General features: G+C 45.8%; 2 protein-coding genes and 1 long non-coding RNA gene across 3 annotated transcripts; 2 read left to right on the top strand and 1 right to left on the bottom strand.

Moving 5' to 3' along the window:
- Positions 1-28,173: 28,173 nt before the first annotated feature.
- GLRX3 (glutaredoxin 3) lies at positions 28,174-42,348 on the bottom strand. Its single transcript, XM_005528848.3, has 11 exons — positions 42,198-42,348; positions 39,662-39,770; positions 37,397-37,471; positions 36,124-36,325; positions 34,046-34,218; positions 33,710-33,771; positions 32,000-32,057; positions 31,434-31,486; positions 30,668-30,707; positions 30,491-30,583; positions 28,174-28,426 (listed from the first exon to the last, which is right to left on the bottom strand). The coding sequence occupies exons 1-11, from the start codon at positions 42,263-42,265 to the stop codon at positions 28,376-28,378; spliced, it is 984 nt and encodes a 327-aa protein (XP_005528905.1). The 5' UTR covers positions 42,266-42,348; the 3' UTR covers positions 28,174-28,375.
- A 72-nt stretch (positions 42,349-42,420) lies between these two features.
- Positions 42,421-43,750, top strand: LOC106628474 (uncharacterized). Its single transcript, XR_001331872.2, has 2 exons — positions 42,421-42,902; positions 43,394-43,750. It is a non-coding gene; the product is annotated as an uncharacterized LOC106628474 (long non-coding RNA).
- Positions 43,751-47,031: 3,281 nt separating this feature from the next.
- Positions 47,032-56,395, top strand: C9H10orf143 (chromosome 9 C10orf143 homolog). Its single transcript, XM_088059872.1, has 4 exons — positions 47,032-47,148; positions 49,714-49,854; positions 50,789-50,854; positions 52,567-56,395. Exons 1-4 carry the CDS (start codon positions 47,080-47,082, stop codon positions 52,594-52,596), a joined length of 306 nt encoding a protein of 101 aa, XP_087915998.1. The 5' UTR covers positions 47,032-47,079; the 3' UTR covers positions 52,597-56,395.
- The last annotated feature ends 14,873 nt before the right edge of the window (positions 56,396-71,268 follow it).

The raw sequence follows: 71,268 nt of genomic DNA, 5'->3' as shown, positions 1-71,268 counted from the left end.
CCACAGAGGTTTGAAATCCCTCCAGGGGTGGGGTGGAGTCCCTGGCCTGTGCAGCTGTTCCAGGAAGGAATTTTTTCAAATTTTCAACCTAAATCACCCCTGGTGCAACTTTCAGGCTGTTCCCTCTCCTCCTGTCCCTGTTCCCTGGGAGCAGATCCCAAATCCCCCCGGCTGTCCCCTCCTGCCAGGGACTTGTGCAGAGCCAGAAATTCCCCCTGAGCCTCCTTTGCTCCAGCCTGAGCCCCTTCCCAGCTCCCTCAGGAATTCTCCAGCCCCTTCCCAGCTCCCTCAGGAATTCTCCAGCCCCTTCCCAGCTCCCTCAGGAATTCTCCAGCCCCTTCCCAGCTCCCTCAGGAATTCTCCAGCCCCTTCCCAGCTCCCTCAGGAATTCTCCAGCCCCTTCCCAGCTCCCTCAGGAATTCTCCAGCCCCTTCCCAGCCCTGTTCCTGTCTCTGCTGCACTCAAAGTGTCCGAAGTGCTGGATGGCCCCAGGTAGATCCCGTAGATCCCCTGGAAGAGCCTCGTTATCCACCTGGCACTTCAAGGGTTTGCCTTTGGGATTTGTCACCTGCAGACCTGGATGTTCCCGGTTCCCCAAGGCCCCGTGCAGGGAATGGCACCTGAGGATGCAGCAGGAGCCCTGAGCTGCTCCTGCAGGACACCTGAGGCCACCTGGGCCAGGTGAGCACTCGGAGCTGCCCCAGCTGGGGCTGTCCTGGATCCCTGGCAGTGCCCAAGGCCAGGCTGGACATTGGGGCTGGGAGTGCCAGGGCCTGCCCACCCTGCCAGGAACAATTCCTGCCCCAAATCCCATCCAGCCCTGCCCTCTGGCACTGGGAGCCATTCCCAGCATTGTCCCAAATCCCTCTCTGTGTTTCCTCTTGGCTCCTCCAGGCTCTGTGAGGCCACAGTGAGGTGACCCCAAACTTCTCCTCTCCAGGTGAACAATCCCAGCTCTCCCAGCCTTTCCTCCCAGCAGAGCTGCTCCATCCTCGGATCATTTGGTGCCTCCAGGTCCCTCCTGTGCTGGGCCCCAGCTCTGCAGGTGGGGGCTCACCTGGGCTCAGGGACACAGGGACAGAATTCCCCCTTTGCTGCCCAGGCCCAGCCCATAATAAAGTGGTTTTTATATCATGACAGTGAGAACAGAAAGCTGCAGGTGCTTCCCCTCGTGCCTGGCAAAAGCAGCTCCCTAAATTTCCTTTTCTCATCTTTGCCGCTTCTCTTTACATTTTGCAATAAATATCTCTCAGCCTGGACAGGACATTCCAAAGCTTTTAAAGGAAAACAAACTGCCCGAGCATTCCTCCAGCACAGGAACATTCCATCTCTTTCACCTTTCACTGCAGGCGTTTGGGCCAATATTTCCAGGTTAAAAATGTTGATTTTTCTCCTGGAAAGGCAGAGCTGTTGTGGCTGCAGCAGCTGCTGCTCTCACACCACACGTCACAAGTGATAACCCCAGGTTTCAGCTGCAAAGCCTCCCAGTGAGGACATCCTGAACAACACAAAATGATGATTTATTTTCATTATCCCTACAGAGGCAGGTCTGTGTGTTCAGTGACAGCTGAGGGCAGCTGTGTAGGGCAGCCAGAAACATTCCCTATATCACCCAAAAAAAAACATTTGGAGCTGGACGTGTTTGTTTTCACGTTGGAGTGATAAATGCAGAGGGAGAGAAGTCAAACTGCACCTGTGAGACACAAAAAAGCATTTCAAACAAAACTTTAAGGTCTCTTCCAACCCAAACCGCTCTGTGATCCTGTCATTTCATGGCAGGAGGGTCTCAGGGAGCCCCAGAACAGAGGAGTAAGAGGGAATTTTCTAACCTTACACCATCAAAATAATAATTATAATAAAATTATTCATGAATAATAACACAATTCATGGCTGTGAGAGGCTGAATTTTATACCAACCCCACCACAACACCCAAGCACTCTCCAGGCTTCCAGACCACCCAGGACTGGTAAAGTTCCTTTTTCATTTTGGCTACAAACAGCCTGGGAAGGTCCCTGGCTCTATTAATGGCTCTCATCTATCACTTAAGCCCAGAGCCACATTCCAGCAGCTCTGTGATCAGGGAGGAAATGATCCTGACAAAACAACTTTGTTTTTTATGGCTTTCTAATCATTTTGTTATTATGGAGTGGTGGCTGCAGTGGGAGCTGTGTGATTTACCAGTGGTTGTTGTGGGTAGGGGATGCCACATCCGGTGGCACCTTCACAATTTAATATTTATGGGCGAGTTCATGGATCACACATCATTTTAGGGGCCGGCACGTGCTTGATGGATGAATGTTGCCTGCTGAAAATGAGCTTTTCCTTAAGAATCACAGAATTATTGAGGTTGGAAAAACCCTCCAGGAGCAGAGTCCAGCCTTGGATCCGCAGCCCAGAGTACTCAGTGCCACCTCCAGGAATTCCTTGGACACCTCCAGAGGCAGGGACTCCAAACCTCCCTGGGCAGCCCCTGCCAAGGCTTTTCCAGGAAGAAATCCTTCCTGAATTAATTAATTAATGAGAAATTAATTCCTCTGGGAAGCTTTTCTCACCCATTGGAGCACCAGGATCGAGCACGCACAGTCATGTTCTCCACACAGATGTGTCCCCTCCCCATTTCAGGCCCTCTGTGAACCAAAATAAAATTATTCCTAATAATGGAAAAGTCTAAATTCCAGAGGGGAAGCTTTAGTGATTGGATGAGAGCAGAGAAAGGCAGCTGAGGACACAGTGGTGACCATGGTGCTGGCCAACGGCTGGGCTTGGTGATTAGGAAAAGAATGACTTTCCACTCTGAAGGACTCCAGAATTCCCTGATTCCAGAATCAGAATCATCCAGCAGAGCTGATTCCCGGGGAAGGGGTGCACAGACCTGGAGAGAATTTGGGATGAATTTTGTGATAAAGTCGGACACGTGCCCAGCTCCACATCAGATCCTGCTGCACCAAACATCCAGGAGGCACCAGTGGTGTCCACAGGAGCTGGGACAGCTCTGGGAACTGCCAAGAGAAATCATCTCCTCTCCAGATGATTGACTCCAGGGGCAGACATTCCAGAGGCAGACATTCCAGGGGCAGACATTCCAGGGGCAGACATTCCAGAGGCAGACATTCCAGGGGCAGACATTCCAGGGGCAGACATTCCAGAGGCAGATATTCCAGGGCAGATTTTCCAGGGGCAGACATTCCAGAGGCAGACATTCCAGAGGCAGACAGACATTCCAGAGGCAGATATTCCAGGGGCAGATATTCCAGTGGCAGATATTCCAGAGGCAGATATTCCAGAGGCAGATATTCCAGAGGCAGACATTCCAGAGGCAGACAGGCAATCCAGGGGCAGACATTCCAGAGGCAGACAGGCATTCCAGAGGCAGACATTCCAGGGGCAGACATTCCAGGGGCAGATATTCCAGGGGCAGACATTCCAGGGGCAGACATTCCAGAGGAGGGCACGGTGTGGTTTGGTTTGTGGCAGAACTGTTTTGGGGGTCACTGATCCAGTTCTCTTCCGCTGAGAACTGAAGGTTTCATGGAATAAATTCCCAAACCCATCGAACCCCGCGCTCCTGAAAATATCTTCATTAAATTATCCTGCATTTCATTAATTATCCATGCACTGTAGACAGCATAGAGCCCTTTCATCCCTTTTTTAATGGCACTGACATTCCAGGACTATCCCTGGGCAATGCTCCTGCCTGGCACCGAGGGACCCGTGGCTCTCCCCTCCTTCTCCTGGGGGTTCCTGCACTCCCTGGTGCCAGGGAAATGGGAATGAGCAGCAGCCCAGGCCTTCCAGACACTCCATGGCTTCACTGGAGCCGGGCTCCTGCCCTGCTCCCTGCTGGAAAGAAGATGGAATGTTTGTTAATGTGCTCAGATGTTGGAGATTTCAAGAGATTTTGGGCCATGAGGCACCTCTGGGTCCCTAAAAAGCATTTCACCCATTTAAACCTCAGCCTGCAGTGAGCTCTTGCCCTCTTCCTTCCTTTCCACACTGACTTCCAAGAGCTTTTTTCTGCTTCTCCATTCCCATCCCTGCCCAACAACTCATCCTGAGCCAGGGAATCTTTTCCCTAAGCTCCCACTCCTTTTCCAGACAGCAGTTTGGTTTTTCACTTGCACCCCCTGGTTTTCCTCTGTACCCCCTCAAAGTCCAGCTGTGCAACATCCCCTGGTCTCTGATTTTACATAATTCCTTCTCTAGCTCAATCTGGAGAGGAAACTCCTGGGAGGAGCCGTTTCCAGAGCAGAGAGGATTAAGACAGAGACAAAAATGCTGCTGGAACTTCCCTGGCGCCGCTACTCCAGCTCCCACTTTGTTTTTTTCCCAGTTCTAAAAAAGGAAAAACTCTGTTGTGATCCCAACACCGATTCCTTACGTGGTTCTTTTCTGAGGGAGATTGATGTGGATGCTCAGCCAGCTCTTCTGCTGTGGGAAAGTCAGAATTAATTACTCCTCTCAAGAAAAGCACGGAGAAGTCCGTCAGCACCGACGCTCCGCCGGCTGCGGCACTTGGGTGGGAAGACACTGATGGATTTCCCTGGATATTCTCTGTTTAATGGCTTAAGGAGCAGCAAACACTCAGAATTATGTAGATTTATGATGGGTTTTGTTACAGATCCGGGCTGGGTAAAGCAGCTCTGAAATCCGGGAGCATCCCGGTGCTGCCCGCGCAGCGGGGACGGCCACTCGTGTGGGACAGGGGAATAAAAATAACCCTCACACTGCAAGATGGGTTAAAAATCAATCAGTAATTATAGGAGAGGGAGAAAAATAAAATTAAACCTATCAGTTCTCTGGTTTGGATGATATTGGAACACTCACAGACCATGGTGCCTTCAACACATCCAAGGATGAGGCTGCTCCAGAGAGGGAATTCCAGCTCTGGGCATCCTTCAGCTCTCCTGGAACTTGCAGGGACACAGCTGCCCGAGGCTGTGGGAACCTCTGATCCCACAAACATTCCCTGGTGCTCCCTGAGCACCACAGCTCATCCCAGGTGTGGGTTTTACAGGGGGACACTGCCTTGAGAAGGAACAAATGGAACTGATAGTAAAAGGTTCTAAAATCTTAGAAAATTCAGAGACTTAGAAAGAAAGTTAGGTTTGGAAAGCCCTGGGAAAAGTAGGCCCTGGGAAATGTCAGACCTTGTACTTGCTAAAGATCAGGTCAAACTGCACCTGTGTAGTCAGTATATGATAAATGATACAATTGTTAGATGTGATTAGATATAATTATTGTTTAAAGAATCAGGAGAAACTATTTTAGGGGTTTGAGGGGGATCACGAGAAATCCATGCTTGGGTAAAAACAATGCTTACAATAGAACAATGTAAGTTTAATAATTAATATGTAATTATATAATGATAGAGTATAAAAACATGTTCAACTCAAAACTAGGTGGGGTCAGACTTGTGTCTGTGTACCCCTGACACCCAGAGCTCCTCAATAAAGCACCTTCATTTAATCATTTTGTGATTCTGTGTGTTCCTGAATGCTAACAGAACAATCCAGCGGGCTTCCACTGCTGCCATCGGAAATTTATTTCTGTCTGTTTCACTGAACTTAGAAAATTTAGCAAATTGGGGAGAGAAAAAAGACTCTGTCTTAGGAAACAAATCCCTGATAGAAAAAAGAAAAAGAAAAGAAAAAAACAGAAGTTATCTCTTAATGAATAGTGAACTCTTATTACTGCAGCCTGTAACAACTTCAAGGTTGCCAGCAGAAACTTCTCCAAGGGAGATAAATATCCCATTAAACCAGCCCTGCACCCCACAACTCCTGCATTTTAAAAGCACCCTGAAGGCCAGGACTTGCTCAGTTCTCTCTGCAACTTCTGCTCTCTTCTGAAGCTCTGTCTCAAGAAGAAAGAGTCTTTCTAGTCAGGGTTGTTGTGGCTTCAACACAGGCTCCAGATTTCGGCAGAAAAAGCCTTGAAAATGAAATTCTGAGGGATGAGGGTGGGGGTTTGCTGCAGAGAGGGAACGCTGGATCTGTTAATGTGAATCCTGCTGTCAGTTCATGTTTATCCTAAAATCACAGGATCCCAGACTGGTTTGGGTGGGAAGGGACCCTAAAGGCCACCCAGTGCCACCCTGCCGTGGGCTGGGACAGCTCCCTCTGTCCCAGGCTGCTCCAGCCCTGCCCAGCCTGGCCCTGGGTGCTCCAGGGTCACTTGGACACTTCCAAGATGCCCCAGGGCAGGATGTGGGGATCTGCAGCATCCTGGAGAAGAGGGCTGGGACAGCCCAGCCAAGGGTGGGCAGTGGCACCACAAAATCTCAGGAATGAGCAGCAGCCCAGGCCTTCCAGACACTCCATGGCTTCACTGCAGCCGGGCTCCTGCCCTGCTGGAAAGAAGATGGAATGTTTGTTAATGTGCTCAGATGTTGGAGATTTCAAGAGATTTTGGGCCACGAGGCACTTCTGGGGCCCTAAAAAGCGTTTCTCCCATTTAAACCTCGGTCTGCAGTGAGTTACCACTCAGAACTCCTTGGATTCCACAGGAACCCAGATTTTCATCCGCTTTTATCCACCAGGATCCCAGAAGTGCATCTTGTTTATAGGCACTGCTCCTCTTCAAAGAACTCCAGAGCTTAATTTTGCTTCTCATTCCAAGCTCCACAGGCAGGGTCCCCAGAGATTCATTAGTGGCACCAAGGAGGATTTTCCAGCACCTGGCACTGCCGAAGGAATTTATTTTCCAGTGGGGAATTTATTTTCCAATCCTTGCCAGGGTCCGAGCTCACTGGCACCACCTCAGAGATGCAGAGCTGCAGTTCTGAGGATTAAATTCTGGGGATTTGACTCTGTTTTGTTTACTCTTTATAAATTCCAAAAGTCATTTCAAACCTTTACATGGTTCAATATTAATCGCTATTAAAGTTTTTCTGCCACCAGGTGGGAAATTTCTTATCACCAGATGACACTTTTTCCTGCTTTTTAAAAATTTTTTTCTTGTGTGTTTCAAGGATTACTTTCTCATGGAGTTTACAGTGGCAGAGTCACATCAGACACTTTTGGGAGCACCACACACAGAGCAAACCCTTCCCACCTCATCCTCGTTCAGCCCCAAATCCCAGATTCCCAAACTGGTTTGGGATAGAGGGACCCCAAATCCCCCCCATCCCACCCCAGCCATGGCAGGGACACCTTCCCCTGTCCCAGCTGCTCCAGCCCCAATGTCCAGCCTGGCCTTGGGCACTGCCAGGGATCCAGGGACAGCCCCAGCTGCTCTGGGAATCTGGGATATTACCCCTGGATAATCTAGGATATAACCCCTGGATAATCTGGGATATTACCCCTGGATAATCTGGGATATTACCCCTGGATAATCTGGGATATAACCCCTGGATAATCTGGGATATAACCCCTGGATAACCTGGGATATTACCCCTGGATAATCTACCAGGGCCTCCCCCTTTTCCTTCAGTGCCTCTGGTTTTGGGGTGAGGAGCATTTACTCTCCACATCAGCAGCAGCAAACCTTAGTACCAGAACATCTCCACCATAATTAACCTTTTAATTAATATCCACAACAAATTTACTACAGACTTGAAGGCATCTGAAGCACAGCTGTGCTGGCTGGGAGCTGGACGTGATTATTTTGGAGAACAGAAAGCTCAGCTTCCACTCAACAGATTTGCAGCAATTAAATCTCCACCACTGGCACTTAGTTTACATTTCTTATCTCAGGAAATGGCTTTTTTTTGACCAGTTGAGCACCTGCTGCTTCTCAGCTGGTCCTGGAATGAAAGTGAAAAAATGTTCTTTGAATCATAAAGTTAGGAACCATAATCTGGGTTCAATATTCAGTGAGAAGATTGAGTTCCCCAGGTCCCCAGAGCTCAGGGGTGTTCCAGGGGGCTGGAGCATCTCCAAGGGTGGAGACCCCACAAGTTCTGAGACAAAGCTCCTTAAAGAGATCCCAGGTGGTTCCAAGCACTGAATGGATTCACCCTCGATGGCAAATTCTGGGATGTGGCAGCTCCCCACAGCATCCCAGCCCCACATCGGCTCCACTCCCAACAGATGCAAATCTCCAGTTTTGTATAAAATACACAAAAGTAGTGAAACCCTGACATTTCTCTGCCTTCATCCTGACTTTTTCCTGTCCCTGGAAGCAGGCTCTGCTTTCCCAACCCAAATTAAACCAAGATCTGATTATTTTCATGTTTAAGTAGATGTTTACCCCAAATTTCCTGTCCTCCTCTCACCTCCTCCCCATGACCATCCCCTCAGTGCACAGACTCTGATGTTCCTCTTTTCCTTTCCTTTTAACTCTAAATCATTCCCTCTGGACTTCCACAACTCAGAAATAACAGGAACCAGATGCTGCTTTCTGGTTTTCCCTTCAATTTCCAAATTACTTCTCAATTGTGACCTTGCCTACCAAGATTTTGCCTAAAGCAAGGTTTTATTGCTGTGTTACCAAATGCAGAAAATGAACCCCTCACATCAGAAAAAAGAAACAGACCTTTAATTAACTGTAATGATGGTTCTGGGGGCCATTATCACACATTCCAGCTACAATAAAAAGCTTTTAAGAGAGTTGACAGCAAGTTCAGCCCGTGTTCCTCCCTCCTTCCCAGCACCCAGACTGAAGGAAGGAGGAGACCTCTCAGCTCACCCTGAAAGGAAAATTTGGAATATCTCAGGCACTTGAGCAGTTGGTTGTACCCCAGAGACCTCCTCAAAGTTCTTCCTGCAGCTTTAATCCACTTTAAAAGGAAAGAATATCCGATTATCATTAATTTTGGGTACATCCAAGAGTTTGGTACCATCCCACCTATTCCCACCTCCGTTGCTTTTCCGGGCACGGGAGTTAAGCACAGGAAAAATCCAGATTTCCTCCTGATGGCAAAGCATTCCCTGAATTTTCTATTCCATCGTCAAGTATGCAAATCAGAATTGGTGCCAACGTTTTTCCATGGCAGGAAATGGGTTCAAATGCCACATCTGGGAATTTGGGTTTTGCGTTTCAAGAACCTGTGGTTTGGAATATTGATGTATTTCTCCAATTTCCCTCGGTTTTCCCAAGTGATAATTGTTCCTCCCGTACTTTTCTGATCAAATAACGTCCACAATCATTCCAGGTGGGAATGGTGGGATTTATCCTGAATTGCCCTGCTGGGCCCCAGACGTCCCAGCAGCACCTTCAGCACAGGGCAGGACGTGTGTGACATTATTGCTGCCATCCCAGTTACAAATTCCAGCCTCAATTTTTCTCAATTTGCATCCAAACCTTCCAAAACAGAGGGAAAGAAATGAGATTTTTAGCGCTCCGAGCCGGCTCTGACGTCGATCAGGAGCAAACCCCTGCTACTCTGGAAATTAATGTTCTCATTCTCCAGCAACCCCAGCTGGGAAAAATAACAGAGGAATTAATGTAAAATACACTGCTTGACCAGGAGGAAAGGATTGGGCAGGGAAGAGCAGCCAGGGATGAGGAGAGGAGAGGAATAAAGGAATTTTGGCTGTTTGGGTGTTTTCCACCAGCCCCACAAAGCTCCAGCAGCCAGCACAGAAAGGGCCTGGTGCTCCCAGAGCCTCGGCAGGGATGTGGGGATGGATCTGGGGAGATCCAGGAGTGCAGAAGGAGGGGGAGAAGCCAGAGCTGTGCTGGAGCTTGGATCCACCTGGCCTCGACTGCAGCTGCTCCACCTCCTTTAAAGGGAGGCACCGGGCCACAAATGCTTTGTTTGTCACCTTTTCAAACTCATTTTACTGCTTTTCACAGCTGGACATGTCAAGACATTATTTTTCAGCTCTTGAACTCAATGATCTTAGAGATCATTCCCAATCTAGACCATTCTGTGATTCCCTTATTTTTGATTATCCAGTTAATAAGATTATGAATATTTCCATTTGAAATTCAGAATAGCAACAGATTTTCTTTCTCTTGAGCATGTTTCATTGGGACCCAGAAATGATCATTCTCCTTCCATCATTTTGAGATGTTCTCCATTGGGAACCACTGATTGTCCTCAAAAAATCTGATATCCTGTTATAAAATCAGAGAATCCCAGAATGGTTTGGGGTGGAAGGGACTTTAAACCCAGCCAGTGCCATGGCAGGGACACCTTCCCCTGTCCCAGCTGCTCCAGCCCCAATGTCCAGCCTGGCCTTGGGCACTGCCAGGGATCCAGGGGCAGCCCCAGAAACAAAGAGAAAAAAAGCCAAAAATATCAATTTCCAAAGCAATAATTCCCCCAGCTCGTGCTTTTCACCAGCATCGCACACCAGAGGTTTTTGCTGCACACATTTGGATACTAAAGCTATGAATCAAACCTAATCAGCTTTATTCCAAAATGAAACAGGTGCTTCCCACTTTATCCCTACCCAGTTTATCCTTACCCAGTTTATCCTTACCCAGTTTATCCTTTACCAGTTTATCCCTACCCAGTTTATCCCTACCCAGTTTATCCCTACCCAGTTTATCCTTACCCAGTTTATCCTTTACCCAGTTTATCCTCACCCAGTTTATCCCTACCCAGTTTATCCTTTCCCAGTTTATCCCTTTCCAGTTTATCCTCACCCAGTTTATCCCTTTCCAGTTTATCCTCACCCAGTTTATCCTCACCCAGTTTATCCCTACCCAGTTTATCCTTTCCCAGTTTATCCCTTTCCAGTTTATCCTCACCCAGTTTATCCTTACCCAGTTTATCCTTTCCCAGTTTATCCCTACCCAGTTTATCCTTTCCCAGTTTATCCCTTTCCCAGTTTATCCTCACCCAGTTTACCCTCACCCAGTTTATCCCTACCCAGTTTATCCTCACCCAGTTTATCCCTACCCAGTTTATCCTCACCCAGTTTATCCTTTCCCAGTTTATCCTCACCCAGTTTACCCTCACCCAGTTTATCCTTACCCAGTTTATCCTTACCCAGTTTATCCTCTTCCAGTTTATCCTTACCCAGTTTATCCTCTTCCAGTTTATCCTTACCCAGTTTATCCTTACCCAGTTTATCCTCACCCAGTTTATCCTCACCCAGTTTATCCTCACCCAGTTTATCCCTACCCAGTTTATCCTCACCCAGTTTATCCTTTCCCAGTTTATCCTCACCCAGTTTACCCTCACCCAGTTTATCCTTACCCAGTTTATCCTTACCCAGTTTATCCTCTTCCAGTTTATCCTTACCCAGTTTATCCTCTTCCAGTTTATCCTTACCCAGTTTATCCTCACCCAGTTTATCCTCACCCAGTTTATCCTCACCCAGTTTATCCTTTCCCAGTTTATCCTTTCCCAGTTTATCCTTTCCCAGTTTATCCTCACCCAGTTTATCCTTACCCAGTTTATCCCTACCCAGTTTATCCTCACCCAGTTTATCCTTACCCAGTTTATCCTCACCCAGTTTATCCTCACCCAGTTTATCCTCACCCAGTTTATCCTCACCCAGTTTATCCCTTTCCATTTTTTTATCCCCCAGTACAGAGTGATCCTGTTGGAGCCCAAATTCCCGGAGCTGCCTGGTGCAGCAGGGCCAGAGAGGTGAATAAATGGCTGATAGGAAACAGCTCCTCCCTCACATCCTTTTCTAGTGGACAGCAAGACACAAATACAGCAAAAGCAGCTCCTCTGCTCAGGGAGCAAAACTGGGGTCTGGGAGACACAGAAAAACTTGTGAATAATGGGAAAAAAATATAATAATAAAATGGTAAAATATTATTTTTCTGCTTTTCTATTCCCTTTCTCCTTTGCTGTTCTAATCTCTGGTTTGTGTGTAGTATTAGGGAAAATGTAAAATAAGAGCCACAAGGAGGAGGATGCACAGACAGGTGACAACGACTTTTCTGTTCCTCTGCCTTTCTCCACACAGGTAAAGAAAATCCCTAAAGCCCCTGGAGAACCTCAGCAGCCTCCAGGGAGACCCCCAGAGCAGAAATAAAGGAGCAGGGGTTGAACACCAGAAGGCTCTGAACTCATCCCCACGGGATTTTCATTCCTTGCTGCCACTGAGCTCCCTCACTGACCTACCCTGAGTGCTCAGGGGGGACAGCAGCAGGAATTTCCCCATGGAAAGGGAGCTCAGGCCTTGGCAGTGCCCAGGGAGGGTTGCAGTGCCCATCCCTGGAGGTGTCCCAGGAATTGCTGGAGGTGGCACTCAGGGCTCTGGGCTGGGGACACGGTGGGGATGGGGCAGGGCTGGCACTGCCTGGATGAGAGGGATTTTCCAACCTCAGGGATTCCAGGATTCTTGTCTGGGATGTGCCTGGATCTCAGGAACTGCAGTTCCCCCAGCACAGAGGCAATGTCGTTCTCCCCTAGAAATTGGAAGCAATTAAGGCACAGCAGAGCATGAGGGGTTTTTTGTGCCCTGGAAAGGAGAGAGCTTAGTCCTTCTGAGCTGGAACAAAAAATAAATACAGCTGGAATGAAATCTCAAATGAGATTTCTCCTGCTCCAGCTTCCCCTGCCTGGCACAGCCAGCAGCATTCCCTGCACACCTGAGGAGAATCCCTCCTGCTCCAAGCAAACCATGGAGAGAGAAAAGCACAGAGAGCTCTAGACTGAAGTATTCCTGGGATTTCTCCACTCCTCCACGAGGCCTAATCACACATTTCCCCCCAAATGGGAAATTGCACCTTTATCAGCTCTCTGAATCAGATCTCCCATGGATAACTCGTTTTGTGCCCCCCATCTATCATCCTTCCATGAGAAACTGCTCCTCAGCCCGGCTCCACAATGAGATCTGCTGCTCTGGGGGCTGGGGGAAGGAGACAGATCACTCCTGATGCTGCCTCGGATCCGGTTACAAGAGCCCTGGAGATGGGAAATGGATGGAGAGAGGAGAAAGCAAAGAACACGTGGAGGAGTTCGCTGAGCTGGAGGGAATTACAGAGACTTCAGGATTGATGAGTGTCGGTGGGAGGAGGAAGTTTAAGCCACGAAACAAAGACACAAAGAGTTTAGAGAAACTGAATTTCATTTTCCTAATGATTGGGAATACCTAAAGAGCCTTTGAGATGGGTCCTTCCAGCTCAGGACAAAGGATGGGAAGGAAATGGAAAAGAGGAATCCAAACACGGTGGGGTCAAGCACTGGGGGACGAGAGATCAGCTGCCCCATAGGGAGCACCAGTCAAACCAGTGGTACCAGTTACGAGCACAGAGCAAGGCTGGCACTGACTTCTCCAGCTTTATTCACCCCCTTGCATAAATGTGAATCCAAGCAAAGAGGATCAGCTCAGGCTTGTGAAGGCCAGAGGTGAAACGACTCAGTTCAGTGACAATTCCAACATTCCTGTTAGAATTCCATCAGAACTGACGAGATCAGGGTTATTTCCTGATATTTTCCTTTTCAGACACAGCTTGTCCTTTGTTCCAGCATTTTCCCTGCAGCTGAAACCAAATTCTTGCCTTTGGCTGCTCCTGCAAGCTGAAAAGCACCTTTGGATCTCAGCTGTGGGTCCCAGGTGTGCTGGAACTGGAGCAGCAGCAGGGGCAGTGCTCGGGGAAGGGTCCCTGCCCAGAGGGACCTCGTGGCCAAAGGAAAGCTGCACTTTAAGGCAGCCAGAACTGAGGGCAGAAACAAAAGGAAGCAGAATCAAAGCTGCCCCTCAAGAATCAGGCCTGGGAAAAATAAAAAATAGGTGCTTTCAAGCCTGACTAAAAATAGCTTGCTCAAATTTTTTTGTAATGCCTTCAAAAATAGGAAATGGCAGGAGAAATGAGAAATCAGCCTGGCTGTGCTCAGCCTACAGCCTGGGAGGTCGAGGGGACCACAGAGATTGCCCCAGACAGGTCAGCAGCACAGAAATATTTCCTGCCACTCCTCAGGTGCATAGGTGTTCCTCCTTCCTTAATGCAACACCTCCCGCTCTGGACTACAACCACACACTGATTATTCCCCTCCTCAGTCCCCAGTCCAGGCACAAGCTGACTTTTTCTTCATGTTCCCCACAGGTGATAGGAGCTCTGTTTGCTGTGGCAATTTAACTTCTGCAGCTCTATTTAGAGTTTTAAAACCTGCACACTTCTTTTAAGTCTCTCCTTCCTTTTGCCCACTGTGCTTTGTTCATTTATTATTGCAGGTTCAGCCTTGTCACATGCACCTTTTATTCCTTTGTCTCATAAAGTTTGGATTGTGCCATTGTAGCCAAGAACTTCTTCCCTCGTGCTTTGGAAGAGTGCATGTCAGGGAGTTCCTTTGATATGGGGTATAAACCACCGCTGCCAAGGCCACCCCTAACCCCTGTCCCCACCTTTACACGGCCTTTAAATCCCTCCAGGGACATCCAGCACTTCCCATGAAGGAATTTGCCCTGCTATCAACCTAATCCTGCCCTGATGGAGGAACTGCTCCATGGAAAGGATTGTTAAACACTGGAAGGAGCTGCCCAGAGAGGTGGTGGAGGTGCCCAAGGAATTCCTGGCGGTGGCACTCAGTGCTCTGGGCTGGGGACGAGGTGGGAATCAGCCACAACTTGGACTTGGTGATCCTGGAGGGCTTTTCCAGCCTCCATAATTCCATGACTCTGTGATTCTGACACCTCCTGTGCCCTTCCCTTAGGAACATTCCCTCCAGCAGCCAGGAGTGCTCAGAACCACAAACCCCTGAGGCTTCCTGCAGCTCCCAGCCCACTCTCACCGGTCACTTCCCAATTTTCCAGCCCCAAACACCTCTCTGGGCTCTGATCACCCTGATCTGAGCTCCCTGCTAATCAGCCCAGCCCGCTCCTCAGGCTGCCGGGAGATGTAGGACATTAATCAGTTGATTGTTATTAACCCAGTTACATTGTAGCTGTGCATTAATGCTGCTCCAGCCCTAAATCCAGCCTCTAATCAGCCTTTACAACACACAGCTCATTATGCTGCTTGTGTACTTGGCAATAATCCTGTTTTAAGGGATCAGGGAGGTGGCATCGGGGCTCTGTGGAATTCCAGCAAATTTCAGGGGTGGGGAGAGGGGTTTTGGGTCAGGATTGGGTGTCTAATGGAAAAGGCTGCTCAGGATTTAACACCTCCCCAAAAATCCCCCAAAAAACCCAGAAAACCTCATGCAGCACATTCCCAAGGGACAGAAAATCTCCGTTCCTTCAGCACTTCCACATCCAGAACAAAACACAAAATCTCCGTTCCCTCAGCACTTCCATATCCAGAACAGGACACAAAATCACCATTCCCTCAGCACTTCCACACCCAAAACACAAAATCTCTGTTCCCTCAGCATCTCCACATCCAGAACACAAAATTTCCGTTCCCTCAGCACTTCCACACCCTGAACACAAAATCTCCGTTCCCTCAGCACTTCCATATCCAGAACAAAACACAAAATCTCCATTCCCTCAGCATCTCCACATCCAGAACACAAAATCTCCGTTCCCTCAGCACTTCCACACCCTGAACACAAAATCTCCGTTCCCTCAGCACTTCCATATCCAGAACAAAACACAAAATCACCGTTCCTTCAGCACTTCCACACCCTGAACACAAAATCTCCGTTCCCTCAGCACTTCCACACCCTGAACACAAAATCTCCGTTCCCTCAGCACTTCCATATCCAGAACAAAACACAAAATCTCCGTTCCTTCAGCACTTCCATATCCAGAACAGGACACAAAATCACCATTCCCTCAGCATCTCCACACCCAAAACACAAAATCTCTGTTCCCTCAGCATCTCCACATCCAGAACACAAAATCTCCGTTCCCTCAGCACTTCCATATCCAGAACAAAACACAAAATTTCCGTTCCCTCAGCACTTCCACACCCTGAACACAAAATCTCCGTTCCCTCAGCACCTCCACATCCAGAACACAAAATCACTGTTCCCTCAGCACCTCCACACCCAGACCAGAACCAGCAGATCCCAGACTGGATCAGCTTGGAAGAGACCCCAGTGGGTCCAGCCGGCACAGGATCGTGTCCAGATCCTCTGGAATATTCCCAGCCTCTGGTGGAAGGTGTCCCAGGGGGTGGGATGAGATGGCTGCAGGTTCCTTCCAACCCAAACCCTTCTGGGGTCCTGTGCTGCTTCTGGCCTGTGGGACCAGACAAAAGGAGTTGAAAAGGTGAGAAATCCACCTCTCCCTGTGCTCTTTCCCTATTTACAGCAGGATTTATGTCTCCATTTATCCATCATTTGAGTTACTTCCCCGGGCTCCTTTAGCCTGCAGCAGTCCAGGAATCCCGCAGGGAAATATTTCACTTTCCCTGCTCAATGCCCAGGTGTTTGTGAGGAATCCCCTCCCTTCCCAGGCACTGGAACGCTGCAAACACGAGGTTCACCAATAATTTAAAGCCGGAATGAACCACTGGACTATCAGTTAAAATTAAATCCACTTCATTCTGGCAGGAAATCAATAGCCCACAAAAATAAACAGCACCTTGGGAAGCAGAGCCCTGGACACGGCGTTTTCCAGGATTTCCTGGGAGCACAGCCCCGCTCCCGGCGTGCCCACTTGGAAAAAAACCATAATTGCAGTGATTAGCCCATTATTTGCAAAATTGTTGTAAACATGTTAATAATTAATCAGTATCTGCAGCGTGCCCTCATCGATGTGGTGGTTATTAAAATCCATTCATGATTCCGAGACATTCACGGGGATATTTTGCAAATCCTTTTTCCAAGTGTGGCAGATGTTTTTTGGTGTTTTTGTGGTTTTGCAGCAACTGTATTTTTTACCAAAAAAAACCAAAAACAAAACAAAACAAACCAACAAAGCATATTAAAGATAATTCCACTATAAAATGCATTTTAATGCATCACTGCTCATTTTCTCAAAGTCATTTTTTTTGGGACTAAAGATGTCTGGCAGCAAAATTATTTGTGATCAGACTCGGCACCGTGCAAAGCCTGATTGGAGCTGCAGGTAATAAAATGGAAACTAAAATATTTAAAGCAGACACTCCCAACCCAAGCTGCTCCCATAAACGAGCTTTGTGGGATGTCTACAGGAAGGGAAAAAAAAGGAATTAAAAATTGGGATGACAGATTAAATGTATTTTCCCCTCACCCTGTGGTATGAGGAATGAAATCCAGAAATCCATGCCTGGGTTACAGCTGGAGGTGCCAAAATCTGCCAGCAGCTGTGCAGGCTTGGAGCCAGGCTGTGCTGAGCCTCTGAGCACAGATTTACAAATTCACTGATTTACAAATTCACTGATTTACAAATACACTGATTTACAAATACACTGATTTACAATTACACTGATTTACAAATACACTGATTTACAAATTCACTGATTTACAAATTCACTGATTTACAAATACACAGACTTACAAATTTATAGATTTACAAATTCACTGATTTACAAATACACTGATTTACAAATACACTGATTTACAAATACACTGATTTACAAATACACTGATTTACAAATACACTGATTTACAAATACACTGATTTACAAATTCACTGATTTACAAATTCACTGATTTACAAATACACAGACTTACAAATTTATAGATTTACAAATTCACTGATTTACAAATACACTGATTTACAAATACACAGACTTACAAATTTATAGATTTACAAATTCACTGATTTACAAATTCACTGATTTACAAATACACTGATTTACAAATACACAGACTTACAAATTTATAGATTTACAAATTCACTGATTTACAAATTCACTGATTTACAAATACACAGATTTACAAATACACTGATTTACAAATACACTGATTTACAAATTCACTGATTTACAAATTCACTGATTTACAAATTCACTGATTTACAAATTCACTGATTTACAAATATACAGATTTACAAATTCACTGATTTACAAATTCACTGATTTACAAATACACTGATTTACAAATTCACTGATTTACAAATTCACTGATTTACAAATACACAGACTTACAAATTTATAGATTTACAAATTCACTGATTTACAAATTCACTGATTTACAAATTCACTGATTTACAAATTCACTGATTTACAAATACACTGATTTACAAATTCACTGATTTACAAATTCACTGATTTACAAATTCACTGATTTACAAATACACAGACTTACAAATTTATAGATTTACAAATTTACTGATTTACAAATTCACTGATTTACAAATTTACTGATTTACAAAATCACAGATTTACAAATTTACTGATTTACAAATACACAGATTTACAAATTTACTGATTTACAAATACACAGATTTACAAATTTATAGATTTACAAATTCACTGATTTACAAATACACTGATTTACAAATTTACTGATTTACAAATTCACAGATTTCCAAATATACAGATTTCCAAATTCACAGATTTCCAAATTCACAGATTTCCAAATTTACAGATTTCCAGATATATAGATTTACAAATTTACAGGTTTACAAGTTTACAGATTTCCAAATATACAGATTTACAAATTGAATTTGGGCTGGGCAATGAAAAACGTGGAAAGGGGCAGGGAACAAACCAGGGAAGAGAGGGATGCACAGGAAAATCCGCCTGAGAGTGAGGAAAAACTTCTTTATTTGTGAGCACTCTGTGGCAGGGCCTCCCCCAGCCCCAGGGAACAATTCCTCCCCGAAATCCCGTCCAGCCCTGCACCAATGCATTCCCAAGGGCCTGGAAAATCCTGGGCAACCCTCCCATGGAAAACTGAGATTTCCCTCTCCTCACCAAGCCCAGCCCTACAAACTCCATCAGATCCCTTTCCAGCTGGAAATCCTTTTCCAGAGATAAAAATCAGGATTTTGCAAAGCTCTCAGGAAGGAAAAAGTTGGGAGATGCTGGAGCTTAAAATGCTGCCCATAAAAGGGGGAAAATAAAATAAAATAAAATAAAATAAAATAAAATAAAATAAAATAAAATAAAATAAAATAAAATAAAATAAAAATAAAAATAAAAAATAAAATAAAATAAAAAATAAAATAAAATAAAATAAAATAAAATAAAATAAAAATGAAAATAAAAATAAAAAATAAAAAATAAAATAAAATAAAATAAAATAAAATAAAATAAAATAAAATAAAATAAAATAAAATAAAATAAAATAAGTTTGAGGCTCCCTAAAGCCAGCTTGGCTTCCTGAGGGAAGCAAGGAAATACAAAGCTGGGTGAAATGAAGAGCTGCAGGTTGGGAACTGGGAATGGTTTTGAGGAAAAGCGTGGAAAAGGCTGGAAGTTCCTCACGTTCTCCTCTGGAAACATCTGGAAACATCTGGCTGGGTGGGAAGGGTGAGGGGAGCAGGGGTGGAGCAGCCTCAGCTTCCCATGATGGCACTGGTGTGGCACTGCTGGAGCCAAGAGCTGGGGAAAAATGGGGAAAATGGGGAAAAATGGGGAAAAAATGGGGAAAAAATGGGGAAAAAATGGGGGGAAAATGGGGGGAAAATGGGGGGAAAATGGGGAAAAAATGGGGAAAAAATGGGGGGAAAGTGGGGGAAAATGGGGGAAAATGGGGGAAAATGGGGGGAAAATGGGGGGGAAATTGGGAAAAAATTGGGGAAAAATGGGGAAAAATGGGGGGAAAATGGGGGAAAATGGGGAAAAATGAGAAAATATGGGGAAAATGGGGAAATATGGGGAAAAAATGGGGAAAAAAATGGGGAAAAAATGGGGAAAAAATGGCGGGAAAATCGGGGGAAATGAGGAAATATGGGGGAAAGTGGGGAAATATGGGGAAAATGGGGGGAAAATGGGGGGAAAATTGAGAAAAAATGGAGGAAAATGGGGGGAAATGGGGGAAATGGGTGAAAGTGGGGAAATATGGGGAAAATGGGGAAAAAATGGAGGAAAATGGGGGAAAATGAGGGGAAAATGTGGGAAAATGGGGGGAAATGGGGGGAAATGGGGGGAAATGGGGAAAGTAGGGGGAAAGGAGGAGAAAAGGGAAATTAGGGGGGACTAAAGGGGGTGAATAAAGATTTAATACCTCCCCAAAAATCCCCAAAAACCTCATACAGCACATTATCAGAGGACAGAAATAATAAGAATAAGGAGGAAGAAAAGGAGGAAAGGAGAGGTAAAGAGGAGGGAAGGAAAAGGGAGAAGAGGGGAAAGAGGAGAAAGAGGAAGAGAGGAGGAAAAGAAGAGGAAAACAGGAGGGAAAGAGGAGGGAAAGAGGAGGGAAAGAGGAGGGAAAGAGGAGGGAAAGAGGAGGGAAGTATTTTCATTTTGATTCAAGTAAATAATAGAGAAACAAGTTAAGTTCTTAAGTAAGTTAAGTTTTTAAGTTCCTCAAAAATCACAAGTAAAAAAAAAATACCTCAGTGGTCACTCATTAAATTCAGAGATTAAATTAAAAAGGGAGAAGTGCTCTGGTCTGTGTCACCCAGCTCCTATCCCCAGGGCTGCCTGCTAAAAGTATGGAATATTTGGTGGAACGGGATTTCAGTGTCCCTGGGGAAATCCAGAATCCACAGGAACATTTTATAAAGTGGCTGCAGCTCAGGAGGAGTCGTCAGGAGCACGAGGTGAGGCAGGAAAAGGCTGAGATTTCAGCATGAAGAATATTCCCCCCACACAGACTGAGGGTAATGACCCCAAACCCAAGCCCTGGGAAGCAGCTTTATCCCCCAAGGAATTTTGTTATTATTTTTATTGTCATTATGAAGATGCAGCAGGGAAAAAAAAGAGTTCAATCCAAAATAGGATTTTCATTAAATTCACTGGTGCAATTCCTTTGTAATGTTTGGAGCTAAATCCAGCAAATAACCAGGGAGGGAAAGATTTCAAAGACATTACAGGTGTTTTAACGAATTCCAGAATCAAGGAGTCTTTGAAACCTCAAAGTAAACTCCAAAATCATCAAGTCCAGTGATTCCAGAGCACTGCCAAGGCCACATCCAAAGGTTTGAAATGCCCCAGGGATGGGGACACGGGGACATCCATGCCAGAACCACCTTGGGAAGCTGGGAAGCCTTTCCAGGAGGGAATTTGCCAGCTGATCCAGGGCAGGCAGCTGGGAGCTCTGCACCAGGATTCTGACAGAACCCCTGGGAATCCTGAGCAGCCAGGTTATTACAAGCCCTGTCATTTCCCAGGATATTGGATTTTCCTCTGGCTACAACCAGGCCTGCTACATCAACCAATTTGTCCCTCGGAGCGTTAATTGTTTAACATCAGATCTTAACGAGCTTTCAGCATGGAACCCAGCAGAGTTCTGCCCCTAGCAGAAATATCCTGTTTACAGGAAATGCTGGGTGCCAGCAGCCACTCTGAGCCCTGCAATTGTGTTTCCTTCAGCCAGTCATTTCCTGAGCCTTCTGAACACGGGGAACCGAGGGACTTTTGCCATTTTCTTCTGCATTTTCTGTGCTTGGCCAAAGCCCTGACATCTCCCACCCAGGCAGAGACTTGGTCCTGCTCCTGCACCACCAGCAGCTCCACACTGGAATTGCTTCCCAGCTGCTCTGCTGCACGTGCACCAAACTCTTTTCGGCATTTTAAATCGTGTAAAATGAGAATTAAACGCCCTGCTTCACCTGGGAGTTCTCCTGGCTGTGCAAGGTCAGGTCATCCCACAGGGTTCCACTGTTGGACTCTCCATTCCTCAGAGGGGAGCAGCAAACAACACAGAGGAACATTTGCTGGGAATTTGATTATTTTACAGCTCTTAAAGATTCCATGACTCCAACTCCTTTTGTCCTGAGAGAGCAACAGCAGCTTTCATAGAACCCCAGACTGGTCTGGCTGGGAAGGGACCCCAAATCCCCCCCATCCCACCCCAGCCATGGCAGGGACACCTTCCCCTGTCCCAGCTGCTCCAGCCCCAATGTCCAGCCTGGCCTTGGGCACTGCCAGGGATCCAGGGGCAGCCCCAGCTGCTCTGGGAATTCCATCCCCATCCTGACAGGGAACAATTCCTGCCCGATATCCCATCTAAACTTACTCAGTTTGAAGTCCTTCCCTTTTCCTGAAAACCTTATCTGGTTTCCCAAGATAACCAAGGAATGACCACGGCATTGGAGGTCTGGAATAAATCCTGATTTAATCCCAGCCTTGAGCAGAGCAGAGGAAACCAGGATCCTGGTGACAGCGATCCCTGTATTCCAACCTCGTGTTCCTATTCCACATTTTGCTGATCCCAAAGGCCTGTTGTGGTGTTTTTATGCTTTAAAAGTGAAGTTGGAGGTTTCACTGATAGCAAACCACATCCTTCCCTCCCATTGTGCTGTTTCTCTTTCCCTGTTCTCCCTCAGCATTCCAGCTGCTTCCACATGCAGATCCAGCTCTCCCCTGGAGCTGGGAAAAACTTTTCAGGTGCAGCTCTTTCATTTGGCAAAAACCATTTGGGGCAGGCAAAGCTGTTTAAAAATTCAAATGAGGTTTTCAAATGTTTTTTTTAGCTCAGGAATTCGGAAACATTTCCTGAAACACAGGGGTTGGTTCTCAGAGAGACTGGAAATGAATTCCGGATGAAAGTGAAGCGAGGAGAAAAAAGACCCCTTTTAACACAAAACATGTTTTGAAAATTACCATTTCAGGGCATGAAATTGTGTTGCATTTGATCTGAAGTTAATGAGGTCTGCTCAGGTACGCAGCTGCCACAGAATCCTGGAATCCCAGGATCATTCAGGTTGGAAAACAGCTCCAGGATCCAAGCTGTGCCCATCCACTGAGTGCCACCTCCAGGAATTCCTTGGGCATCTCTGGGATGGGCACTGCAACCCTTCCTGGGCAAACGGGACTGCAAACACTGCCTGGTCTGAGCAGGAAAAGATCCCAAAAGGAGGTGCCTGGAGGAGCTCCCTCCCTGCTGGAGGCTGTGGCTGGTTCAGCTGCAGCTCCAGCCCATTCCCTGCTCCCTGTGCATGGACAGCATTCCCAGGGCTGGGAGCACACCCCGTATCCCTGGCAGAACCGGGGGTGGCAGAGCTTTTAGAGCAAGGACAGAATTCCTGAGCTGGCTGTGCCCCCTGTGCTGGAGCGGCACCGGGAGCGGTTCAGGGCACAGAGGATCGGTGCCAGCCCTGGGGAATGGCTCTGCCAGCCTAGACATCCCCTAAAAGGGGGATAAAGGACTGGAATGCCCTTCCTGGGCAGTGGTGGAGCCACCATCCCTGACTGTGGTTAAAACAAGACTGGGTGTGACACTCGGTGCCATGGGCTGCTTGAGGTGGTGCTAGGGCTGGGTGAGACTCGATGATCTTGGAGGTCTCTTCCAACCTGGTGATTCTGTGGGTCTGTGATTCTGTGATTCCGTGGATCTGTGACTCCATGATTCCATGGCTCTGGGATTCCATGGCTCTGGGATTCCGTGGTTCCATAGCTCTGTGATTCCATGGTTCCATGGCTCTGGGATTCCATAGCTCTGTGATTCCATGGTTCCATGGCTCTGGGATTCCATGGTTCCATGGCTCTGGGATTCCATGGTTCCATAGCTCTGGGATTCCATGGCTCTGGGATTCCATGGCTCTGGGATTCCATGGTTCCATGGCTCTGTAAAAGCCCCTGAGAGAGGCCGGGCAGAGCCAGGGAGGGAAGGAGCCGCAGAGCTGAGGCTGATCCATCCCAAACCCGAGGGCAGGCAGAGGTGAGCTGGGGCACTCCAGGGAATCGTCATGGATCCAAACTCCAAATCCTCGGTGAGCTGAACTCCTGCTGGCTCCCTCAGGGATCAGAATTCAGCGTTACAGCGCGGACGAGCTCTCGGCTCCTTTCGGGAATCCATCAAGAGAAAGCTTCAGGGGCTACAGGCAGAGATTGGCTCTCCCTAAAAGAGACAATGGGCACATTCCAGGGACACGGGGGCGGCTTCTCCCGCTCCATCCCTTCCACAATAACACGTTTCAGCTCCTCATGAGCCAAGCACAGGCAGGAAAAAGCTTTAAGATGAAAATGTCAATTTTTTTCCTTCTTCTAAACAATGAATCTTAAACCTCTGCATTTTAAAGATCTGTCCTGCCACCTTGGAGTGTGAAGGGCTGAATTCACTTTCTGTTCTCCCACTCAAGAGACCAGAATGAAGTGATCCTATCAAATCCACCCTTTCCCAATTTCCATTATCCCAGCTTGTTCCAAGCCCATCCAACGTGGCCTTGGACAGTCCTGGGATGGGACAGATCCATTTCTGCACTTTGAAAACCTTGGCAGCCCCTTGGGGCAGAGATCTCCCCTCTGTCAGCCCCTGCATCCCTCTCTCAGGGCTTCCTACAAGAACTCCCTTCCCAGTTCTCATCCTCAGTAAAAACAGAGCTATCACGCGCCAAATTTGTTTGGTAATTGCATTTTCTCATTATCCTCCCATCATTCTGGGTGCCAGTAAAGCGTCCAAGTTGTTTACGCTCGGTGTGAGATTGTGAGAATCATCGAGACGCTTGTCCCAGAGCCGTGCTGCAATTCCATCTCCTCTGACACCACTGCTCCATAATCTGCTTTTTTGGGTGCTCTCCGGGGCTGAGGATGTGCTCAGAATGGTGACACAGCTCTGCTGCTGGAAGGAGAAGGCTGGGAAGTGTTTCCCACCACAGCAGCACCTCCAAAGCCACCACATCGAACGGTGACCACGCGTGGAACGATTTTCCCGGGAAAGGCAGCGACAGCCAGCAGGTGTTGGAGGGACGGGAAGTTCTGTACATCCCTACGTGTGGCCAAAGCCACGAGCACAACTGTCCCTCTACACATCCTCCAAAACCATGGAATGCCAGGGTCGGAAGGGACCTTCCAGCTCACCTCGTTCCACCCCCTGCTGCAGGCAGGGAGCCTTCAAATCCTCTTTAAAAATGCTGTGTACAATCCCACCTCTCTGTTCAGCCGGAGAGGGGAAACCCCAGGTGAGTTTTGCCCTCTGCAGGTGTAAGAAATCATTCCCACCGTGTTTTGCCCACCAAACACCATCCCCGTTGCCAGTGGGATTTACACGATTTCCAGGGCGCTGCTCCCAACTCCCCAAACTCCTCCCGTGCACAGAAGGCTCCATCTAGTGTCGCACAGGCATAATTCCCGGGAAAAAGCAGGAAAGAGGGGGGAAAGCCAGTTGATAATAATTGCTGTGGGTTTTCAAGATGCCCTGGACAAAAAAAAAAAGATAAAAAAAGGATTTTCCTACCGTGCTTTGCTGTCCAAAACAATTCCAAAGCAGGTGGAGACCAGATCTTCCATCCTGGCTTTGGAAAAGGGAGGGACAGGACACAGGGAATGGCTCCCAGTGCCACAGGGCAGGGCTGGATGGGATTTTGGGCAGGATTTTGTCCCCTCTTATCCTGCCCTCAGCATTCCCTGTCCTGTTATCCTGCCCTCAGCATTCCCTTCCTGCATTTCCCTCCTTATTCCACCTGATACTCCCCGTTATCCCCCTAGCCCGTTATCCCAGGGCAGAATTCCCAGCCCTGCTCTCCCATTATCCCGTTAGCCCATTATCCTGCTCTCCTGTTATCCCGTTATTCCACTATACCATTATCCCATTATCCTGCTCTCCCTCTAACCCTCTCTCCCGTTATCCCTTTATCCCATTATACCTCCATCCTGCTCTCCCTCTCTCCTGTTATCCCTCCATCCCTCTCTCCCTCCATCCCTCTCTCCCGTTATCCCTCTCTCCCGTTATCCCTCCATCCCTCTCTCCCGTTATCCCTCTCTCCCGTTATCCCTCCATCCCTCTCTCCCGTTATCCCTCTCTCCCCTTATCCCTCCCTCCCTCTCTCCCTCCATCCCTCTCTCCCTCCATCCCTCTCCCTCCATCCCTCTCTCCCTCTCCCTCCCTCTCTCCTTCTCTCCCGTTATCCCTCTCTCCCGTTATCCCTCCATCCCTCTCTCCCGTTATCCCTCTCTCCCTCCATCCCTCTCTCCCATTATCCCTCTCTCCCTCTCTCCCTCCCTCTCTCCTTCTCTCCCGTTATCCCTCTCTCCCTCCATCCCTCTCTCCCTCCATCCCTCTCTCCCGTTATTCCTCCATCCCTCTCTCCCTCCATCCCTCTCTCCCTGGTGCCCAGCACCGCCCCGTGGCCATTCCCGGCGCTGCTGCCGGCAGGAAAATCCCCGGGATGGAATTTTCTCCTCAAATCCCGAACTCAATCCCGTCCCTGCCTTCCCCCGGCCTCACCGGGAGCAGGGCGGGTTCTCCTCCGGATCCCGGCTCCCTGCTCTTTTCCCGGCTGGAATTCCCTCCGGAGCCTCCTGGCCGGCCACGAGCGGCTCTTCCCTGGAGAAGCTCCGGGAATTCCGGGATTTTTGGGAAAAGTGGGGTTTCCCATGAAGGATGTGGGAAACATCTCTCACATCCCTCTCCTCGGGTTTTCAATTCTCTTCCAGGAGTTTTCCCGGCTCGGAAAGGGACCGGGACCTGCCCCAGTGACACCGGGGACACCCCTGGGGTCAAGGGAGTCACAGATGAGCCAAAAAATGCTCCTTAAACCTGAAAAAAGGTCCCTTAACCCCCCCAAAAAAGTTCCTTTAACCCCCCAAAAAGTTCCTTTAACCCCAAACAAAGTTCCTTTAATCCCCCAAAAAGCTCCTTTAACCCCCCAAAAAGCTCCTTTGACCCAAATAAAGTTCCTTTGACCCAAATAAAGTTCCTTTGACCCAAATAAAGTTCCTTTAACCCCATGTCCCCCTGACCATCCTTCACATCTCCCAAATCTCATCTCGAACTACAACTTGAAGGAAAAACAAATCCCTTTTTCCTCCCCTTTTGCCTCAGCCCCATGAAATGAAATCCCCAAATTTCCCCACTAAATGCTCCCCTAATTAACATCATTACCTAACCCAAATTTCTCCTTGGCCCGGCAGAAGCCCTCGATGGATGTTCACACTCAGGCAGGTTAATTTAAATTAAATTTAAATTTTCATTTAAATCCCAGGTATTGCATCCCTGACCTCAGCCAGGTGACACTTCCCTCTAAAACCTGGAATATTTCATGGAGGTTTGAAGGGATTTTTCATCCCTGGCACTGAGGAGGTGACAAATGAAGTTATTTAATTTATTGAGTAGCACACAGGGTTTAAGCACTGACTGTTCCTCTCTTCATCACCCTCAGGAATAGTTTGGGGTTTTTTTTCCTAATATTCCAACATTAAAGTGCAGGGAAAAAATAATCCAGCTGAAAAGTTGGGACAAACAAGGGAAATATTGCAGAATAAGTTGGGAAATACAAATACAGCCACAGCTGCTCCAGGGCCGTGCCAGGCCCTCACCTCCCTCCCAGGAAACAATTCCTGCCCAAATCCACTCCCGGAATAAATAAAAATACAAATTGTCAGCAATCAGCTGCTATTCCCTGCTGCTCTGTTGTCTATAAATCCATTAACAGGACTCCATAAAGCCCAAATAAATTCCACTACACTGAATTCTGAAGGAAAACTAAATAGCATTTGGTATTTAGTATTTAATTAAAGCTTCTAACTCCTTATTTCACCACAGGGATGCTACGTTTTGCTGTAATAAATTATTCTTTTCCTACTGACAACTACCTGAATGCATTTGCAATTCACTTAAGAGGATTAATTAAGGCTTGTTTTCATGACAAGGATTTTTTTTTTTTTTTTGGAGCAATTAAAATTGGGTTTAAAGTTATAACATATATTTGATAGCAATTACTGAAACTAATCCTAGAAAATTCAATATCCATCCCTAGGAATTCTCTAACACGTGGCAGGTCCTGCTTCCCTGCATCCAACCTTTTCCAGGCTGGGATGAGCCTCAGCACCACTTTCACTTTGGGTTCTGAGACTTCATTTAGAACTCATAATTTAGAATTTAGGGGGAAAAAAAAGCCCAGAGTTGCTCCCAAAACTTGCAAGCTGCTGCCTGAAGCTCTGCAGCTCGCTGTCACCTCTTCCTCCAGGCACTCCTGGAAAAGTCAGCCAAGGACAAGGACAAGGACAGACTTCTCCAAGGATTCTGTGCCCTTGGACTTTACCCAGCCTCACGAGGACTGGAGCCAAATTAAATCCCCTGGATGCAGGAAGGATCCCAGGAAACCTTTCCACATCCCTGAAGGATCCCTGAGGATTCCCCAACCCTTCCAAAACCACCTAAACATTCCCAAAATGCTCCTGCCTGAGCACCCCAAATTAGCAATTAACGAGTTTGCAGAGGGCAAATGAGCTGCAGCTCATTAATAACTCCCTAAAGCCATGCTGTGTGATTTTCCTGTTCATTAGACATGGGAGTAATTAAGAGGGGCAGGGAAAGATGATGCTCCATTAATATTCCCCCAGTCAGAGCCGAGCCCAAAAAAAACCCAAGTTGCAAATTTCACCTTCAGTAATTCTGGGATGGACAGAATAATTCTGGGGTGCAAATAATGAAACCCCAACAGCCCAAATCCTGGAGCACCGGATTTTAATTGACCTTTTTGTGTCTCCAGCGAAACCCCTTGTCATACAGGTGAAACACAGAGAATATTTATATTTATTTCCTGTCTGTTTTCCCTCCTGATGCTCCTCAGGGCTGAGGTTACTTCTCCAGGACAATCTCCAACTGGAAAGCTGTTCCAGGGATTTCTCTTCCCACTGATGTCCTTCCCATTAGTTCTCCCCCTTCAGCACAGGCAGCAATTCCCCACTTTCCTTCAGCTCCTAGAAGACAGAAATGCAGCAGTTCCGGAGTTTTCTGGGATTATCCAACGGGATTCCATCAGGAAATAGTCCCTGGCAGCAGGGAATGCATTGATGCCTCTCTAGAGGTCCCTCTTGGCCACCACTCTGAGGTTTATAAAGTAATTTATATTACATTTATATTTCATATATTATATTTATTGATATTTAAATTCTGGTTTGGGTGTATTTAGTAAAAAAGACAAAATTCTGAAGTGGAAAATCCCACCTTGAAAGTTCTGGTTGGTATTCCTGGATCTCCTCCCAGGTGGAATTCCAGACCCATTCCAGGCTCCCACAAAACTTTCCAACACCCCAAAGGAGGAAATGCCACCCCTGCATGGATTTTGTGCCTCCCATCCATAAAACCCAACCAGAAAATAAAATTTCCTGGGAATTCTGAGCAACAGGTGCCTGCCCAGCACACCCTGGGGACTGAAATTCAAATTACAGGGCTGGGAACTGGCCAAGAACACCAGGAAACACCTGGAAAACAAGGTGGGATATTCTCCTTTTCCCACATCTTGGAATAAACAACTCTCCCTTCTTTTATTCCCTATTAAAAAATGAGATTTCAACCAGTGACAGCATTCCTGTACATCAGGGTGAATTCAAACAGCACAAGGATGCAAAGGGAGGAATTACACTGGAATACCAGAGAAAAAAGGAATTTACAACATCTCCCCTTCCTGAGCACCCAAAAAAGCCCCCTCACTTCTGCAATTATCTAATTTTATTTATTTAATCCCCTAAATAAATAACTAAAATAAATCTATAAATTAAGTTAATCTATAAAATGTAAGCAAAATTAATCTGTGTAATTGAAGCAATCCCCACACTTGTTAAACAGAATTAATCTATATACTTTAAGTAAAATTAATCTCTATAAATTAATATCTATAAATAAAATTTATATATATAAATAAAATTAATATCTATAAATAAAAATAATATCTATAAATAAAATTAATCTATATAAATAAAATTAATATCTATAAATAAAATTACTCTATATAAATAAAATTAATATCTATAAATAAAATTACTCTATATAAATAAAATTAATATCTATAAATAAAATTATTCTATATAAATAAAATTAATATCTATAAATAAAATTACTCTATATAAATAAAATTAATATCTATAAATAAAATTACTCTATATAAATAATATTAATATCTATAAATAAAATTAATCTCTATAAATAAAATTAATATCTATAAATAAAATTAATCTCTATAAATAAAATTAATCCATATAAGTAAAGCAATCCCTACACTTGTTAAATAAATAAAATTAACCTGCATACTTGAAGTGAAATTAATCTATAGAAATAGAATTAATCTATATTATTTAAATTAATCTATATACATAAATTTAATCTATAGAATTTAGGTTAAAATAATATATATAAATAAAATTATTATTAATTTTTATATAATAGTTTTATATAATAATTTAAAAAATAAATTGATATAATAATTGAAGCAATCCCTACACTTATTAAATAAATAAAAATCTATTTATTTTAAGTAAAATTAAATCTATATAAGTAAAATTAATCTATGTAATTGAAGTAATTTTTATAAATAAAATTATGTAACTTAAGTAACATTTATCTTTGTAAATAAAATTAATCCATATACTTTAAGTAACATTAATCTACATAAATAAAATTAGTCTATGGAATTGAAACAATCCTCACACTTCTGAAATAAATCAAGCAAATCTCTAGAATTTAAGTGGTACCAGTATTTTTTAGAATTAAATGGGATTTATTGATTGAGCCTTCAGGCAGGAATGGGCTCAGGAGGATTTGGGAACTCTGGGGCTGCTCCAACAACTCCAATAAAATTTCCTTTTTCCCAGGAATGTTTTCTGGGAAAAAATACCAACATCAGGAGCAAGATTAAAGACGAGAAAAGTGCAAAAAAAAAGGGGTAAAAATGGACTTTTTCCTGGAAAAGCACAGGAATTCAGTGGGAGACAGGCAGGAGAATTCCTATAAATTGAGTTTTTATTGCAAATAAATCCAAATCCTACCTTGACAATGTCCAGCCCCCCAACCAGCTCCCCCTTGACGTAGAGCTGCGGGTACGTGGGCCAGTTGGAAAAGGATTTCAGGCCTTGGCGCACCTGGAAAATCAAATGGGAATTGGGAATTGGGAATTTCAGCTCAGGAAAAGGCAGCAGGGAAATGAACCCCCAGGGTTCTGTTACCTCCTCGTCCTCCAGGATGTCAAAAGTCTCGTAATCCACGCTGGGGAGAGGGGAAAAAATGGAAATATTCACATTATTGACAGGGGAGATGTGAAGAAATGCTCAAAAAAACCCCAAATTTGCAAAGGAATGTCTCAAAATGCTCCAAGAAAACTCTAAAATGCTCCAAGAAAATTTCTAAAGCCTCGAGATTTTTTTAGAAAACCCCCCAAATGCTAAAAAAGTTCTCAAAGAGCCTTCAAAATACTCAAATTACCACTCCAAGTTCTAAAATATCAAGGTTTTTTTAAAAACTCTCAAAATTTTCAAAAAAACCCTAAAAATTCTCAAAAAAATCTCTCCTAATTATCAAAAAAAAAAATCCTCAAGGGTCTCAAAACCTCAAGATTTTTTAAAGACCTTAAAAATACTCAAAACCTCTCAAAATTCTCACAAAAACCCTGAAAATTCCCCCCCAAAAAACCCTCAAAATTCTCACAAACCCCAAAATCATGCAAAAACACTCAAAAATCTTGAAAAACACTCAAAATTCTCACCAAAAACACTCAAAAATTTTCAAAAATTCCTCCAAATTCTAACAGAACCCCTCAAAATTCTCAAAAAACTCCTCAATAATTTATAAAAAAACACATTAAAATTCTCAGAAAACCCTTCAATTTTATTTAAAGATAAAAACTTACATTTGGGGAATAATTCCACACACATTTTCTAATATATTTGCCATAAAATGCAGTTTTGAACCCCAAACTCAAAGCCCGTGACCTACCCAGTGTTATTCATGATTTCTAGGATTTGCTTGCTGAAGCCACATTTTGCCATCTAAAATGTAAAATACAAATGTTCAAAGGTCTCTTATTTTTTTAATCCATGGAATTCCAGCTACACTACAGCAATTCCCAATTTTTTTGCTGGATGAGCCATTCCTTAATCCCTTTTCCATCCTTTATCTCCTGATTTTTATGGATTTATGGGAATAAATCTGCTTTATTTTGAGGTATCACTGCCTTGATTCACCACAACAATAAACTAACAAACAAAACAGCAGCTTGTTCTATTTATTGTCATTATAATTAATTATAATGAATAATTAACATCCTCTGCCAACTCTTCATAGAAGGACAAAAACCATCCAGCAATTTTTAGATATTAACAGGTGTTATTATCTATATTAATAGATATTAATAGAAATATCTAATATTTAGGTACTATTCAGCAATAATAAAAACAGGGGCTGTTCTGTGATTTATAGAAGCACCAAATAAAAGCAGCAGTGATTTGAATCAAGGAAGAACAAGGTGAAAATTCAATATTTCCTGGAGCACTCCACGTTACCTGTTTGTTTCCCTTCATAAAGAGCATGACAGGAGCTTTGTTTATCAAGGATTTAAGCCTACAAAAAGACAGAAAATACCTTGGTTATCACCCCAAACGAAATGCAGAAGTGGAAATGAATAAATGGATGAATCTCCAAGAATTCCCCATTGGATGGGTCAGGAGAGAAGCCCATTCCCAGCAGGAATCCATCTCAGGTTGGTTAAAAACATCCCTAAAACTTCCCCAAGCTGCTCCTTAAAAACACATTTAATGGAGTGTTTTAACCTAAAAAAAACTTGGGAAGGTTTTTTTAAGGGACCCTTAAAACCCTTTGGGAAGCAGAGGAACATTTCCCATTCCCTTCTTTCCCTAAAAAGTTCGTGCTGAGCAAAAAAATTCCATTTAAATGGAGCTACTGCTTGGACAATTTGCAAACTTCCATCCAGAACTGGCCAGAAAACGTTGGATTTCTTAATAAAATCCTTAAAAAGCACAGGAAGGGGCTAAAAGGCTTTAAAAAAATAAGTTTTTGAAGGCCACAAAAATTAAGTTTTTAAAGATGAGCCCATCTCACCATTATCTCCAATTTAATCTCTGCTAAAAGCATTAATTGGGGTTTGTGCCCTCAGGGGAAGAATTGCAAAGTAAAGGAACCCAAGGTACAAGACAAATTTGGAAGGAATTAATAAATCCCTAAAATTTAGAATGATGGGATTATCATAAATCACCACTTTTAAATGGGATTTATTAAATTCTTTCTGCACTGAGGAGGGAGAAGAACCAGGCAGGGGCACCAGAGCTGGGAAATCTGTGGCAAATAAAGCTGGAAAAAGCTTAAAAAGATGATTTTCCCAGTTATTCTCAAAGAATAAATTCTTAAAATGAGACAAGAAGGAATCTATCTATATCAATATTTATATATATATCTATATTTATATCAATATATATTTAAGTAAATATATACAGATATATAAATAGAAATATATAGATTTAAAAATACATAGATATATAAATATAGATTTATAAATATGTGGATACATCTATATAGATATATAAATAGATATACATATATATAAACAGATATATAAATAGAAATATATAGATACAAAAATTATATATATACAATATAAATATAACAAAATATAAAATATGTATTAATGTAATAATATATATAATTTATGTTAATATATTTATATTTATATAGATACAAAAGATTTCTATCACTAGAGAGATAAGTATATAAATATATATTTATAAATATATATATAGATATAAAATATATAAATAGATATATAAGTAGCTATATTTAAATATAGATAATTTATAACTATATAACTATATAAATAGCTACACACATAAAAATAAATATAAAAATAGATATATTTATATATATAGATATATTTAGATATATAGATATATTTAGATATATAGATATATTTAGATATATATATAGACATCTATAGATATATAAATAGATACATACATATAAAAACAGATGTATAAATATATAAATAGATACATTCTTGCTATAAGCAGAAATTAAACCACAAATATAAGTAAAGACTCTCTTGGACTTAAATGCACAAACCCCAAAAGACATTGAAAAACTGCAGGAATTCTGTAAGTCAATAAATTCTTGAGGTGCTTCCAATAAAGTAGGAATTTCCAGGGGGTTTCTCCTATCTGAACACAATAAAAAAAACTCAAAAATTGTTATAATTCACCCACCTGTCCTCCAACTTCTGGGCCTTTGGGCAGATCGTGTCCAGCTCTCCTGACGCCTCGAGCTCCTGAGGAAATTACAGGGGGGGGAAAAAGCCAAAAAATGAGGTGGGAAAAGCAAAAAAAAGGCATTTATGGCAATGCAGAAAGGTGAGAGAATTGCACTGACATTGAAAAGCAACAAGGCATTTATGGCAATGCAGAAAGGTGAGAGAATTGCACTGACATTGAAAAGCAAAATGGCATTTATGGCAATGCAGAAAGGTGAGAGAATTGCACTGACATTGAAAAGCAACAAGGCATTTATGGCAATGCAGAAAGGTGAGAGAATTGCAGAGTGACCTTGATGATGTCCAGGCCCCCGATGAGCTCCCCAGACACGTAGAGCTGAGGGTAGGTTGGCCAGTTGGAGAAAGTTTTCAGCCCCTGCCGAACCTCCTCGTCTGAGAAAATATCGAAGCTGCTGAAGGCGACGCCGTGCTTGGTCAGGATTTCCACCATCTGCTTGCTGAAGCCTAAAAAAAAGGGAATTAAATGGGATCAAAACAGCTCTGGGTGTTATTCTGGTTTATTGACAGCTTCAAACAAGATAAAAGGGCAAAAAAAAGCTATTTAAGATCTGGAAAATACCATTTAATACCATTTCTGTTTAGGTATTTATTACTGTTGGTTTATTTATTATGTTTTAATGTTCCTACTAGTTTAGCTTAAAAACTTGAATTTTATTTATTTATATTTCTATTATATATATATTTGTTATATTATATATTATAGATGACATATTATATATTATATATATTATATATATTACACTCTAGTATACTATAGTATATTATAATATATTATAGAATATTATAGCATATTAATTATAGCATATTAATTATAGCATATTAATTATATATTACATTGTATTACATTTTATTACATTATATATGTATTTATTACATTTATATTTATTTATATTTTCTACTATTCTACTTTAGGAGGATTCTTCCTTACTTCACCTAAAAGGCAAATACCTTTTTATTTCTTTATATTTTTTATGTTCTCCTGAGTATTTAATGCTCTTTTACTACCCCTGTGAGACCTTCATACCATGTTTTATTTTCCTTTCTGACAGATTTTCATATCAACACCCTCAGCAGTGTATTTAGCACTGAATATTCTGATTTTACAAGATTTTATGTGTTTAGAAGTGGCCATCCTGAGGAGAAAAGTTTCTCCCTTTTTTGTACCTAAGCATCTTTTTCCCTGAGAAAATTGTCACGTTATTTGTAAAGAGTTATAGGTATGGCAAGTTTAATATTATTAAATTTTGAGCCATCTTTTTCCACCTCCCAGTCAACACAATCACATCGTTCACAGAGAGGATCCAGCAGAATCTGCCCCTCAATCAACACAATAATCAGGTTTTGTATCTTTGCCAGGTCTGCAACCCTTCCAATTCCCTCCAAGAATTCCCCCAAACGCTGTGCAAATGGAAACCTTTACACAAATGTTAAATTAAAAAAAGAGAGAAGGAGACAAGGCTTAAAGGCTTGAATAAAAGAATAAAAAATCAATGTTTATGTGGGGCAAGGATGGAAGTGCCCTCGGGTTTGGGATGGATCAGCCTCAGCTCTGCGGCTCCTTCCCTCCCTGGCTCTGCCCGGCCTCTCTCAGGGGCTTTTACAGAACCATGGAACCATGGAATCACCGAGCCATGGAACCATGGAATCCCAGAGCCATGGAATCCCAGAGCCATGGAATCACAGAGCCATGGAACCATGGAATCCCAGAGCCATGGAACCATGGAATCCCAGAGCCATGGAATCCCAGAGCCATGGAATCCCAGAGCCATGGAATCCCAGAGCCATGGAACCATGGAATCCCAGAGCCATGGAATCCCAGAGCCATGGAACCATGGAATCCCAGAGCCATGGAATCCCAGAGCCATGGAACCATGGAATCCCAGAGCCATGGAATCCCAGAGCCATGGAACCATGGAATCACTGAGCCATGGAATCCCAGAGCCATGGAATCCCAGAGCCATGGAACCCCAGAGCCATGGAATCCCAGAGCCATGGAATCCCAGAGCCATGGAACCATGGAATCCCAGAGCCATGGAACCCCAGAGCCATGGAATCCCAGAGCCATGGAACCATGGAATCCCAGAGCCATGGAACCATGGAATCCCAGAGCCATGGAACCATGGAATCCCAGAGCCATGGAACCATGGAATCCCAGAGCCATGGAACCATGGAATCACAGAGCCATGGAATCCCAGAGCCATGGAACCATGGAATCACAGAGCCATGGAACCATGGAATCACAGAGCCATGGAATCCCAGAGCCATGGAACCATGGAATCACAGAGCCATGGAACCATGGAATCCCAGAGCCATGCCTCCAAACCGCAGAGAACCCCAGCAGAATCTCACCGCAGCGAGGCTCTTTGGGAGAGCCCTTCATGAAGAGCATGCAGGGGGCAGCGTTGATGAGCTTCCTCAGGCGGGCGTGGAGCTGCTCCTGGGCGGAGGCGGCGGGGCCGGCGGCGGGGGCAGCACCGGCCGAGTGCCGCTGCACCTTCTGCGCCAGCTCCGGAGCGTGCGCGCCGTCCAGCCTGTCCACCTTCTGGGAATTCTGCAGGGAAAAACACAGCCTTCAGCACAGGAGGGACTGAAAACATGGCCAAGGAACCTGGAAAAGTCGCCCAGGGAAAGGCACTGGGAAAAGGCACCGGGAAAAGGCACTGGGAAAAGCACCGGGAAAAGGCACCGGGAAAAGGCACCGGGAAAAGGCACCGGGAAAAGGCACCGGGAAAAGGCACCGGGAAAAGCCCAGCTTTCCAGGGAGGGTCTGCGTTCCCAGGGCCTTTCTGGGCTGCATTAGTGCCCAACTCTGAGCTCCTGACAGAGTTCTTACTTGTCCTCACATTTTGGGCAGACAAAACAACCCTTCTAGGCCTGAAACTCAAGCACACCCCACAGCCTCAGGCCCCAAAAGTATAAACACAAGTGAATTTTAGGGGAGCAAACTGGGGGTAAATGACTTCATTAGCTGAAGCTGGAATTGGAGCATTAACCCCTGATATGTAAATGGACCACACTTGTAATTGTGTCAAAAACATGACCATTGTCCAGCTTGGGTGCAGCCCCTCAGAGGCTTCTGACTGCCCAAGGTGCAGCTACTGAAGGCCTTTAATAAATACCCACTTTATTCTTTTAATCTGCTCTGGCCAGTGTTCTAGGGAGCCACCCCATCAGTAACAGCAGCAAGTTTGCCTCTAGAAATACTTACTAAAGAAAATATTATCAATTTTGTCATCACAGGCAAACAGCACCCAAACAGAATTGTTATTTCTATTATTACTGTATTTACTTAGGGATTTCCCAACTGCAACACAAACAAACATTGCTGTAAATTTTTTAACCCAAGTACAACAACTAAAATAAAAACTATGTATGAATCCCAAAGCACTTAAGGAAGCCCTGAAATATTCCATACAAAGTGCAAAAACTATTTCTATCTCCATTTTTAGGTTCCACTGGATAGACTTCAATCAGTTCCAGAGGTGTTTCCTCACTGAGAAAGCTCCTACAGTTCTGCTAGAGTATTACAAAAGTATAAGTATTAAGAGTCCACATGGATTCTATTTTCTCTTAAATCCATTTTCTCTTAAATTCATTTCCTCCTAAATCCATTTCCACTTACCTTAAAGAACAAGAACGTTGGAACAGAACTAATTCCATATTTTTCAGACACTTCAGGCACAGCCTCAGCTTCCAGCTAAAAAACAAACCCAAAAAAAACCAACCCCGGATTATTTTCATAATCCTCTTTAAAGTTTCACCGTGAGTGTCAATCCTGGAATGTTCTCCCTGGCATTTTATCCATTTAAACAGGATCTGCTGCTGAAGTTTGTAGGACATTTGCATTTAAATGAGACTCTCTGGGCTGCCACGGAACCTCCACGGTGTCAAAACAGGTTCAGAGGTTTTTATTTTGTTGCACATTTCAAAAGATGCCCGGAGGCTGCGAATAAAATTTTTGGTGCACTCCTGATGCAGTAAATTTTCAATCCTGTGCTGCTCCTGCTATATTGGAATCCATAAATCACTGCCCCCAGTTATGTCACCATCACAGAGGTTCTTTTGTGCCCCTTTGGGGGGCTCTACATCACCCCTGACATCTGCAGCCTCCTGCAAACTTCGAGGAAAAACGAGGCTGAACTTGATTTTTAACTCCTGCAAGGCTGCTGAGTGCCCAGCCTGGGATTACTGCTTCCATTTTCATCATGCAGGGATTTGCTATGAACATTTATCTCCACTGGTTCAGATTCTGAGCTACACAGGCTCTTAATGAACCCACTAATTAGAGAGGCAAAGCAGGAGCAGCAGAACTGAGCCCCTGCAAATCACCACTCTAACAGAATCAGCTGGGAAACCACAGCTGGAAAATGAAAACTTGCATTCAACTGAAATTGAACTGAAAAATTATTTATAATTAAAAGAGAACAGATAATTCCAATTATTGATTCTTTCTCCAGGGGTAAATGATGACTTCCACCTCTAATACTCATTATCTTTCCCAGCAAAATTTTCTGCTTGGATATTTATGTTCCACATGACACAGAACAGATTTCACTTTGTATGTCAGGAACTTGCTCTTAGTGGCACAGCTTCCCAAAAAGTTGTGAGTGTTTTGGGATGTGAACACACTGATTTCAACCAAACATCTGAGGAGGTAACAGGTGCTGGCCAACTCAAAGGCAGGCTGGATATTCTGGAATACAAAAATCCCACCAGGCACTGCCAAAATGAAACATATAATATATTCCTCTTGAGGAGCTCCCCCCTCCAAAATGTATCAGTAAAATCCACCCAAGAATTTTCATCAGCTTATTTTCTCTAAGCAAGAACACCAGTAATACTAAAATTACTGGGAGGATGGAAGTTAAGGGGAAGGATGTGCCACTATTTTGGTTTTACAGCCCTGGATGACTTTGGAACCTCGTTATTAAAAAATAAATTACAGCTGAATAATAAAGGTCATAAATAAATAATATAGGAATAATAAAAAGGCAACTGAGAGATTTCAGACTTAGTTGGGCTGAGTAAAAGCTACTAAACTCTAGGAAAATTTAAACATCTTGAATTTGCAATATGTTGAAAATTAGTCTTTTGAAGCTGTAAGTCATAAAATACCACTAAAATAATTCTGTCCTGTTTTACAAACACCAACTGAGAGGAATCATTAAAAAAAAACAGAGACACATCCTTAAAGGCTTTAAAAATCACATTGAAACGCTCACACACAGCTGGCTGCTCCACTGCTCCCTGCCCTCATCATCCCACAAGTGTCTCATTAACCAGAGAAATCTGCTTTAAAACCAACAGCACGTGGATGAAGTGAATTCCTTTTTCCTTCCCCTGGATCTCAGTGGGATGTGCAGAGGGTCTCACAAAGCAGAGTGACAACACTGCAGGGGCTGAATTCAGCTTCCTGAAGGGTCCCTCTGGGAATGCCAAGATCCCTGAACCAGTGACATCTCCAAGGCTGAATCCCCTGGGACAGGGGAAGGTGTCTCTGCCCATGGCAGGCGTGGCACTGGACGGGCTCTCAGGTCCTTTCCCATCCAAAGAACTCCAGGATTCCCTGCCTGAGCTCATCCCTGATGGGAGCAGCACCTCTGGGAGAACACTGGATGGGCTTTGAGGTCCTTTCCTACACAAAGAACTCCAGGAGTCCATGTCTGAGCCTGTCCCTGATGGCAGCAGCACCTCTGGGATAACACTGGATGGGCTCTCAGGTCCTTTCCCACCCAAAGCATTCCAGGATTCCCTGATGGCAGCAGCACCCCTGGGATAACAGATGTGAGGGGGCATTTGAAATGGGCCATCCAGGCACTCCAGGAGGAGCCTCCCCCCTCCTCTGGAATATTTCCCTCCCCAGGGCTGTCCCTGTGCCGGGGCTCACCTGCACGAAGGCCACGTGGCTGTGCTCCCGTGCCAGCGCTGCCATCACCTCGTTCATCTGCGCACACTGCGGAGCCCAGGGCGCCCAGAAGTGCACAACCACCAGGGACCTGGGGACAAACAGCACTGCTGGGAAAACGCCAACACCAGCGGCATCCTGGAGCCACAGAGCTTGGGAATGGCCCCAGCATCACCAGCCAGCTGCTCCCTGCCCACCTGAGCCCCGAGTGCCACCTCCAGGAATTCCTTGGGCACTCCGTAAAAACTCAGCCCCGCCGCCTTCCTGAGATAAAAAACCAAAAACCTTTAAAGCACAGCCAGGCCTTTCCTTTCCCAGGGAACATCCAGACAAATGATGCAGCACAAAACCCATGGAATGGTATTTTTCTGCTTTCATTAGCTCCAGCTTCCTATTCCAGGTTTTCTGGGATGTCTGGGATTGGGACACAGCTCTCAAAGGTGTGAGCAGAAATCCCACTGCACTGGGTACCAGCTCCCAGGGGCTAAAACACCTGGGATGACAACACTGACAAGATACTGGAATTTTCAGTTCCATTCTCTGTGTTTGTAGAGCTCAAACCCACCTGAGAATGGGAATAAGGAATTAAAGATACAGTGTATTAATATTAATTTACTTAGAAAACTTCTAAGCCACTTTATGCCTTTTATTCCTAAATAATGGAAGCTCACTGGAAATTGGAACAGCTGCACGGGAAGCACAAGATCCCTGCAATATATTCATTTTTATCTCCAGGAAGAACATATTTTAAATTAATTTGCACTATTTTGGAGATGTTTTGGGTTTTTTATTTCTATTTTTTTTTAATTCATTCACAGAACAATTCAAATTTTGCAATGGAACTGCTCTCTGAGCGCTTCAATTTCACCTTAAAAAAGCCAGAGTAACTGAAAACATTAAGAAAGATAAAAATAAAGACTTGGCAAAATGAAGCACTTAAGTGATTGTAAACAAAGAGCTCCTTGCATTCAACCAAGGTTAAAAAAAATAGATCCACTATTAAACAGGGCAAGGACAAAAAGGTTATGAAAAATCCCAAATTTTCTCTTTAAATGTCAACATTTACACTTATTCTACAACACAAACTTACTGATACCCCAATGCAAGAAACATTAATTTTCTGAAACAAGAAATCCTATGAAATTAACATGTAATTATAAAAGCTGTTTTCAAGGGAAGAAGAGGAAGAGTTATCAGAATTATCAACTCATCTTGGCTCCAAGAACATGGATAAAATAAAAGAATCAATTCCTTTAGACAGAAAACTGATTGATGTTCTGTGACAGAGGCAACGAGAAAGTTACTGGTGGGGTTTTTTAAATAACCTTAAAATCCTGTGTTTGCTCCTGAAGCCGTTTTCATTTGGACACTTGAGTTTCTTCTGTGATGTCCCTACAAAATAATCCAGCTGAAGGACAGCTCCAGGAGGGGAAGTTTGGGAGGAATTCCATTCCTTTTTCCTGGAACCATCATTTAACTGCATTTCCTGCTGCTGTCTGCAAGAACTGATGCTGGCACTGCACCACACTTTTAATCACCTGTAAATCTCTAATTACAGAGGTGATTAATGCAGCTCTTCCCTCCCTAAGTTAAACACGTGCATGGAACACTGGAATAAAAGCACTGGGATTGTTCCAGGACAGGATGGACGGGGCTGGGACATGGAAAGTGCCCCTGGGTGGGCGTTCAGCTCCCAAACCAGGCTGTGACTGGAGGAAAAGCAAAGCCCTGTCATTAATCATTAGATACAAAAGCAGATTAATGAGAACCCTAAGCAGGAGATGAATAATTCAGAGTCACTTCTGTGTCAGTAACACCCAAACGCTGCTGTTCCCATTGAAATGTCACTGTTGTTCCCATTGAAATGTCACTGTTGTTCCCATTGAAATGTCACTGTTGTTCCCATTGAAATGTCATTGCTGTTCCCACTGAAATGTCCTGGTGGTTTTGCTGACACTTCCACGGCTGCAGGACAATTCCAGCTCGCAGGGCAGCTCAGGTTTGTACCATTTTCCAGCCAATTCGCCCAATTTGGCCCCAAATTCCCTGCGGCAGGAGCTGCTGCAGGGCGGCACCTCCGGCTGCTGAGCCAGGGGAACGCGGGGCTGCCAAACCCCGAGCCCAGGCCGGGCCTAAACCGAGCCCAGGCCGGGCCTAAACCGAGCCCAAACAGAGCCCAAACCCCGAGCCCAGGCCGAGCCCAAACCGAGCCCAGGCCGGACCCAAACCGAGCCCAGGCCGGGCCCAAACCGAGCCCAAACCGAGCTCAAACCCCGAGCCCAGGCCAGGCCCAAACCGAGCCCAGGCCGGGCCCTTGCGCAGTTTGGGGCTCGCTGTGTCTCGGTTTTGGGGTTTTTCATCTCCCCCGCGGAGGTTTCACCGAGCGCTGTGGCAGCACCGGCCCCTCCCGAGCTGGGAGACCCGGGAGGGGACACCGGGAGCGGACACCGGGATGGCACCGAGGGACGGGACACCGGGAAGGGCCAAAGGAACGGGGCCTCCCCCGCTGTCCCCTCACCTGTCCGGGCGCTGCAGCAGCTGCTGGAACTGCTCGGCGGAGCCCGCGGCCGCCACCGCGCCCGCCATGGCCGGGCTGAGGGAGGGACACGTGGTGTCACCCGCCGGTCACGTGGTGTCACCCGCCGGTCACGTGCGTCCGCCCGGTCGCGCGCTTCCGCCCGAGTCACGTGTCCTCCCTGTATCACGTGTTCTCCCTGAATCACGTGTGAGTCCCTTATCACGTGTGTGTCCCCCGTGTCACGTGTCCCGGGTGCTCCCGGTGTCCCTCAGCCCGGCCCGGAGCGCTCCTGAGGAGCCTCCGGGATGTGCCGGTGTAAAATCCTGCTAAAAGCGGCGGCTCCGGGATGTTCCGGGTCTCTCGGTGGGCCAGCCGGATTTCAGGCGGATTTAGGCGGCGGGATGAGCTCCAAGGGATGTCCCGCTCTTGGAATGGCAGCGGTGGAATTGCCTGGTTCGCGTTCGGGGCTGGACAGCGGTCCCAGGCCAAGGGGAGGATAACGCGATTTGAGGATTCCCACCGATACAGGGAATACAGAATTTGCCGGCCCCGAGGACATTTGGCAGAAGGGCCAAGATAAGGAAGAAGCCGATAAAAACAGCTGGCCAGCTGTGCTGGATCCCTGGGAAAGGAGGGGATTCCAGGGGGAGCCGGTGGCCAGCAGCGAGCCGAGAAACCCCGAAAGCAGCGGAACACCGGGAATCGGTGCGAGAAGCTGGAGAAGCATTAACATGGAATGCTAATTAATTAGGGGATGTGGAATGTCAGCAAGTGAACCTTTGTGCCTTTGTTTGATGACATTATAAACAGTGACAGGTTTTGGGAATTGTGTGCTGGCTTGGGGGATCAGCCCAGGCCCTTTTTGTGCAGAGCTGGGAATAAATCCCAAAACTCTGTGTGGGGATCGGGTTCTTCCACACCACAGGGGGAAAAACCCACTTGGGATAACACTGCCAGGGATCCAACTCTGGGAATTCCATCCCAGGCCTTCAGCACCCTCCCAGGGAACAATTCCTGCCCGATATCCCATCGAAATCTCCCCACTTTCACCTTAAATCCACTCCCTGTGTCCTGTCCCTGCATCTCCTCAGTGTCACCGCTCCCAGTGCAGCCACTGCTCCCTGCACTCGGAGCCCTCTGCAACACCAGGCTGCTGCTCAGGGTGACAAATTCCCATTTTCCTTTGTGTTTGCCAGGATATTCCATGGGAAAGAGCCCGGCATGTTGTCAAGGTGAAATGAGATTCTCAGCCTGGAGCTCGCCGCCCATAAATCTGGGAGCAGGATTACCCCAGCGATGGGAATTGCAGCGTGGATAAGAGCAGTGAATATTTATTTTGGTCTGTCAAATAATCCTCCTGATGCAGAAAGAGACAAAAATTAATCCAAAGCACTCTGATCTCTGTGTTGTTAAAAAAGATGGGCATGAAACAGCCTGAAATGTCACTGTTTGGATAAATTCCATGTAAAATTTTTGACACGTGAATCAACAATATTTTATCTGAATTCTCAAAAAAGCAAATTAATGCAAAATAAACTATTAATATCTGTTTATTGTCTTTTCCTATAGACTAAAATACTTTTGAAGAAAACAAAAAAAAAAGTACTTAAAACTACATATTTTCCATAAATACATTCTAGCTGATACAAACCGTGTGAGTGGAGGAAAGAAAGCCTAATTCTTTATTTAATATTAATTAATATTTAATTATTTTAATGTCATTAATTAATTAAATTAATATTTAATTAGTATTTAATATTAACATTAATATATCATTCATATAATATGTTATTAATATTATTATATTATATTGTATTTATATTGTATTTATATTATATTATATTATATTATATTATATTATATTATATTATATTGTATTATATTATATTAATATTTAAGTAATATTAATTTATCCCCTGTTTTGCCGAGTTTCAGAGCTTTTAAAATTTATTGTCCCTCTCTCACAATGCAAGGAAAAAATGTGGGGTTTTCCCCCCATAAAATATTTGTTTTGATAAATAATAATTTTAATAATAATAATAAATTTTAATAATAATAATAATAATAATAAAATAATAATAATAAATAATTTCATTTAAATCCTGAATTCTTGTGTTACCAATAGGCTTGCCCAATTTTATTTTAGATTCCAGCTCATATCAAATAAAATCCCACATGGAATAACAGGGAAAACAGGCTGGACACGTAGCTGTGCCATTAGTGAGGTTAAATCAGGGAATTCCACAAACAAAACAATTTTCCAATGGGAAATCCTTTTGCCTTTGAAGTTCCAATTTTCCAAGGGGAAATCCTTTTGCCTTTGGAATTCCAGTTTTCCAGTGGGAATTCCTTTTGCCTTTGGAGTTCCAATTTTCCAGTGGGAAATCCTTTTGCCTTTGGAGTTCCAATTTTCCAAGAGGAAATCCTTTTGCCTTTGGAGTTCTCTACCAAACACAATTTTGCTGTGGACGTATTGCAGCCAGGTTTCCGTGGAAAAGGCTGGAATTCCAGTCCCGTTCCTGATGAGCTCTGACAAACAGAGGTGAATTTGGGCTCTGAAGGAATTCAGCAGAGGGAATCCCAAGGCTCTGGCTCCAGACATTATGGGATGGAGGCCGAGGCTCCTGGAATGAGGCGTGGGACAGATGGAACCCCTGGAAATAAATCTCTTCCTCCGTGGCCGACGCCAACCCCATCCCTGCCCCGTAAATCAAACCCTCAGCCTTGAGAGAGCTCCCCGAGACCTTTTCCAGGTTCCTTGGGAAGGGAGAGCCGAGGATTGCTGCTCCAAATGGATAGGCCCACGGAGACAGGGAAGAGCTAAATCTCGCTCCCCTCCGGCTGTATTTCTGGGATCCCATATGGAGCCTTGGCAGGAGCGTCCCAGGGAAGCGTCAAGGACTCGGGCTGGGACAGGCAGGGCACAAACCAACCTGGCAAGTGCCGAGTGATGCCCTGCAGCTCCCAGGAAATGGATGTGGAGCCCAAATCTGGGTGAAAACCCCCGAGGGAAGAGGTTTGGCTGCTCCCAAATCCCACAGCGCTTTTGCAGCGGCTTTCCCAAAGAATCCTGTGCTGCCTGTACATGTGCTAATTCCCACATTTTAGTGCCCTGCTGGAGGAGTGCCAGCAGCTTCCCTATGGACACAGGGTTAGCCTGACACGTTCCAGCTGGGAATTCCCTAAAATATTGATGTTTTAACCTAATTCCCCTTCTAGCCAGTCCCTGATCCCACAATTTCTTGCATGGCAGAAAAGTTCCTGGTGCTTAATTCCATTATTATTATAGACAAAGGCATAACAGGAAAGAGACTGGAATTCCACTTGGAAGTAGCTGGAACTTGCCAAGTATTTGGGATATATCCACACTCTGTTTTGATCCAGAAATAGGATTTATTGCAGTGTAAAATAAAAAATAGCAACTTCAGAATACACCCAGCAACCTTTTTCTTATGTGGCTACATCCTTTCTTATTTCAGTATTATTATTATTCTGATATTGAAATAGAATTGATATTAAATGAAGAAATTAAGAAACAAAATGAAGAAATGAAATGAAATTTTAAAACATTTACTGAAGAACACTGGGAAAAGGCTCTGGCAGGTCACCAGTTTTCCTGGTCAGATGTCACAGAGATGGAGAGATGGAGAGATGGAGAGATGGAGAGATGGAGAGATGGAGGGATGGAGGGATGGAGGGATGGAGGGATGGAGGGATGGAGGGATGGAGGGATGGAGAGATGGAGGGATGGAGAGATGGAGGGATGGAGGGATGGAGGGATGGAGAGATGGAGGGATGGAGAGATGGAGGGATGGAGGGATGGAGGGATGGAGAGATGGAGGGATGGAGAGATGGAGGGATGGAGGGATGGAGAGATGGAGGGAGGAGAGATGGAGGGATGGAGGGATGGAGGGATGGAGAGATGGAGAGATGGAGGGATGGAGAGATGGAGGGATGGAGGGATGGAGAGATGGAGGGATGGAGGGATGGAGGGATGGAGGGATGGAGGGATGGAGGGATGGAGGGATGGAGGGATGGAGAGATGGAGGGATGGAGGGATGGAGAGATGGAGGGATGGAGGGACAGGACCCCGGGAATGGCTTTAAGGTGAAAGTGGGTAGATTTCAATGGGATTTTGGGCAGGAATTGTTCCTGGATCCCTGGCAGTGCCCAGGGGCTGGATGGGTTTTGGGGGAACGTTCCGTGGTGCCGATGGACCCGGAGCGCCGGGACCCACCCGGGCCATGCCCGAACCGGGCCCGCAGCCCCGGCGGATCCCGGGGAGGATCCCGGTGTCGAGGGTGGATCCAGAGGGAGGGTCCGGGAGAGGATCCCGGTTCCAGGGGCGGTTCTGGGGCGGATCCCGGTTCCGGGGGTGGATCCAGAGGGAGGGTCCAGGGGAAGATCCCGGTTCCGGGGGTGGATCCAGGGGCGGTTCCAGGGACGCATCCCGGTGCCGCGTTCCAGGGACTGTCCCGGGCCGGTTCCGGGGCGGATCCCGGTTCCATGGGTGGATCCAGGGGCGGATCCCAGGACGGTTCCTGGGCGGATCCCGATTCCAGGGGCGGTTCCAGGGGCGGATCCCGGTTCCAGGGCCGGTTCCGGGGCGGTTCCGGGGCGGTGCCGGTTCCAGGACCGGTTCCGGGACGGTGCCGGGGCGGTGCCGGTTCCGGGGCGGTGCCGGTTCCGGGGCGGTGCCGGTTCCGGGGCGGTGCCGGTTCCAGGGGCGGTTCCAGGGCCGGTTCCAGGGCCGGATCCGGGGCGGTGCGGGTTCCAGGGCCGGTTCCGGGGCGGTGCCGGTCCCAGGGCCGGTTCCGGGGCGGTGCCGGTTCCAGGGCCGGTTCCGGGGCGGTGCCGGTTCCGGGGCGGTGCCGGTGCTGCCATGGCCGCGGTGCCGCTGCGGGGCCGGCGCGGGGCGCCCGGGCGGGGGGGAACCGGGGAGCCGGAATGTGTGAGTCGGGACCGGGAATGGGACCGGGAATGGGACCGGGAATGGGAATCGGGAATCGGGAATCGGGACTGGGATTCGGGAATGGGACCGGGAATGGGGACCGGGACCCGGCTCCCCTCGCCGCCCGGGCCGTGTCGCGGCTGGTGCCGGTTCGGGGACGGAGCTCAACAGGCTTTGGGGGTTTTCTCTTTTTTTCTGTTTTCCATCTTTTCTTTTTCCACGTGTTCTCTTCCCCGTTTTCTTTTCCTCTTTTTCGTTTTATTTTCTTTTTTTTTTTTTTAATGTCTAAATTCCTTTTTTCCTTTTGAATTTTTTGTTTTTCCCTTTTTTTCTTTCTTCCTTTTCCTTTATTCCTTTTTAATTACTCTTTCCCTTTTTTCTTTCCCTTTTTTTTCTTTTCACCTGTTTTCCCCTTCTTTCCTTTCCCATTTTTCTTTTTCCTTTTCCCCCCTTTGTTTTTCTTTTCCCTTTTTTCTTCCCCCATTTTTTTTTTCTTTTCATTTTTTGTTCCTTTTTTTCTTTTTCCTTTTTTTAATTTTTCTTTCTTTCTGGCTGAAACCCTCTTTACCAGGCAGCCTCACTAATTCCATCTATATCTGCTCTTCTGGCTCCAAGATGACAGAGAGGAATCAGAATCCCAGCCTGGTTTGGGTTGGAAGGTTGGATTTTAAGGCTTTTGGACTTAGAGGAGTATCAGATTTTCAAGGCCAGAGCTCCCAGTGTGGTTTGGACTGATCTTCAGGTAGAGTTTCCCAGGTGGATCTGCGTGGATCTCACATTCCCTCTGCTTTCCCAAACAGAGCCATCTTTCCATAGGGAGAAAAGCAAGGAGCATCTCCAGAGGGCCATCATTCCACAGGGAATCCACTGGGGCTGATCCAAGGAGAGCTGGGCTCTGTGGAGACCTGTGGGGCAGCCTGGCTTTAAAAACGGGCTCAAAAAGCAGAAATTGCATGACAAGAACATTTAAACCTTGGAGGAAATCTTTAAAATTGTACCCAAAATAGCCCAACAAACGAGCAGAACTTTTCCTACAGCTTCAGGTTGGGTGTCCAGTGGAGCTGGGTTTGGCACCAGCTTGGTGTCATCCCTGAGCTCTTTATTTCCCAGCTGGACAGGAAAGTGAGAGGCTTCCCTGCAGAGAGATCTGCTCCCTGCCTGCTGCTTTTCCCCCGCTGATCCCCCTGAGCTGCTGGAGCAGATCATTCCCTAAGAGGAGCAGAGCCTTGGATGCAATCCCTGCCTGCCTTTGGAACAGGGAGCTCGGTGATCCCATCACAGACTCCCTGCATCCTGCACAGGCAGCGTGGATGCAGAGATTCCTTCTTCCCTGAGAGAGAATTCCAGAGCCTGGGGTTTTCCCTGGAGCAGGAAGCATCCCCAGGGTGGCATTGGTGTGATGAGTTTCACTGAATTCCTGACACCAAGCAGTGTCCCCCAGAACGATACCTGGAGTTTATTTTTAATTTTATTTTTAACCAAATTCCTTCTGGTGTGTGGCATTGAGTCATTTTCCCCTCTTCCCTCTCATTTCACACATATTCCCAGTTTTCTGCTGCACTTTGCCTTTCCCTGCAATGAAGGAGGAGTTCTCCAGCAGCAGAGGACATTTTCCCAGTGGGAGGCAATCTCAGGGGTCTGGAGGATCTCCCCAGACTTTTATTCCATTATTCCTTTCTTACCACAGTGCACATTTCACTTTTGGATTCCCTTCCCACCCTGATATCCTGCCTCCCTTCTTGGTGATCCCATCCCAGCTGTTTCTCCCTGAGGTTCCTGGTGCATTGATCCATTTTTGGTTTCTCCTAACTTATCCCAAGTTTAAATTTCATTTCTGTGCTTCAGTAGTCTGTTCTGTGCCAGCCCATCTTCCTGGGAAATCACATGCTGGAGAAAGAGAAGGAATCTTGGGATTCCTTAAGCAAAGTTTGTTTGGCAAAAATATCCCAGGTGTGTGAGTGTCTCTTAGGAATTCAGGCTGTAAATCTGTGTCAGGTTTGTAATGCCCATGGTTGTGTTATCCCAAGGAACCCTGGGATTTGGGACAGCCTCCCTTTCCATGGGCAGTCACAGGCCAGGGATTTTCTGAAGGTTTCCAGTTGGTTTTCCCTGGATTCACAGCTCAGCCTCCCCAGTTCCCAGGGCCGTATTTTTGGGAAGCGCTGCTCCTGTGAGGGCTCGCTCAGCCCTCGGGTTCCCGGGACATCCCTGGCTCAGGAAGGACAGCTTTAATTAAACAATTCTCCTGGGTTAATGACTCCTTGCACACAGCTCCCCTGCTGAAGCCCATCCCATCCCTGCTGGAATGCAGGCTGAGGGATGCCTTTTCCCAGCGGGATTTTGTGGAAGGAGGCACAGAGAGGTGGGAGATGCAGAATTCCTGCTCTCAGCACCAGGGGCAGTGGGAAATCCAAAACCTTGGGGTTGTGGCCCGATGCCTCATGGCCCATCATCAACCTGGTGTTGTTCCCAGTGGATGTGGCATCCTTGGGAAGCAGGAAAATCCCCAGGACTGGGGTCCTGTGCCTTGCACTGAGATGTAAATATTGCTCTTGGATGTTCCAGAAGCGAGTGTGCAGACTGCTGGACACCATCCCACGGGAGGCTGCTGCCCAGCTCATGGACTGTGCCATGGATCTGGATTCCAGGCACAAATTCCTCCCTGGCTCTGCTCCCTGGGCTGCAAAGACAAAGCAGAATTCCACAGTAAGTTCCCACTGTCCGTGTGTTTGCTACAAAATCACCTTACAAATGCATTTTATAATAATATATTAAATATTATATATATTATATATTATACTATGTTATTATATTATATTATATTATATTATATTATATTATATTTATTTTATATTATATTTATGGTATTATATTGTATTATATTGTATTATATTGCATTATATTGCATTATATTATATTGCATTACATTGCAATATAATATAATGCAATATTATATTATATTATATTACATTATATTATATTATATTATATTATATTACATTATATTATATTATATTATATTATTATAATAATATAATAATAATATAATATAATAATATAATATAATAATATAATATTATTATATTTTATTATATTATTATATTATATATATTATATTATTATATTATATTATTATTATATTATATATATTATATTATATTATTATATTATTATATTATATTATATTATGTTATATTATATTATATTATATTGCATTATATTATACTATACTATATTATATTATACTATACTATATTATATTATTATATTTTATATCATATTATTATATTATATTATATTATATTATATTATATTGCATTATATTATATTATACTATACTATATTATATTATTATATTTTATATCATATTATATATAATATAATACATTGCATTATTTTAGATTTCATTATATTACATTACATTGCATAATTTTACATTATATTATATTACATTATATTACATTATATTACATTATTTTACATTACATATATTACATTACACTATATATAAAAATATATGCAATAATATATATTATATAAAATACATTTTTTAATAATTGTAAATAATTGCCTTTTTTTTTCTTCTTCTTCTTTTTTGTTATAATTTTATGATGAATTTGTGTCTGGTTTTGTTCCTCAGATTTTGGAAAATCATGGGAACAGAGGCATTTCCCAGCCCTGCCCGAGATGTGTTGCTGGAGAATCTGTAAGTGTGGGAATCTGCTTTTTGGGACTAAAAAAGGCTGGGAATTGTTCCCCAGAATTAAAACCATAAAACATGAAGTTATCAACCTCCACAAGTGCGCTGCTCAGGAATAAAGGCTGGAAATTAAAAGTAAAGGAGATGGATTTAGCATTTCAGCAGAGCACAAATTAATATTCCCAGCAGCAGCTGGAGAATCTGGAGATGCTCAACACATTTTTCAAATTCTCTCTGAAAAAGCAGAATTTGGGAAGTAAATAAACAAGAAAATAAACAAGAAAATAAGAAAATTAACAAGAAAATAAACAAGAAAATAAACAAGTAAATAAACAAGAAAATAAGAAAAGAAACAAGAAAATAATAAACAAGTAAATAAACAAGTAAATAAACAAGAAAATAAACAAGAAAATAAGTAAATAAACAAGAAAATAAACAAGAAAATGAAAAAATAAACAAGTAAACAAAGTAAATAAAGAAGAAGAAGAAAGAAACAATGACATAACATTTCCTCTACCCCAATTTTAGTTGTCCTTTATTTACTGGATCATAACTAAATATTCAGGAAAGTCATTCTATCTCCTTTTTTTTTTTTCTGTAATTGGATATTTCCTTTCTAAGGAATAACTACAGCTTGAAAATATTGCTCCTTCCAGAGCCAAAATGAGGGGAGGTGTGAGGAAATGCTGGATGTTCATTGCAAAATCCGATTTATGGAATTTAAGGCAAAGTTTCCATCAGGAAAACCAGAATTGATTCATTTATTTCTGCTCATATTTAAAATTAAAATAGAAAGCAGACCCAGGGCAGGCTGTGGGAATATGGAAACCACTCTCTGGGGTTTTCCAGTTGGAATTTTCCACACATTTCTTCTGCACAACATCTCAGGGATTCAGAGCCAAAGAAAAAGAAGGAATATTTGGGGATTAAACCCCAAATTGACACCTCTCATGCCAGAATTACAGGGACAGCAGAGTTGGAAAATTCTGCTGTGTTAGTGCCCACTTCATTTGGAATTATTGAGACTGAATACAAATCTCACTGTTAATAATATTAATATTAATATTAATAATAAAGATTATAATAAAGATAAGGTAATAATGATAATAATGATAAAGATAAAGGTAATAACAATAATAATAATAAAGATAATAATAAAGATAAAGATAATAATAATAACTATAATAATAATAAAGATAAATATAATAATAATAATAATAATAATAATAATAATAATAATAATAATAATAATAATAATAATAGAAATGGATTTTTTTAACTCTGGCCTGTTGAAGAACTTGGGATAAAAACTGGAGGAGGTAACACTGACCTTTTCCAGAACATTGATCTGTGGAGTTTGGGGCTGTCTGGGACCTGTTTTATTCACTTTGAAATGTTTTCCTGTGGCAGCTGTAAGGAACAAGGAAAACAAGTGGAACATCAAAATTAAAGATTTGCACTTTGAGTGCTCTGTGCTTTCAGTTTAAAAACTCAGGGTAGGACCACAAAAATCTGGAGCCCTTGCAGAGCTTCAACCTTAAATTTTTCCTTAATTAATTTCGTATTATGGAGTTGAAATTTTAAAATAAAACAAATGCTTGCAAAATAAATAAATAAAAAAATTTCAACATTTTTTTAAAAATAAATAAAATAAAAACAAAAACTTGGAAATGAAGACTGAAACTCCTTAGCAGTGACCTGAAATGTTGTCATTGCAGGGCCACTTCAGTCACATCCTGGGCTTCTAGGAACGGAGCTGGGGCAGAGGAGCAGCCCTGAATTCCTGCTGGGACCCTGAGGATGCAGCTGGATCCTGCATCCTGCCCTGGGGACACTCAGGGCTCCTTTAGCTGATATTTTACACCTGCTGAAAACGCTGCTGCTCCTCAGGAAGCTCAGAATTGTCTAAAAAAGACAAAAAAAAAGGCTGATTTCATGTTCAGGTAGCTCAGAATTGTCCAAAAAGGAACAAAAAAAGGCTGATTTCATGTTCAGGTAGCTCAGAATTGTCCAAAAAGGAACAAAAAAAGGCTGATTTCATGTTCAGGTAGCTCAGATTTTGTTTAAAAAAGAACAAAAAAAGGCTGATTTCATGTTTAGATAGCTCAGAATTGTCTAAAAAGGACAAAAAATGCTGATTTCATGTTTAGATAGCTCAGAATTGTCTAAAAAGGACAAAAAAAGGCTGATTTTGTGTTTAGATAGCTCAGAATTTGTCTAAAAAGGAACAAAAAAAGGCTGATTTCATGTTTAGGTAGCTCAGATTTTGTTTAAAAAAGAACAAAAAAAGGCTGATTTCATGTTTAGATAGCTCAGAATTGTCTAAAAAGAACAAAAAAAGGCTGATTTCATGTTTAGATAGCTCAGAATTTGTCTAAAAAGAACAAAAAAAGGCTGATTTCATGTTTAGGTAGCTCAGATTTTGTCCAAAAAGAAACAAAAAAAGGCTGATTTCATGTTTAGGTAGCTCAGAATTAATTTAAAAAGGAACAAAAAAAGGCTGATTTCATGTTTAGGTAGCTCAGAATTGTCCAAAAAGGAACAAAAAAAGGCTGATTTCATGTTTAGGTAGCTCAGAATTGTCTAAAAAGAAACAAAAAAAGGCTGATTTCATGTTTAGGTAGCTCAGAATTGTCTAAAAAGAAACAAAAAAAGGCTGATTTCATGTTTAGGTAGCTCAGAATTAATTTAAAAAGGAACAAAAAAAGGCTGATTTCATGTTTAGGTAGCTCAGAATTGTCCAAAAAGGAACAAAAAAAGGCTGATTTCATGTTTAGGTAGCTCAGAATTGTCTAAAAAGAAACAAAAAAAGGCTGATTTCATGTTTAGGTAGTTCAGATTTTGTTTAAAAAGAAACAAAAAAAGGCTGATTTCATGTTTTGGACTGGTTAAGTTGAGCTGGCCTTGGGCCCAGGCTTCACCTGGGGCTGGGCCAGAGGCTGTTTTGATTCCAAAGGTTTTCCCAACAGTCCTGGATCCCTTGGAAAATGCTCCTTTGGAAAACCCTCCTTGTGCAGGGCCACAGGCAGGAATGGGAGGACACAAATTTTAGTTTTTAAGTGGCTTTGCAGCTGTGAAATCCAGGAAAAATCCCATTGAAGCTTACATTTAAATTCCAAAAAAAATCTGTTTAAAAAGGCTTGACCTCATCATCCAGCAGGCTTTTACTGGCACTAATTTAATGACAGGTTAATTAACCTCTGAAAGGTGAATTTTGGGGGTTATCAGGCTGCAGAATCCTCAGGCAAAGGTTTTTTTGCAGTCCTTGAATCCTTCCCACGTTGTGTGTGCAGCTGGAGCTGGCACTGGGTTGTGTTCTTAAGGAGATATTCTCATTAAATAAAGGAATATCGCATAAATACTGAATTTAATTAAATAACACATAAGGAAATTAGTCCAATCTGCACTTAATTGGCATTCAGGTTTTGGTTAAAATAAATAAGGTTCCTCCAAGCCAATAAAAATTTCAGTTAAATTAAGAATAAATATTTTTAAGTTAGTATTTACATACTTGAGACCAAGATCTGGTGGGTCAGAATTTGTGAGGAATTCATTTTTACATCCCTGTTTTACCTTACATTTTTACAATGTAAAATTTACATTTTTACATTTAACCTTTGCCTTTTAATTTTTTTTTTCCTTTAACTTTTTAAAATCAAAGCAGTATTTAAAAGAAAAGGTGGATAAACAGCAGTTTCTCTGCTGCAAAAGCTGAAATATCTGATTAAATGTGAAGTGCTAAATGGGTTTAGTTCCTGAAAAATCACTCAGAACCTCAAATGTGACGAGTAACAATTAGGACTGGTCAAAATTTGGTCAAATATAGTCAAAATTTGGTCAAATATAGTCAAAATTTGGTCAAATATAGTCAAAATTTCAGGTTTTCAGAGAGGGGAATCCCAAAAGTGGCCTCAGATTCTGTGACAGGAGAGTTTTCTGCCAGAATTCATCCGGCCAAAGTGTGGGATCAAGCTGAGAACACAGGGAATAGCTGGATTGTCAGACCAAAGAAGTGTTTTTTCCTTAAATAACTCCAGTTTTATCGTGTTCAGGGGTTCACAGATACCTGTGCCAATATTTCCTCTGCTTTAAACTTGAATCTGCTCCGCACTGGGGTCAAGCCAAGAGCCAGCTGCTTCCTTCCTGCTTTTCCTTCTGCTCCTGCTGGGGTTTGTGCCACGTTCTTTTAAATCCTCCTGCTTTTACAGCATTTTTTAGAAGATGTGGGGGTGAATCCCAGGGCTGGTCCCAGCTGCTGGGGGGATTTTAATGGGATTTTTGGGATCACTTTTCCCACCGGCACTGGGCACGGGGCAGGGGATTCCTGAGCTCTGGGTCCTGCCTTTGGCTCTGCAGGTGAGCAGGGACATCCTCCAGCTGGCCCAAATGCCTCCTGCAGGTGGGATGGCTGGATTTGGGAATTCCTAAAGATGTTTTCCAGACACTGGCCCTGAGAGGGGTGATCCCAAGCAGGGTTCTCTCCCGGGAACACAGGGGAAAGCAGAGCAAGCCTATGCTGAAATTTAAATTAATGAAATCTGTTCTCCTACTAATCCCATCTGTGTTGGGAAGGAGCTGCAAAAATGGGATCAGCCAGTGGAAAGGGAACTGCCCTCATCTCCAGCTATCCCAATCACCTCTTCCTTGCAGAATTCCAGCCTGCTTTGGGCTGGAAAGAACCTTAAAGCTGTTCCAGCAGTTCCACCTGGGGCACCTTCCCCTGTCCCAGCTGCTCCAGCCCCAGTGTCCAGCCCGGCCCTGGGCACTGCCAGGGATCCAGGGGCTGCTCTGGGCACCTGTGCCAGGGCCTGCCCACCCTGCACCTGCAGAAATTCACATTTCATCTCCGTTCTGTGGGAATCAGCCCTGGGTGGAACCCCTGGAGCTGCTCCCTGCATTCACATCCAGCTGTTCCCACGGCTGCCCTGACTCTCCAGCTGAATAAAACCACATTTAACTCTCACAGACACCTCATTACCCCCCAGTTTTGTCCCAAATGGGAAGGCAGACGCTCCTGGATAAATTCCAAAGCCAACTTTTCCTCGTGGATGTGATTCCTTGCTCCGTGTTTTCCAGCAGGGCATGGAGTGCTTTTTTCAAACCAGTCAGGCTGGAAACAAATTGGGGTTTAATTGTCTGCTCCACTGAAGGCTTTTAATGGTGATATTTTTTTAAATAGATGGGTTTGTAATTTATTTTGGGATTTTCCAGGATCATAAAGCTGGCACAGGCTGGGGCAGTGAATATTCCTTTAAAGCAGATTTGTGTCAAATCTGCAGTGGAACCACAGAGCTATTTTTCTATGCCTTGTAGAACTCTGAAATTTTGTTTTCTTGATGAAAAAATACAGAAACTTTCTATTTCCTACTGCTGTGGTTTGTACACAGAATAACCAGAGTGATGCTTTATTTACCTGTACATAGAGAGAAAGGCCCCTGGCCTGTTTTTAATTCAGGTTTAAAGGATCTAATTCTTATTTTTAACTTTGTGTTTTGTAAATTGTTCCTTACAAAAGCAGAAGCATTAAACAGCACTTTGGCTGCAGCACGGAATTGTCTGGTTGTGTTATTCCAGGGGTGATTTCTGAGGATGCTGAGGAATAAAGGTAAATAAAACCTCTGATGAGGAGAAGAAATACATTATTTCTGTCATGTAAAATCTTTGTAGCAGGTTTAGTTGCTCACTTCATTTATTTGATGGTAATTACAAGTCCACTTGGCATCTTGACTGCCAAAAAAAGGTGGAAAATCAAAATATTGGGGTAAGTGGGGTTTAAAGACAACCTGGATTCTGACAAGCCAAGACTTACTTGTTGCAATGGCTACACTTAATATATTTAAATTTATTTTTGTTTATTTTAAATATTATGATTTATTGAATAGATTTTAAATCCGTGGTGTTTATGTCTAAATTAGCTGCTTAAAGCCTCTGCAGCTCTCCTGGGAGCGTGGTGTGATACCCTGTGTTAGCAGACTTGTAGGCACACATAAATAACTCTGTGTTTGCCCTGACTGCTGCAGCTAATTCCCAAATTAACGCTCACACCGGGCATTTTCCACATCAAACTCTGTGTGGCCACTGGGCTGGGGATGGAGCTTTGGGCAAAGTGACTTTTCCTGGGAATTCAGAGTTTGTTCCCTCTCTCCCACATTTCCCAGTGGTGACAAGTGGCTTGGCCAGGCCTCCAGCAGCTCCCCCTGCCCTGGGGACATCAGCACTCCAAACCAGCAGTGATCACAGTGCTTAAAAACAGAAAAATAAAGAACCCCAGGAAGGTGCAACAGGATCACAGAATTGTTTAGGTTGGAAAAGGCTCTCAGACCATCGAGCCCAGCCCATCCCAGCACTGCCCAGGCCACCCCTGCCCATGTCCCCAAGTGCCACAGGGCTGGGAATGCCGCCAGGGATGGGCACTCCTGCCCTCCCAGGGCTGACAGCCCTTTTTGGGAGGGAATTTTCCCAATATCCACCCTGAGCCTGCCCCTGAGGCTGTTTCTTGTCGCAGAATTCCAGAATGGTTTGGGCTGGAAGGACCCTAAAGCCTGTTCAGTGCCGTGGGCAGGGACCTTCCCCTGTCCCAGGCTGCTCCAGCCTGGCATTGGGCACTGCCAGGGATCCAGGGGCAGCCACAGCTGCTCTGGGAATTCCATCCCAGCCCCTCCCCATCCTCACAGCCAGGAATTCCTGCCCCAAATCCTATCCAGCCCTGCCCCCTGGCACTGGGAGCCATTCCCTGTGTCCTGTCCCTCCATCCCTTGTCCCCAGTCCCTCTCCAGCCTCCTCCCAAGCCTGGAGCTCACAGAATCCTCAGGCAAAGGTTTTTTGCAGTCCGTGCTTGGCTCTGATGTTCCAAACTCTGCTCCTGACCCTGCCTTGCCAACCCCAGCTCCTCCCCTGGTTCCCAGGACGTGGGATCAGCACATCTTCCATCCATCCCTGGGGCATCCTCCATCCATGGGGAATCCTCCATCCATCCCTGGGGCATCCTCCATCCATGGGGAATCCTCCATCCATCCATGGGGAATCCTCCATCCATCCCTGGGCTTCCTCCATCCGTCCCTGGGGAATCCTCCATCCATGGGGAATCCTCCATCCATGGGGAATCCTCCATCCATGGGGAATCCTCCATCCATCCCTGGGCATCCTCCATCCATCCCTGGGCTTCCTCCATCCGTCCCTGGGGAATCATCCATCCGTCCATGGGGAATCCTCCATCCATCCATGGGGAATCCTCCATCCATGGGGAATCCTCCATCCATCCCTGGGCTTCCTCCATCCGTCCCTGGGGAATCATCCATCCATCCCTGGGAATCCTCCATCCATCCCTGGGGAATCCTCCATCCATGGGGAATCCTCCATCCATGGGGAATCCTCCATCCATCCCTGGGGCTCTTCCTTCCCCTCAGGATGGGCAGGACCAGCTCCCAGGCCCTCCCCAGGTGGGTATCTCTGTGTGGTGATGGTGGTGGTGCTGCTACAACCCCAAAATCACCACCTGATCCTTGCCTACAACACGGGGTGTCATTCATGAGTTATACATAAATGGCAGCTTTACATATTTAAAAGGAACATGGACTGCTTTGTATCTGAAGTATGGTTCCCAGGGGAGAACACCACCATTTGATCTATTTTTGATTAAAATGTAAAAATTAAAAATTAAATCAAATGGTAGTCGAATTCCTCGGGGAAAACACACTTCAGTTATGAAGTATTCCCCATAGTAACCTTGAGAATCTTACAGCTGTATTGTCTCATCTGTAGGTGGTCTTTTTATGTCTCACATAATTAAAATGAATTGCTGGTAGAGAACCCCTACCACTGCATACAGATTTATGAACCTGGAGGCACCTCCACTCCCAGACAAACAGGGACAGCCACGGCTCCCTCTGCAGCTGTGCCTGGCCAGGCAGCCTCTGGAATCTGGGATTTGCTGGGAATCTGGGCTGCAGTGGGGAGTGATCCCTCCAGAGGGTGAGCAGGGAGCGTGCTGCAGAGCCAGGGAAGAGCAGGAATGGGGAAAAGGATGGACAGGATCCCTGGGGCTGGAAAATCCCTCCCATCCAGGCAGTGCCAGCCCTGCCCCATCCCCACCCTGCCCCAGCCCAGAGCCCTGAGTGCCACCTCCAGCAATTCCTGGGACACCTCCAGGGATGGGCACTGCAACCCTCCCTGGGCACTGCCAAGGCCTGAGCTCCCTTTCCATGGGGAAATTCCTGCTGCTGTCCCCCCTGAGCTGCCCTGGCCCAGCCTGAGCCCGTTCCCTCTCCTCCTGTCCCTGTTCCTGCGAGCAGATCCCAAATCCCCCCGGCTGTCCCCTCCTGCCAGGGACTTGTGCAGAGCCAGAAATTCCCCCTGAGCCTCCTTTGCTCCAGCCTGAGCCCCTTCCCAGCTCCTCAGGAATTCTCCAGCCCCTTCCCAGCTCCCTCAGGAATTCTCCAGCCCCTTCCCAGCTCCTCAGGAATTCTCCAGCCCCTTCCCAGCTCCCTCAGGAATTCTCCAGCCCCTTCCCAGCTCCTCAGGAATTCTCCAGCCCCTTCCCAGCTCCCTCAGGAATTCTCCAGCCCCTTCCCAGCTCCCTCAGGAATTCTCCAGTCCCTTCCCAGCTCCCTCAGGAATTCTCCAGCCCCCTCCCAGCTCCCTCAGGAATTCTCCAGCCCCTTCCCAGCTCCCTCAGGAATTCTCCAGCCCTTTCCCAGCCCCATTCCCTGCCCTGGCCAGGCTCCAGCCCCTCCAGGGCTCTCCTGGGGTGAGGACCCAGAGCTGGAGTGAGCCCTCGAGGTCCCTGTGGTGGCACAGGGGGACAATCCCTGCCCTGCTCCTGCTGCCACAGGACTCAGCGTTTCAAGTATCCAAGGAACCCTTGCTGTACTAAGCAATGGCTAAATGTCACCAGAACATGATTGTGAAATTGGATTTCCTAGGAAAATGTGCTCTACACAATCTAATGCAACTTATTTCTAGCAAGCTGCTTTATCAGGCTGCCTTGGAATACGGGAATGTGTATTTGATAAGATTAGAGAATCGTGGGGATCAGGAAAAATAAGACTCCAGACTTTGCATTCCCATTTTCACCCAGCTGAAGGACAAACATGTCATTTATTTTGTGTTTGGTTGTGATTCTCGTGGTCCTGTTAAAGTACCCACAGCAGTGGCTTGTGACTGTGCATCCTGCTCAAGCTGTGACTAAAACTTCCCTAACAACATTTCCGTAAAAAAGAAGGGGATGGAAGCGAAAAGCTGGGATTTATAGGGAAAAGAAAACAATTCTAACAATAAAAGTATCAACTCTAAGAGTTCCACAGTGCCTTGCAGAAACATTTTGTAATAAGCAGCAGGAGCGTTCAAATTTCAGTGTAATACTTGAAAGAAAATGTCTCTGATCTTTGAGTTTCTTCGGAGAGGGGAGTTTTTAATGTATAATCAGACTAAAATCCTCCTGTAATTGCACAGTGAGAGGCCTGTGAGGTTTCAGGAGGGCTGCAGATGGAGCATGGGCCTACACGAGCACCAAGGTTTTTCCTCGTCTGTGGAGCCAGCGCTGTGGAATCGGCCTGAGGCTTCCCCATGTGCAGATTCCATGGAATTCCAAATGTGGAATCCCTCTCCACCAGCTGTGCTGTCACCTCGTGCTGGCCACTGATGGCTCTGAGCGGGCACCGAGGTCACTGATGAATGAAATTCTATCCGGACTCGGACACCTCGTTCCTTCCCCTTTCTGCTTGTTCCACGTCCAGCCATGCTCAAACTCCATCCAGCTCCTTGGGAAGCTTTTCCCCCTCAAACCATTAACAGTTACCTCTTCATTACCTGGAATCCCAAATTGGTTTGGGTTGGAGGGACCCCAAATCCCCCCCATCCCACCCCAGCCATGGCAGGGACACCTTCCCCTGTCCCAGCTGCTCCAGCCCCAATGTCCAGCCTGGCCTTGGGCACTGCCAGGGATCCAGGGCAGCCCAGTTCGTGTCTGAAAGCTCCTCCTTGGTGTGAGGGCTGGGAAATTGCTGCAATTCCCCAGAAATGGACAAAGGGTTAGGATTAAGGGTTTAAAAAAAGGGTTTAAATGAAGCTCTGCTGGGTGAGGGGCTTGCTTGAAAGGAGCAGAACAAGGAGTTCATACAGTGGCAATCGTTCAGGGCACTGCCACAAATACAGGACCAGAGTGGAAAGGAATCGATATTTCCATGGGTTTATGCTGAAAATAGAAAATGTCTGGTTTTACCATCACTGCATCTTCAGTAATTCAGGTGTAGCAAAGTCTGAGCCTGAAGGCAAAGCCAGAGAGCAGAAGTTCTGTGGAATTTGTGGCCTTCAGCTGAAGGAGGGGAGATTTAGATGGGATTCTGGGCAGGAATTGTTCCCTGGCAGGGTGAGGAGGGGCTGGGATGGAATTCCCAGAGCAGCTGGGGCTGCCCCTGGATCCCTGGCAGTGCCCAAGGCCAGGCTGGACATTGGGGCTGGAGCAGCTGGGACAGGGGAAGGTGTCCCCGCCATGGCAGGGAACAAGTTGAGCTTTAAGGTCCCTTCCAGCCCAAACCAGGCTGGAATTGTTTGAATTTCAGATTAAGTGGGCCCAAGGAAAGGCTCCGTGTGGAGCTCCCGTCACGATGTGATCGGGACTGACTCAAACACAAAATTGGTTTCCTCCTAGAATAACAGTGGCAGGTAAAGGGAGCTCCGTGGCTTTTCAGGTTTTGAAGAGCAAATGATTCAACAGCAGGATGAATAAATAATGAAGGAAAGTGAGATTATAAATCGTATTTCCTCATTTGAAAGGCCTCGTCTCCTGATTCATCATTATAAACGTGTTACAAACTTCGGGTCATTTACAAAATAATAGAACGCTTTAAGATTACCCTTAGCTTTATGTAAATGCAATTTTAATATTCTATCTTCATTAATTATCTAATCTTGGGAGCAAATAAACTCCTGACACAATTCTGTAGCTATTTTGCCAGCAGGATTTCCTTTGAAGTTGGCGGTGGTTGTAAGAGGAAGTGGATGACAGGACTGAGCCTCACCAGCACTTTCAGAAGAAAAGGAGCTTAAACAGTAGCTGAAAACCCAGACTTCCTATGGGCACAGAGCTATTCCTGCACTGCCACACGTTCATTAGTGCCAGAAAAGTGGCATTTTATTCCCGCTGCTCCTGTTCCAGAAGCGTGGAAGGGGTTTGCTCCCACCTCCTCCCCGTCCTGCTCTCCTCCCTTGGCTCTCAGCTCAGAGCCTGGCCCTGAATGAAGAGCCAGCGGGGTTCAGGGAGCTGCAGCTGGACCTGGTGTGCCTCTGCAGCTCTGTTTTCTCTCTACAGCAGGTTTGTACCTCCCCAGCTCGGCACGTGGAGCTCTGTGGAGCAGCGGGAGCATCACCACAGACGTCACGGAGTCCCAGAAGGGTTTGACTGGAAAAGAAGCTCCAAGCCCATCCAGTTCCAACCCCTTGCCATGGGCAGGGACACCTGCCACTACCCCAGGCTGCTCCAAGCCCCGTCCACCCAGGCACTGATGCCAGCCTGGCCCCAGGGAAGTGCAGGCTCCCACTGGCACCCCTCCCTCCTCTGTCCCATCCCCACCGTAATGCAGCCTGGATGTTTCCACCTGAGCTCCCATTCCACCCAGCTCCACGCACGTAAATGCTCATATTAAAAGGATTTTATTAATAACTTATATTTAGTTTCTTCAGAGCAGAAAGAACAAAATCAGTGCTCGGGATAGGGAAGGGCTGGGTTCAGAATCCCCAGAGGGGCTGTTCCTGCTCCCCTCAGCTGAGACAACAAATTCCAGGTGTGAGCTCTGGCATTCCACAGCCCCAGAGCTGCTCATTCCACCCCCAGCTGCAAGGTAGGATATTCCTGGATATTCCTGGATATTCCAGGCTATCACTGTCATTAAAAATCCCATCCATGTCTGCCAATTATTTTAGTAATTACTTCTCCTAAAAAGACTACTGAGCATGATTACAAATATGGCTTTGTTTTGATTGTCTGTTTTCCTGGCGAATGCCTGAGTTCCTTGACTTTGTTTAACTATATAAATAATGTTTGCTGTGCTCTCCCAATGCCTGGCTCTGACCCTGGGAGCATCAATTTAATAACACAACACTCTGATAAACTCATCTGCAAACTGTTCAAAGTCCCCAAATTAAACCTTATTTGCATACAAAACACACATCAAAAGAACATTAAGGGCCGGATTTTGTTCTCCTGAAGATCAGCAGGCTCCACTTGCCCATCTCTGCTGCTGTCCCTGAGCCAGGGCAGCGGGCAGGACCCCCGGGTGGAGGAGACGCTTTCTGGGGACGGTCTGAGACACAGCAGAGACCTCTATAATCGAGTTAGGTGTTAGGAGTTTATTTCAGGGTGTGGGAGAGAGAGAGAGCCTGCCATGAGCCAGCAGATAGAGCTCAAAGCGGGCTCAGAGGGAAAAATACAAAAGAGGGTAAAATATGAATACATGAGCTCAAGACTTAAGATTGCTAAGAGAGAGAGTGACAGAACAGAAGTGAGAGAGCCGGGAAAAAAGAGCTAAAGAGGAGCAGGAAAGAGCAGCAAGAGAACATAGTAAGAGAGACAAGAGAAAACAAGAGAGCTAAGAGAGCATAGCAAGAGAGTAGCAAGAGAGAGAATTCTCTTTTACAATTACTTATATAATCTATACATTTGAATATTCTATTCCTTCACTAACCAATCTAAGTGTACTAATACAGTAACATTTGTGTGTGACCTATAGAAATCACTGTTTTTGCATGTTTTTAGTTATCTCAGGGTCCTTCAGACCTTTCCTTATGAGGCTGGGGAGAGGGGTCTCAGCTTGATTTTATTGCAGGAAAGAATGTGTTCTGGCACACCAGCCCGGTTTCTTTGAATTATTCAAACCGTGCTTTCATTTGTATTTCTTCCTTAGCCTTTCTGGCTGCAGAGTCATATTTTTAATTTCTTTCTAATTCTACCTTCCCAACACCCGGGCACGGCTCCCCAGAGCCCCCCAGCTCTTCGGGCTGCTCTCTGGGTGTGTCCCGCTCCTCTGCCCCATCCCTGGCCATTCCCGGCTGGGAAGGTGAGTGCCGAACCCTGTCCCTAAGGACACGGCGTTATTTGGGTGAGCGCAGGGCTGATCCCCGGCTGGAGCATCCCCGGCTGGAGCATCCCTGGCCGAACCCCAGCGATGCAGGCTGAGCCGTACCTCATCCCTGCCGCCACAGGAAGGAGCTCCAGCACCGCTCCTGGAGCTCCGATCGCTCTCCCGAGCATCCCTGGCTGCTCCTCCCGGGATGCGGCTCGGGAACCTCGGCTGCTCCAAACCCCGCTCCGGAGCTGCCTGCGGTGTCCCGGCGGGTGTCACTGCAGGGATTTGCGCTTCTGGCCCGTCCGAAGAGGACATCGTGTTGTGTTGTGTGTGCAGGGTGAGCTCCGATGTCCATCACCCCTCCAGACAAGCAGGGACAGCTCCTGGCACGGCTCCAGCCTCACCCGGGCGGTGCCGCCGGATGAATCCTCAGTGGATTCATTTGGGGAAATTCCCAAAATCCCCAGGCTGGAAGAGAGCTTTGGGGTGATGGATCCAAGCCGTGCCCTCGCAGCAGCTCAGCCGAACCACGGCACCGAGAGCCGCCTCCAGCCCTTCCTCAAACACCTCCAGGGATGGAGACTCCAGCGTTCCAGAAGTGTCCACAGGAGAGGAGCAGCAGCAGCCGGGCTGGAATCAGCTCCATCGCTTCTCCTGGCCTCAGCAGGAGCTCAGCTTCTCACCCCCACTGGGAATATCCACAGGCAAACCATCCATGGAGCCTGCCCCAAACCCCAGCCCGACCCAGCCTGCCCCAAACCCCAGCCCGACCCAGCCTGGCCCAAACCCAGCCCAACCCAGCCTGCCCCAAACCCAGCCCAACCCAGCCTGCCCCAAACCCAGCCCAACCCAGCCTGGCCCAATCCCAGCCTGGCCCCAAACCCAGCCCGACCCAGCCTGGCCCAAACCCAGCCTGCCCCAAAACCCAGCCCAACCCAGCCTGGCCCCAAACCCAGCCCAACCCAGCCTGGCCCAAACCCCAGCCCAACCCAGCCTGCCCCAAACCCAGCCTGGCCCAATCCCAGCCCAACCCAGCCTGGCCCCAAACCCCAGCCCAACCCAGCCTGGCCCAATCCCAGCCCAACCCAGCCTGGCCCCAAAACCCAGCCCAACCTAGCCTGGCCCCAAACCGAGCCCTACCCAGCCTGGCCCAATCCCAGCCCAACCCAGCCTGGCACCAGCTGGGCCACAAGGACTGCTCAGAAATGGAAGGAGATAAATTAAATGCAATTATCTCTAAATTAACAATTTGTGGGTGCTCCAAGGGTTCCCCTTGTGCTTCCCCTCCCTGTTGCTCGCGGTTCCACTGAATCCCAGCCTGGTTTGGATGGGAAGAGACCTTAAATCCCAGCCAGTGCCCCCCGTGCTGTGACAGGGACACCTTCCCCTGTCCCAGGCTGCTCCAAGCCCTGTCCAAGCTGGATTTGGGCACCAAATTTGGGCTGGATTTGGGCACCCATCTTTACCCAAAGACGTGAGAGGATGAGATCTTCTAATTCTACCAAGCAGAAGGTCAGGGGAGATCCTGAGGGGTTCCTGGGGCTGCAGGGACCCCCACCCATTCCCAAACCCCACCCTGGGCACTCCTGAGTGCTCCCAAAGGCTGCCCCAGCCTCGGGTCGGGCTGCCAAATATATTTAAACATCTTTTCTCACGTCTGTGTTGAAGAAAAAGTATTATCTCCAGGAAAAAAGTGTCCCTTGGCTGCCTTCCAGTCACCTCCTGCATAGCCTGGTACCAGGAATTATGAAACACAGGCAACAGAGAAAGGAATAAAAACACAGCAGAGGAGTGGGTTTTGTGTAAAAATTAGAGGAGTGGGTTTTTTGTAAAAATTAGAGGAGTGGGTTTTGTATAAAAATTAAAGCAAGTTCACAAAATACACAAGTGGGAACCACGTAGTCTTTGGCCCTAATGTGCTACAAAGAGAATTTTGGTTCCAGGACACCACCAAAGGGGACAGACCTTTATTTAGGCAACTGAAAAAGCCCAAATGCAAAGCAAATTTAAAAATCAATTACTTAAACCAACGTTTCTCACCTTTTTTTTTTTTTTTTTTTATTTAAATCATGATTAAAAGCAGTTCCTTGGCTGATTTCAATCAAAGCACACAGTCTCTCTCTGCTGATCTCAAGCTGTTAAATAAGAAACAGAAAATCATCAATAACCCATCTGTGTCACAGATGAGGAGCAGCCCCACGGGGACTGTTGCTCCCTGGTTCTCATATGGCAATGCCTGGATTTTTGAGGGATGGCAGGAGCCCAGAGGGGTTTGTCCCCTCAGGTGTGTGACAGGAGCCAGGAGCAGGGTGGCCACCAGGTATTTATACTCCCTAAAAAGAGCCTGAATCACCCTAAAGAGGCACAGACAGCAATTAAATCCACAAAAAGTTGAATTTCCTGAGGGTGCCATCCCTGCTTTGGGACAATTCACCCAGGAATGGGACAGGGATGGGGACAATGCAGACATGGAAACCAGCAGGTCAGGAAATAATTCCACAAAAAAAAAAAAAAAAACCTCTAAGATCATGGAGTCAAACCATTCCCAGCACTGCCAGGATGATAAAAGGAGCAGGGAAAAACTTGTCAGGGAGAGGAGGAAGAGCAGGGGAGCCCAGGGAGGGTGGGTGGGTGCCGGGGCTTGCTCGGAGCCCTTTCCCATGGATGGGAAATTCCCTGACGGCTGCAGCTCCCCGCTTGTCTAATTGTCCTTGATGGATTTTCTGTCCCCCAGGAACGCCATCCAGACCTCGCAGCTCCAGATGTCTGAATATTATGCAGGAAGCTGGTAAACAAATTCCTCCTATTTTTCCTGCTAGCAATTAGGAACGTAGGAAGAACACATTGCTGAGCAGGCGAGGGATCCACCACAGATATTTCATATGCATTTATAGCCACTTAACGCCTCTGGAAGGGTGATAAACACCGGCTATTGTAAATCTGTTTGATCACCCCTTGTTGCTACAAAATCCGGAAAAAGTCAAAATAAGGGGGGGAATAAAAAAAAAAAAAAAAGGGAAAACCGAACCAAATGTTGAAATAAGAGTTAAAATCGGGACAAATTAGTGATTACAACTCCTTCCATATTAACCATCAAGCTCTTGGGTGACAGGGCAGCTCTGCCACTCCCCCCCAGCAGCTTTTTTAGGTGATTTCAAGTTTTTAGCCCAACTTTAGCTCGGGAGCAGGTCCCTGCTGGCTCCTGTGCCTCCCCTCTCCCCTCATTTCTCTGCCAGCTCCAGCAATCCTGCCCTAGGAGGGATGGCTTAGGTGGCTTCAGGAGTCTTTGCCAGCATTAATTGTTATGATTTCAGAGCCCCACAGGGTGCAGACTTTGAAAAGGAGAATTTCTTCAAAAGATTGGGAGGGAAATGAAAAAAATCCAGCGCCACGGCCGTGCAAAACCAGCCCAGGGACAGAGCTGGGAAACCTGGACAGGGAATTTCAGCTCACAGGGTGAATGAAGGGATGGGGCTCCTGGAAAGCACAAGCCACACATGCTGGAATTCTACAGGTTGCAGAAATTTGGGAGCAATTAAATCCATTTTGTGGTAGAAAAGGAGTTTTATCCAGCCCAGCTGCTCTGAAGTTATCAGTGCCATGGTGTTTTCTGGCAGAATTAAGTTTGTCTTTGCTTCAAACCAAGGGCTGAGCTGAGATCTCTTTTCATGGCTAAGAAACCCCACTGCAGCATCTTCCCAAATAAACAGATTTCCCATCCTTTCAGGCTGGGTTTTGGTTTTAGGACAGGTAAATCTCCCAGGAGATGGAGGCAGCTCCTCCTTTGCAGCTTTGGGGCGTTTGGCTTGTGGCCCTGCCCGAGGTTCCCCCACAGCCCTCGGCTCTGTCCCTGTCCCAGCACATCAGGGATTGATCCAAATCCAGCCCCTTTGGAGTGTCCCAGCCCCAGGGGCACCTGTGCAGGTGTGGCATCCTCTCCCACCTGCCCCAGCATCCCCAAATTCCCTCCCGTGCCAGCAGCTGCACAGGGGCTGCAGGGCCCTTGCTGGACGTGGGGCTGGTGCCACCACCCTCAGGACATCTGACCTGCCCTCTAAATTAAATTAATCCAAGAAATTCTCCTTTTTGACACTTCTGGCCACTTCCAACGAGTCCCAAATCCAGGTGCAAGAACCGAGGCCGCTGCAGCATCAGCTCCTGAGCCCTTTGTGAGGGTTTATTCAAATTATCCCAAGCCCTGGACAGCGTTGTGGACAGCCAGGGCTCCCAGCCACGCTGCAAAGGCAAGTGCTGCGCTTTGCAAAGCGTCCTTTCATCCCATTTTACATTTTTCCCCCCAAACGAAGGTGATGGTGAGGCCCAAGCTGGCCCAGAGCATCCTGGACTGGCCGTGTTTGTTTTGGAGCCAGGCAGAAAGGCTTTGGAGCCACCTCTGCTTAGGGGAAGGGCGCTGGAAATCCGAGCCAGGGCTTTTCAAGCCCTCTCAGATGAAGGTTTAAAATAGCCCCGGGGCCTGGCGATGCTGTGATGGAGCCCAGAGCAGCTGGGATGCTCCTCCCAAACCAGAACCGAGAGAGCAGCAGGAGGATGAAGTCACCGAGCCCAATGATGTCTCCATCAAACATCACTCACGGGGCGCTCAGAGCCCCCCAGCGCCCCCAAACCCCGGCTCTGCAGAGGGAATTTCAAAATCCCTCCCAGTTTCTGCTGATTTCTGAAGCAGAAATAAACTGCAACCGTGCAAAACAAGTGTCCATTTGCTGCTTTCATCCCCCTCCTCTGGCTCAGGTGTGTGTGGAGCACAGACCTGTTGGAGGACTCGGATCGCTCCCGCTCCTCTCTGCGATGAAGGAATTAAATACAAAATCTTCTGTAGGAAGCAATTGTGAAGTGTGGAAGTTTCTAGTCAGGCAAATAAATTGGATTTAAGTATATTACAGTCATAATCTTTTTCTGCCTCTCTCCAGACAGCCTTTGTACATGGAGAAATGAGAATGTATTCTCAGACAAATCTTGACCTGAGGGAGAAGGCTGCGGGAATCTGGATTTTCAATAACATAAGACAATAAAGCTCAGACTTCTAACCTGCCGCAATATGGTAAAAGTATAAAGAGCTTAGCAACTAATAAAAGAAAAGGGTCTTCCAACTCATATTTGAAGATCTAGACCCCCAAAAGGACACTTCATAAAGATCATAATGGGTTAGTCAGTATCTAACAGATACCATGTACCTTGTTGACCAATTGTCTGACAGTTGTCTTCTGCAGGCCTGGATATTAATAAGCCTTGTGTTGATTTCCTTGGGGTATTTTGTCTTTGTAATTGTACATCTCCTTGTTGTGACACTGCTGCCTGCTATGTATTTATTTAATGCCATTCCTATGGAAAAAAAATAAAATAAAATAAAATTTAAAAAAATCAGTGTACGTACGGCGTTGTTTCCCTCAGATGAGATGCACACGCTGCAAATTTCCTCCCCCTCGGAGGTAGGAGAATCAAAGGCAGGCAGAGGGAGAGCTCCTGGACTTGGGGCAAAGAGGAAATCCAGATGTGTTTTCCCCTCAGGTGTGAATGTGTCTTACTCCCTGCATTACACAGGGAATACAAAGGGATTCAATTATCACCGCATTTTGATTTCTAATAACAACAAAAACTCCTTCTAGAAGGGATTCCATGAAATAATGTTTTGACAGATAATGCTGGTGTAAAGTATCTGTCAGTCAGGCAGGGAGATCAAGGGGAAACAGATGCAGAGGCAGATCACAGGGAGGCTTAGGGAGCCAAGAGCCAGCCTGCTACAAACTCCTCACTAACAAAACAAAGGCAGCCTGGGGCCTCATCCTGCTCCCAGCACTCGCTGGGCAGCTCCAGAGTAAAATGCAAATATTTAGAGACTGCCTGTGAGAGAGGAGACACAGCTGTGCTCAGGTACAGGTACAGGAGCTCTGCTGTGCACAGGTACAGGTACAGGAGCTCTGCTGTGCACAGGTACAGGTACAGGAGCTCTGCTGTGCTCAGGTACAGGTACAGGAGTTCTGCTGTGCTCAGGTACAGGTACAGTCAGTTCTGCTGTGCACAGGTACAGGTACAGGAGCTCTGCTGTGCTCAGGTACAGGTACAGGAGTTCTGCTGTGCTCAGGTACAGTCAGTTCTGCTGTGCTCAGGTACAGGAGCTCTGCTGTGCTCAGGTACAGTCAGTTCTGCTGTGCTCAGGTACAGGTACAGTCAGTTCTGCTGTGCACAGGTACAGTCAGTTCTGCTGTGCAGAGGTACAGGTACAGGAGCTCTGCTGTGCACAGGTACAGGTACAGGAGTTCTGCTGTGCACAGGTACAGGAGCTCTGCTGTGCACAGGTACAGGAGCTCTGCTGTGCACAGGTACAGTCAGTTCTGCTGTGCACAGGTACAGTCAGTTCTGCTGTGCACAGGTACAGGTACAGGAGTTCTGCTGTGCACAGGTACAGTCAGTTCTGCTGTGCACAGGTACAGGTACAGGAGTTCTGCTGTGCACAGGTACAGGTACAGGAGCTCTGCTGTGCACAGGTACAGGTACAGGAGTTCTGCTGTGCACAGGTACAGTCAGTTCTGCTGTGCACAGGTACAGGTACAGGAGCTCTGCTGTGCTCAGGTACAGGAGCTCTGCTGTGCACAGGTACAGGAGCTCTGCTGTGCTCAGGTACAGGTACAGGAGCTCTGCTGTGCTCAGGTACAGGTACAGGAGCTCTGCTGTGCTCAGGTACAGGAGCTCTGCTGTGCACAGGTACAGGAGCTCTGCTGTGCTCAGGTACAGGAGCTCTGCTGTGCTCAGGTACAGGAGCTCTGCTGTGCACAGGTACAGGTACAGGAGCTCTGCTGTGCTCAGGTACAGGTACAGGAGCTCTGCTGTGCTCAGGTACAGGAGCTCTGCTGTGCACAGGTACAGGTACAGGAGCTCTGCTGTGCTCAGGTACAGGTACAGGAGCTCTGCTGTGCTCAGGTACAGGAGCTCTGCTGTGCTCAGGTACAGGAGCTCTGCTGTGCTCAGGTACAGGAGCTCTGCTGTGCACAGGTACAGGAGCTCTCCCTCTCCAGGTGTGGCCATGGCTCTGGCCCAGCCCAGCTCAGCTCTGCCTCCTGGCCCAGCTCCCCTCTCCCCTGGACAGTTCCAGCCCAGCTGGTGGCCAGGACACCTCAGTGCCTGCAGCCCTGCCAACCCCAGATTTACCCAGGACTGCTTTGCTTTGCCATGAAACAAAACTCAGCCCCTGCTTCCTGTGTGGTGCCTCTTCCATGACTTGGAGAGCCCCTGCCCTGCTCTGCAGCTCCATCCCAGCATCCCTTCATCCCAGCATCCCAGCATCCCAGCATCCCAGGATCCCAGCTTCCCATCATCCCAGTATCCCAGCATCCCATCATCCCT

The sequence above is a fragment of the Pseudopodoces humilis genome, chromosome 9 (assembly GCF_049639895.1).
Source record: "Pseudopodoces humilis isolate 2021_Gansu_Grassland_sample_001 chromosome 9, ASM4963989v1, whole genome shotgun sequence".
Classification (NCBI taxonomy): domain Eukaryota; kingdom Metazoa; phylum Chordata; class Aves; order Passeriformes; family Paridae; genus Pseudopodoces; species Pseudopodoces humilis.
Note: the sequence above shows the minus strand (reverse complement) of the source record. Positions and strands in the feature narration are given on the sequence as shown.

Excerpts from the sequence above, each read along its gene's own strand:
- GLRX3 (XM_005528848.3), bottom strand. The coding sequence starts at position 42,265 with ATGGCGGGCGCGGTGGCGGCCGCGGGCTCCGCCGAGCAGTTCCAGCAG. Across the intron at positions 36,326-37,396 it reads CAACGTTCTTGTTCTTTAAG|AATTCCCAGAAGGTGGACAG; the intron begins GTAAGTGGAAAT and ends TTTTCCCTGCAG. Across the intron at positions 32,058-33,709 it reads GCCCAGAAGTTGGAGGACAG|GCTTAAATCCTTGATAAACA; the intron begins GTGGGTGAATTA and ends GTCTTTTTGTAG.
- C9H10orf143 (XM_088059872.1), top strand. The coding sequence starts at position 47,080 with ATGGCCGCGGTGCCGCTGCGGGGCCGGCGCGGGGCGCCCGGGCGGGGG. Across the intron at positions 47,149-49,713 it reads GAACCGGGGAGCCGGAATGT|AAGCGAGTGTGCAGACTGCT; the intron begins GTGAGTCGGGAC and ends TGGATGTTCCAG. Across the intron at positions 49,855-50,788 it reads AGACAAAGCAGAATTCCACA|ATTTTGGAAAATCATGGGAA; the intron begins GTAAGTTCCCAC and ends TTTGTTCCTCAG.